This window comes from Adiantum capillus-veneris, chromosome 20, assembly GCF_014529385.1.
Source record: "Adiantum capillus-veneris isolate H3 chromosome 20, ASM1452938v2, whole genome shotgun sequence".
Classification (NCBI taxonomy): Eukaryota; Viridiplantae; Streptophyta; class Polypodiopsida; order Polypodiales; family Pteridaceae; genus Adiantum; species Adiantum capillus-veneris.
In genome coordinates, this window is record NC_140950.1 from 96,825,977 (window position 1) to 96,898,065 (window position 72,089).

At 42.9% G+C, this 72,089-nt stretch overlaps 1 protein-coding gene across 1 annotated transcript; it reads left to right on the forward strand.

Annotated features, from left to right (window-relative positions):
• Positions 1-10,535: 10,535 nt before the first annotated feature.
• Positions 10,536-50,064, forward strand: LOC147432950 (P-loop containing nucleoside triphosphate hydrolases superfamily protein). Its single transcript, XM_086492698.1, has 3 exons — positions 10,536-10,661; positions 10,813-11,441; positions 49,044-50,064. Exons 1-3 carry the CDS (start codon positions 10,568-10,570, stop codon positions 49,968-49,970), a joined length of 1,650 nt encoding a protein of 549 aa, XP_086348824.1. The 5' UTR covers positions 10,536-10,567; the 3' UTR covers positions 49,971-50,064.
• Positions 50,065-72,089: the final 22,025 nt, after the last annotated feature.

The following is a 72,089-nucleotide window of genomic DNA, read 5'->3' on the forward strand; positions in this document are numbered from 1 at the left end:
ACAATGCCTCTTATCCGGTTCAAGAAGTTGGGAAGATTGTGCTTACTGCTACAAATGGCAGTTCCTTCACACTTGTTGATGCACTTTTTGTACCTAGGATCAATAGGAATCTCTTGTCTATATCCGCACTTGCTAGACTTGGACTTGTAGTCAAATTTGTGGATGACTGATGTACAGTTCATGATCTCAATTTTGATGATTAAATTGTCGCATCTGGCCTTTTGTGCCGTGGGCTGTATAAGCTCACTTTGTATGACAAGTGTGGACAAAATTTTGCAAATGCTATTGCAGATTCAAGGGCTATTTCAGATGCAAAACTTTGGTATGCACGTTTTGGTCATTTGAATTTTTGGCAGTTTGTTGCGTTTGCAGAAATCTGATATGGTTGCTTCTTTGCCGCCTCTTGAAGCACCTGTCAAACATGAAGGTTGTATTTTGGGTAAGATGCAGCGTTCTAAGTTTCCAAAGGATAGTTCAGTTCGGGCCACATGCAAGTTGCAGCTTGTGCATAGTGATGTTTGTGGGCCCATGCAAACTCCGTCCTTGGGCAATTACCTTTACTTCATGACTTTCTTTGATGATTACTCCAGGCATGCATGGGTATTTCCGCTTAAAACGAAGTCCGAAGTTTTTATGTGCTTCAAACAATTTCTGGCTATGTTTGAAAATGTCTCGAAATGTACTATGGGCACCTTCCGTTCCGATCGAGGGGGGGAGTATATGTCTCATGAATTTAATGCATTTCTGGCTAGTTTGGGATAAAACACCAATGTACAGTGCCTTATACACCTCAGCAAAATGGTGTTGTTGAGAGGATTAACAGGTCACTTACAGAAATGGCACGATGTATGGTCAAAAGTCAAGCTTTGCCGCATTCTTTTTGGCTTGAGGCCATCATGTGTGCCACTTATGTACTTAACAGGTGTCTTACAAAAGCGTTGTAGTCTATTACTCCATATGAAGCATGGCATGATAGAAAGCCTTCTATTGAGCACATGCGTGTTTTTGGTTGTTTGGCATATGCTTTGGTGCCACAAACACAACGCAAAAAATTGGATGATAAGGCTGTCAAATGTATTTTTGTTGGTTATAGTGCTGAAAGCAAAGCTTACAGGTTGTATCATCCGCAAACAAAGCGTATTCTAGTAACACGGGATGTAGTGTTTGTGGAAGATTCTGTTCAGTCCTTGCTGTCATCTACTAGAGACAGTAATGTAAGCTAACAGGACATTTATGACACATTGTTGCCTCTTTTCAGTGGTGGAAGTTCGAATGTAAATTCCAATGAGGCAAATGCACAGCCTATGGGGGTTTCCAAAAATGTTACAGATTAGCCTATTACTGATGCAGATGTACAAGATGTACTTGATGAGGAAACGACTGAAAATGAGCAGGCTGGAGGTATGCCAAAATGGCTTGTGCACACTTTGCGTGACAGTAAATTGGATGCACCTTTATCCAGTCGTACTCGTTCAGTCTCTCGCCATGCATCTTATGCATCAGATTGTTATGCTTTGGCTGTGTGATGTTGAGGAACCTCTGTTTTTTGATGATGCATAAAATTCAAAAAATTGGATGGTTGCCATGCAATCAGAATATGATGCACTTATAGAAAACGACACATGGACTTTATGTGATTTTCCTCCTGGAAAAAATGCCATTGGTACAAAGTGGGTTTACTAGTTAGAACGCAAGCCGAATGATGAGGTTGATCGCCATAAGCCTTGACTTCTTGCAAAAGGCTATGCGCAGTAGAAAGGCATAGATTATGAAGAGACTTTTGCTCCCACTTGTGGTATGACTACTGTTCGTTTTCTATGTGCATTGGCAACTCATTTTGGTTGGGATGTACATCAATCAGACATTGTCGCTGCTTTCTTGAATGGTGACATATTTGAGGAAGTTTATGTAACGCAACCTCGCGGTTTTGTCATAACAGGACAAGAGGACAAAGTGTGCATATGTAAGAAGGCTTTGTATGGGTTGAAGCAATCTCCTCGTGCTTGGTATGAGAAAGCTGAGACTCATTTGGTAAAACGAGGCTTTCGTAGCAGTCCAACAGAAAGCACACTGTATGTAAAGCATGAGGGCGATGTACTTCTCATTGTTGTTCTTTATATGGATGATTTGCTGACCACTGGTCCCAATGAGGCACATATTGCTGAATTTAAGGCTGATTTGAATGCTACTTTAATGATGAAAGATTTGGGGCTGTTGCATCATTACTTGGGTATACAGTTTAAGCAATGTGATGGTGGTATTGCCTTGTGTCAGAAAAGTTACATAAAGACATGGCTATGTAAGTTTGGACTTGAGGATTGCAAACCTATTGCCACTCCCATGGAAACAACTTTAAAATTGAGTCTTCATAATGCTGGTGATCCTGCAGATGTCACTCTTTACCAAATTGATGTTGGATGCCTCATTTATGTATGCAACACGAGGCCGGATATTCAGTTTGCAATCTCACAGGTCAGGAGATTTATGCATAGCCCAGGGTCTAAGCATTGGCAGGCTGTCAAGAGGATTTATTGCTACCTTGGTGGCACTTTACATCTTGGCTTGTTTTATCCCAAGAGGGGATCATTGCCGCCAGACTCACATGCTTTTTTGGACTCAGATTGGGCTGGGTTTTTTGACACTCGAATGTCCACAAGTGGTTCTTCTTTCATGCTTGGCAGTTCATGTATATCATGGTTGAGCAAGAAGCAACCTTCTGTGGCCACTTCAAGTTGTGAGGCTGAGTATAGGACTGTAGTCTTCACAGCTACGGTTGAGTATGTATGGCTCAGACACCTTATGACTGATTTGGGTGTTGGATAGGACAGTACCAACACTGTCTACACTAACAGTCAAAGCTCATTGGCAATTGCGAGGAACCTAGTTTTGCATGCTCGCACAAAGCACATTGAGGTGGATTACCACTATGTCAGGGAAAGGCTCTCAGCAGGAGAGATTAGCTTGGCTTATGTGCCAACACATGACAACCTTGCAAATCTTTTCACAAAGACATTGTCTCGTGAGAAGTTTGAAGCTTTCTGCAAAGCTTTGGGCTTGTTACCATATACATGTGGTAGTGATGTGTGTGAACACACTAGGATCGCCGGGGCATTTTTTCCCTCTTTAGGAGGTTTTTCCCCTCGAGCATTGTATATACGCCCATCACTCTAGGGCTATCTTTCCATTGCACACTAAGTAACACACTCTCTATTGTGTGCCCTGAGCTTCCTTCGTCTTCTCCAAGCTGTGCGCGTTTCTCTTCAATCCTAATTCCAACAATTGGTATCAGAGCAGGTTGCGTCCTCCCGGGCTTAGTCGCCAGCTGCTCCAGCACACGCATGCTCACTTTCTTCGATTTCAGTGAGCTTTCGCAAGCATTCGCAAGTCGACAAAATTTTTGGGATAGCTCGTTGAGCTGAGTCTGCTGAAATTTTTAATTCGGGCTCATTTCTGCCTCCGTTTCCACTACAGGCAGTATTGCAGAGGCTATTTCGTCGTTTTGTGCATAATTTCTGTCAGTGCCGTTTTCTGCATAACAGGTGCCTCATAGTCTTCTACGGTTTGTGCTATATAGCACGTGTTGTTCCCGCTCTGTTTCTCCTATTTTTGGGCAATTTTCACATCAGGTGCAGCATTTACCATGGCTGACAACAACACAGATGTGTTCAAGATATTTGCTGCTGAGGATAGGTTGGATGGGGACAACTACCCTATGTGGGCTTATATGATGCAACATGTTCTTGTGTCAAAGGGAGTTTGGAACATTGTGCAGGGCATTGATGTACGTCTTGGTTCTGAGGATGTAGGCAATGTTGAGGATGTTGCAGGTCTTGCTGCGAGGATTGCTTCTATTAGAGTTGTTTTGCCTACGACAGAACAAGCTCGTTGGGATGTAAAGGATGCGCAGGCTCATGCATTAATTGCGTTGTCTGTGAAGTGCACCATTGTTCCTCACATTCATTCAGCAAAATCTGCAAAACAGGCTTGGGATATTCTAGCAGGTATTTATGCAAGCCGCAATGAGGCTAAAATTGCTTTGTTGCGTAAAGAGCTGGAGTCGAAGATTATGCATGAGGAAGATGATATGGACACTTTCCTTGCTGGTGTTAAGGATATCAATGAGCAACTTATTTCTGCTGGTGAAGTCATTTCAAACAGTTCCCTTGTGCAGACTATTCTTGATGCCTTACCAGATTCCTACCAGACTTTTGATAGTATTTGGAGACTGATGACCCAAGGAAATCTTCAAGTTGTCAAGTTTGATGCATTATGCACATTGTTGTTGCAAGAGTCACTTTCCAAAAAAAACTAGGCAACGTGCAGTTGAACATGCTTTTATTGCTTCTCAAAGAAAGGGTGGTAACAGCAATGCGGCCACCTCTTATGGTTCTGCTGCGAGTGGCAAAACTTCTGTTCCTAATGCTTCTGCTGGCAGCAAATTCGTCTGGAAATTCTGGTGATAAGGGCAAACAGAAGATGCGTTGCCATTATTGTAAAGCTAATGATCACTTGATCAAGTCGTGTCCTAAGTTGAAGGGCAAAGAGGCTAAGAAGAAAGAGGGTGGTTCTACTGCAAATGCTGTTCCACTACAAATGTAGCCATTGTTGAGTCTTCTGTGAAAGAAGACTGTGTTGTTCATGTTGATGCAGAATGGGATTTTGGTGCAGAGTGCACTTACAATCCTGTTGTCCATGATGCATGCATGTCAGTTGCTGTAGATTCACATGTGTGGTATTTCGATAGTGGTGCTACAAAGCACATTACCTCACATCGTTAATTGTTTACCTCTCTCGAGTCTGTCCCTCATGGGAATTCAGTCACTTGTGCCAACAATGCCTCTTATCCGGTTCAAGAAGTTGGGAAGATTGTGCTTACTGCTACAAATGGCAGTTCCTTCACACTTGTTGATGCACTTTTTGTACCTAGGATCAATAGGAATCTCTTGTCTATATCCGCACTTGCTAGACTTGGACTTGTAGTCAAATTTGTGGATGACTGATGTACAGTTCATGATCTCAATTTTGATGATTAAATTGTCGCATCCGGCCTTTTGTGCCGTGGGCTGTATAAGCTCACTTTGTATGAGAAGTGCGGACAAAATTTTGCAAATGCTGTTGCAGATTCAAGGGCTATTTCAGATGCAAAACTTTGGCATGCACGTTTTGGTCATCTGAATTTTTGGCTGTTTGCTGCGTTTGCAGAAATCTGATATGGTTGCTTCTTTGCCGCCTCTTGAAGCACCTGTCAAACATGAAGGTTGTATTTTGGGTAAGATGCAGCGTTCTAAGTTTCCAAAGGATGGTTCAGTTCGGGCCACATGCAGGTTGCAGCTTGTGCATAGTGATGTTTGTGGGCCCATGCAAACTCCGTCCTTGGGCAATTACCTTTACTTCGTGACTTTCTTTGATGATTACTCCAGGCATGCATGGGTATTTCCGCTTAAAGCGAAGTTCGAGGTTTTTATGTGCTTCAAACAATTTTTTGCTATGTTTGAAAATGTCTCAAAATGTACTATGGGCACCTTCCGTTCCGATCGAGGGGGGGAGTATATGTCACATGAATTTAATGCATCTTTGGCTAGTCGTGGGATAAAACAGCAATGTACAATGCCTTACACACCTCAGCAAAATGGTGTTGTTGAGAGGAAAAACAGGTCACTTACGGAAATGGCACAATGTATGGTCAAAAGTCAAGCTTTGCCGCATTCTTTTTGGCTTGAGGCCATCATGTGTGCCACTTATGTACTTAACAGGTGTCTTACAAAAGCTTTGCAGTCTATTACTCCATATGAAGCATGGCATGATAGAAAGCCTTCTATTGAGCACATGCGTGTTTTTGGCTGTTTGGCATATGCTTTGGTGCCACAAAACACAGCGCAAAAAATTGGATGATAAGGCTGTCAAATGTATTTTTGTTGGTTATAGTGCTGAAAGCAAAGGTTGCAGGTTGTATCATCCGCAAACAAAGCGTATTCTAGTAACACAGGATGTAGTGTTTGTGGAAGATTCTGTTCAGCCCTTGCTGTCATGTACTAGAAACAGTAATGTAAGCTAACAGGACATTTATGACACTTTGTTGCCTCTTTTCAGCGGTGGAAGTTCGAATGTAAATTCCAATGAGGCAAATGTACAACCTTTGGGGGTTTCCAAAAATGTTACAGATTGGCTTGTTTTATCCCAAGGGGGGATCATTGCCGCAAGACTTACATGCTTTTTCGGACTCAGATTGGGCTGGTTGTTTTGACATGAGAGTGTCTACAAGTGGTTTTTGTTTCATGCTTGGAAGTTCATGTATATCATGGTTGAGCAAGAAGCAACCTACTGTGGCCACTTCGAGTTGTGAGGCTGAGTACACGGCAGTCTTCACAGCTACGGTTGAGTGTGTATGGCTCAGACGCCTTATGGCTGATTTGGGTGTTGGACAGGACACTGCCAACACTATCTACACTCACAGCCAGAGCGCATTGGCAGTTTCGAGGAACCCAGTTTTTCATGCTCGCACAAAGCACATTGAGGTGCATTACCACTATGTCAGGGAGAGGCTCTCAACAAGAGAGATCAGCTTGGCTTATGTGCCAACACAGGACAACCTTGCAGATCTTTTCACAAAAGGCATTGTCTCGTGAGAAGCTTGAAGCTTTCTGAAAAGCTTTGGGCTTACTCCCCTTTGTGGATTGATCATGTCCTCAGGGCATGGCACTTCCCTTTACTCATGTGCCAGCTCTCGTTCACCACATCACTCCGGGGGGGATTTGTTACCATATACATGTGGTAGTGATGTGTGTGTAACACACTAGGACCGCCGGGGCATTTTTCCCCTCTTTAGGAGGTTTTTTCCCCCGAGCATTGTATATACGCCCATCACTCTAGGGCTATCAATCTGTCGATTGCATACTAAGTAACACACTCTCTATTGTGTGCCTTGAACTTCCTTCGTCTTCTCCAAGCTGTGTGCGTTTCTCTGCAACCCTAATTCCAACATGGCTTACTCCCCTTTGTGGATTGATCATGTCCTTACGGCATGGCACTTCCCTTTACTCATGTGCCAGCTTGCGTTCACCGCATCACTCTAGAGGGGGATTTGTTACCATATACATGTGGTAGTGATGTGTGTGAACACACTAGGACCACCAGGGCATTTTTCCCCTCTTTAGGAGGTTTTTTTCCCCCGTGCATTGTATATACGCCCATTCATGCTAGGGCTATCTATATTTCCATTGCACACTAAGTAATACACTCAGTTGTGTGCCTTGAGCTTCCTTCGTCTTCTCCAAGCTGTGTGCATTTATTTGCAACCCTAATTCCAACACTAGGACCTTGAAAAAGACCCACTTGCCCTCCGTGAAGGAAACTTGGTGGCAATTCTCATCTACAAAGTTCTTATAATAGTCCTGAGCTTGTTTAACATTGCTCTTAGCGATTAAAATGTACCTTTAACAAATCCTAACCAAATTGATGCGCTCATTGGCTAATCCATTAGCCACTTTAGACCAAGGTTGATAACCATACATGGGCATAAATGGGCTACACCCGGTGGAAACATACTTTACACTATTGTAAGCAAATTCCAAAATCGACAAATGGTCTTCCCAATTTATCCGCTTTTTACTAACATAAGCTCGTAGCATATCTTCTAGTACTTGATTAAAGCATTCAGTTTGTCCATCCATATAGTTCATGATCATACACATAGTAATTTTGCTAAGTACCATCTAATTTCTTACTCTCAAAGGCAATTGGTCTACCGTATTGAAGTAGTATTGCATCAATAGTATTATTACTGGCATCAATCTCCAAAACAGAAGGTTTTTTTGGATCAATGATGTGCAATGTGGGAGCAATAGCTAAAGTTGTTTTAACCTTATCAAAACTAGTATGTTGTTCTGCTTTCCAAGTAAATGGATGACCCTGACCCTTTAACTGGTCAGTCATAGGCACAACTATCTTTAGATGATTTAGTATGAATTTTTAGTAATTTTCCAACCATGCCCAAGAAAATTCGAAGCTCTTCTAAAGTTTTGGGAGAGGGCCATTTCAAAGTAGCCTTAGCTTTGCTAGGATCCACTGTAAGACCCTCAACATAGATATTATGACCAAGATATTGCACCTTTGTTTGCATAAAGGCATATTTGTTCAGTATGCTTCCTGAGCAGATCAAGTACCTCACGGAGATGATCTAGTTCTGCCTTAGAACGGCCGTAAACAAGTCTGTTGTCCAAAAAGATCACTACAAAATTTACCCAAGCACACTAATCACATACATTTGTGCTCCATCATCACTCTAAACGTTGGAAACATGCTGATAGGACATTACTTAAATAAATCATCAATCAAATTATACGATTGGGAAAACTCACCCAGGGTAAAACCATTGATACAAGGCTTGGTCTACTTCTTGCTACTCTTAATGCTTTCCTTAGCTTTATTTCTAGTGGCTAACTCACTGTTTGATATCTCTTCTTGCCTTGCCCTCTTGATGTACATACTATCCACTTCATCAACCTTAGCTTTGCCCTTGCCCTTGTGCAATCACTCTCACTCATCTTTTACCTTTGATATTCCCTTTGTTTCTAGATTAATCATACTACCGATCCTATTTTTAGGTGCTAGCAATGGTGGAATGAGTGCAAGAGACAGTGGTGACAAAGACTGCTGTTGGAATAGAAACCTCTAGCTACTTCATCTTCCCACATGTAGGGAATGTTCTAACCGAGAGCTTGCGGGGATTTTGATGCCACTACAATGCCAACAATTAGCATAATTGTAATCTCGAAACATGTGCCACATGTCCAAGTTTACAATCATGGATCTTATTTACTTGCATGACATTTGGTGGCCCACTATCAACCATAATAAACACGAGTGTATGATCAATGGCCCATATCAATCTTGGATGTTGTAGGTGTTGAGAAAAGTAATCTCAAGTACCAAAGTTTACTTTTTGAGAGAATGTGAGGTTAATTTAAGGTGCATAACATGCCTACACATCAATAGCCGACATGGACACCTATCGATCATGAAAATGGGCACCAACAATTGACTAAGGCATGTGCCTTTGGATGCCTAGGCTAAGGTTTCAAGGTGCAAGGGACGGGGAATGAGGGGGTGAGGTAGTTATGGTACCCTGCATGACCTTTTACCCAAGATTACTTTGCATGAGATCTATGACTCTCGTTTATTCCACTGGTGATCTTCCACTTGCACATGCGTGTGCAAGATATACGGTATACGTGAGAACATCCCACGATGAGTTGAAACATGTGCAAGGAGTTGCACTTTATGGATTCCATTCATTGAAGACCCAAGTTGGGATGTAAACACTAAGAGGCTCTCAACCATCCCTTAGAAAGATGGGTGTGATGGCTCTACACAAAGGTTGCATGCTAAAGTAATAATTTGAAATTGGTGCCCACTCATCAATTGTAACAATGGTATATTGGTCGATAAAAAGCCTTTCGACAAATGGGTCTTTAGTTAGATTCCATGGGTTTTGCTTTTGGATTTTGGATGGGGGTTCGGGGCCATCCATACTCTAGGTGCTCCCCCTTTTTTGGAGCACATGAACAACTCTAGCTAGTTGCGACGCTTGTACAACAAACTTGAGGGCCGTATTTAGCCACTCAGTGTGTAAACAACCTTAGTGTTGTAGGGGCGTACTTTAATAAATATTACAAGAAATGACCAAAATGCCCTTTAAATGTGTGGAAATTCCCAAATACCCCTTGAATTCTAAAAATCTCCCCAAAACCCCCTTGTATTTGGAAAATTTGCCAAACCCCCCCAAAATGTATGGAACTTTTACCAAAAGTTTCGAGAAAAATGCCCAAAATGCCCTAGGACTTTTACTAAAATTACCCCTTGCAAAATTCATTTAAGGCATCATCTTTTACAAATTCTATAAGAAGATTGGTTCTCCCTATTACAAAAACATAAAAGAATTATTGATTCTCTCTATAAAGGAGAGGATAGAAGTGGGCTCTCAAGAAGAAAGATCTCATTCCTTGTAGACACAAATGCTAATATTTGGTAGCTTATCGCTGAGAATTTTTGCTAGGAACTAGGTTTTAATGTATTTTTAAATGTCTAAAATTACAAAATATTGACCAGATTCTAAGCTTGCCTTGAAGACAACCGGTGAAACTTTACAAACTTTAGCGTAAAAACCAGCAAATGCTTCAAAATTTATCCTAAAATTGGGAAAGTTTTAAGTATACCTTTTTTGTTTGCTTTGGGTAGAAAAAATGGTGCAAGTCGTTAGTGGAGCAATCCGTCCAAAATTGGTCAAAGCGAGAACTAAACTTTTTTCTAACTTTGAATAACCTACACATGAGAAAATTTTAGAGGTAAACTAACTATGTTTGAAGGTGTTTACACCAAAATTTGTAGGTTTTCTGTCCTTCAAATTCGAATGTTAGAGGTAATGTAGATGGGTTTATATTAAATCTATAGAATTTCAAGGGTATTTTGCGAATTTCCGCAAATTTTTTGACATAAACAGAAATTAATTTTCACTAAGTATTATTATTGCGTATAGACTCATCTCTGCACTACGAAAATTGCAGGTGATATGTTTGTTCCGCGCTCCATTATACGTGGTTGTTCCACTTCGTCCTCTATCCCTCCCCCACCGCAATCGCCATCATCACAAGCTCCACTTCAAGGTCGGTATTCTGAGCGCTCACGCGCACACACACACACACACACACACACACACAGAGAGAGAGAGAGAGAGAGAGAGAGAGAGAGAGAGAGAGAGAGAGAGAGAGAGAGAGAGAGAGAGAGAGAGAGAGAGACATCTTTTCTGTGTACCAGAAGAGCCTGTCAAATCACACAGCAATCAGCAAAGGGATCCAGAGCCAGATGAGCCTGTATGTGTCATATGTGGCCGCTATGGTGAATACATCTGTGATGAAACAGATGAAGATGTTTGCAGCTTGGAATGCAAGTCTTTAGCACTAGAGAGAGCTAAGGTCAATTATACCGAGGGAAATTTAAAGTCGCCACCTCAAAAGGTCGCATGTCTTCAAGATGAATGTCTTTATGTTAAGGATGAGACGGAGCCTCTCCCCGTATGGGAGGCTGCAAACCCACTTTCAGAAAAACAGGCAGATGATTTACGACACGAACTTGACGTACATGTTAAAGGGGAGCCAGTTCCTGCCCCAGTCATGGAGTTTGCAAATTGCAACTTTCCTGAAAAACTTCAAAGCAATCTTGAGCTTGCTGGCTATGCTATTCCCACACCTGTACAAATGCAGGTCATCCCGGCTGCCTTGAAGGGCTGCAATATCTTGGTTAGAGCAGACACCGGCTCTGGAAAGACTGCAGCTTTCTTACTTCCTATTATCGCTAAATGCTCTGTAGTAAGAAGCTGTTTTATCAAGGAGCGCACGAAACCTCTTGCCATTGTCATGACTCCTACCAGAGAGCTATGTGCACAGGTAGGCTTATGCTAATTCCTTGGAAGCTTGTTGCATGCATCTATTCAGCTTCAGGGACTGCATATTCAGTTGTGGGGGCTGCGGTTTTATTTCAAGTGACCCAAATGCATATTTAACTGTGGGGGACTGCATTTTTATGTTAAGTTACTCAAGTTGTATTTAGTTTGCCATTTGGTCTTGTGTGATTGCTATCTGAAGATTGGTGCTCTACCTTTAGAGGGGCCTTGTGTAAATGCTAGCAATTACATTCTTTGCAATGCGTTTGTTCAATTTTTTAAACAAATTACATTTGCTGTTGTTCAGTTGTGGTTATTTGCTACGCAGGCTACTTTGTTTACTAGACACGCTTGGATGAAGGATTCCTATTTTCATCAAGTAGCACCTAGTGATCTAGTGACCTTGCCTTTAAGTTGATTTGCTTGTATGCAAAGTCTGCTCACAATAATGTTCTTGCATTGCCATGCGACTCTATTTTAAGACCATAAGCAGTAATAGAGCCTCCCTCCTTGTGTAGAGTAACTAACTATCAATAAAAAGCGTTATCCTTCCTGTGCCCAAGCTCCAACTTATCCTTTACCCTGATAGTTACATTTTAAAAAGTCGGACTAGGGCTTGATCATAGTCACGAGGCATTTGGTTACCTCGAGAGAGTCATAGATACTCTTTCATTTGCTCATGCTTGATTGGAGTTCCTTTTTTATTTTTTTTGAGTTGTGTGCAGAAATCAATTTTTTCTGAGCTAACATCCATTGGAACCATAGGGATGCTTCATGTCAAGTGGTGACCATTGACGTGGCATCTGACCTGACCAGAAGAGGGGAGGACCTCCAAGGTGGATTCAAAGCAGAGCCTAGCAACGCAAGAATCAGTGTGAAAAATATGATGTGATCTGCGGTTATTTTTTGGGTGCCATCACGGCATCTGTACGGATGGGTGATGATGTGGCAACAAGCTTTTGGGCGCTAGTTTCAAAGCAGTTGAATTTTGGGAGTGCTTGCTTTTGAATAATAGCTGATTTTGGAGCTTTTAGTTCTTGTAAGAGCAGTGGCTAAGGGCCTTTAAACGTGTGCCTTGGGGGAGGTTCAGTCTCAGATTTAAATAGACGAGCGCTCTTCCTACCTGTGGAGCAATAACATGAGGGCCTAGTGAGGGGTCATTGCATTTGGGACTATTTGCGCAGGTGCCCTAGACTGAGATTCAATTGTGCAGAGGGCTGCCCATCGTATTGGGCTGATTTGGAGAAGGTTTTTGTTGTGGCATCATGGAGTTTCAGTGGCTGTCCATTGATCTAGAGTCTTCTTCATTGGTTTCAAACGTAGCCGATTCACTTTTTGTTGCCCCTTTGTTCGGCGCAGTGGATCATAAAGGTGACGATTAGAAATCACACTAATCTGAAACACCCCTTCCTTGCCTGATGTGCTCCTCCTTAGCTCTTTGGTTCTTCGCTTAATAAAGTTCCTTGACCTTTAGAGAGGGAGGGAGGAAGAAAGAAAGATTCATAACCTTTGCTAGATACCTACAAATCAAAAGTACATGTGGTGGGAGTCCTTTGTGTTTCCATGAAAAGACAATTGGTGCTAAATCCTGTGGGTTCGCTCAGGGGAGTGGGGGGGGTAATACATGGGAGGGGGAGATGGTGCTTTACCACTAGGGGAAGAGATGCAGTTCTATATGCAGGGGTAGTACAATCTTGAGAGATGCTTCAATATTCTAGCTTCAACCGATATGAGAATTAGGGTGTACTACATGATGCATGGGTGGATACAATGTGAGCAACCTGCAGAGGATGGCACGGGGATCTGCAAAAGCTTGAGCTTGCCTCTCCTTTGGAGCTCTATAATGGTGCTTCTGGATTTCTTGGATCTCCCTCAGGTGTAGTCGTGGTTTTTTGTCTAGGGCCACGTGGACATTTGCAAGTCTGAATCTCCTCAGCTTGTTGTGAGGTGTCCCCTCTGTGTGGTCTTGGTTGGGGTGGGGTAGGGGGGGGGGGGGGGGGGGGGGGGGGGGTGGGCGGTGTTGCAACGGTCCTCTGGAAAAAGTTTGCGAGTCGTGTCTGTCGGTTGTCGCTTGTAGTAGCTAGGCTGTTTGTAGGAGTGACTTCATGTGCTGCTGCTGTATCTCAAGAAGGAAGTGGTTGACGTTGGTTCCTAGACTAGTATGTAGCGTAGACTTGTCTGAACTAAAAATAGAGTATGGTACCTGCATTTGATCTCCTCATAAGCTCTGCATCTGAAGGCATATTGCTCCTCACTTTTTGTCATTTCATTGCTACATAATCAATAGATCCCCTCAGGTTGAGGGATCTGTGCGACTCTCCTCATCTCAATCTCTAGGTGCTGTGAGGAGACTCTGAGCTGGCTGATGTCTATAATGCTTTGTGTCACGATTGTGACGTATTCTTTGTCTTGGTATTACCTTCTTGCTCGATTCTTTTGCAGATACGAAGACGCACCTGATTAGAGACCCTTGTTCTTGAAAGGATGTGTCTCTTCGCCCAAGAGTCGCACCTGCTCGGCGAATAGCCATGCCTCTTTAGCAAATGGCCGCACCTTTACTGTCACGTGCACATCTAACCCTATGTGCATGTGGACAAGCTATCTCAGGTCTAGGGTTCAGGTCAGCTTAGGAAGTGTTCTGGCATCTTTGTGAGCCTGTGAGCAGGCCGTGCATTTCCAGACACGTAGATTAGTAGCATATCCTCTGATTGCACATAGCAGGATTATTAGCATGACATTCAGTATCCATTAGCATGACATTCAGTATCCATCATAAGCATTTTCCAGAGCATAGAGCCCTTTTTCCCAAAATACACATTTTTCACTTATTTATTAATAAGTAAGTAGGGCAAATTGCTAAGGAAATACAAAAGAAACCAAGTGGTCACTCAGTAGAAGCAGAAGAGACAAAAGTAGCTTTGGCTTGCAGTGTTCTCTCCTCAGCAAGACGGCAGAAGACCTTGCGTTTTCAGTTAGCAAGACAACCAACGTTTTTGGATTCTTCTAGATCCTCTGGCGTTTTCAGTTGCAGATCAGCCCATCGTTTTTTTCCACAGCAACAGAACCTCCCTAGGGTTTCCATCAACAGCAGATCAGCCTAGCATTTTTCAGTAGCAGATCAAGCCTAGCATTTTGCAGTTTCACGACGCCAAATCAGCCAAGAACATAAGTGTTTTCAGTTTTCAGCACTTAGCCATTGCAGATTTAGCCCCTAGCCTCGCAGATCTCACCTACCCGCAGTAGATCCTTGCCGTATTGTCAAGTCAGCCAACGTTTTCAGTTTCAGCCGCTGTTTTCAGATTTCAGCATCTGTGTTTTCAGCGCATTGTCGTCGAGCCGTCGTCATCGCCATCCTCGTAGAGTTTAGCAGAAAGTCAGCAGTTTACAGATTTCAACATTTCAGCCCTAGCGTTTTCAGTTTTCATCCTGTCCTCGACGTTGTCATCATTGTCGTCGACATCGTCGGCAAGTAAATTGCATCTAGACCATTGTACCCGATTTGTGCAATCTATAGCATAGACCTCTCTCGTTATAGAGAGGGGGGCCCTTGGAGGAGGGTTTGAGAACCGCCTGATATTGTATTCCTCTCTCTCTCTCTCTCTCTCTCTCTCTCTCTCTCTCTCTCTCTCTCTCTCTCTCTCAGTCTCAGCACTTCCACTCACAGTAGCATTCACTTTATTTGTGATCATTGCACTCTCTGAAACCGGCCTGTTCAATCCAAAAAGGGCGGTAGACTTTACTTTAAACCTTGATTTAGCTTTCACCCATTATTAGTCGTCTATTTTACCTGTACTTTCAAGACACATCAAAGGGGAGAGGGATACAGGCTGCTAGATTGCACCTGTATGAGTAGACAGACACCAGATTGGCCCCTAACTTAGGCGCCCCTTTCGGTATTTCTTTATTGTTCAAAAGAGGGAATAAACGCTGTGGTTCCTACAAGCTGCCCCGCACAAACTCGGCTGAATTTCCACTGTTCCAGCCCGATTTCGGCAGCATAACTGTACTAGAACCCTTCACGGTCAGTATTCCCACGCATTGACTGACTTTCCCGACGCCTACGGGCACTTTGCAAAACCTGGCGAGAATCTGCAGCACGCTGAATTCTCTGTTTTCAGCCCTGAAAATGCGCCAGATCACCTGTACAGCGGTCCCCTTGCGTCCCGAACCTCCTGGGGGTATTAGGGTCCGTTTAGGGCCAAAACCCTAAACCTGCAAAAATACACAGCAGGCTGTAATTCACTGTTTCGGGCTCCGTTTCGCGTGCCGGTCGCATCCCGAGCAAGTCCTCGAGCTCCCGCACCTGTAGGGCTACTTGCCCTTTGAATCGGACGAGATTTCTGGCGTGAAACCTCTCCGAATTCACCTGTACCTGCGGGGGGATTAGCCGCTAGCTAATCCAGTACCTGTGCAAGAGGCTCTTGCCTCGGCAATCGCGCATGAACCCACACAACTGTACATTGGTCAAATGAAGAGCCCACTAGAGGGGCATAACATACTGCCAAAGGGGAGAGAGAGGGCAGTGCGTAGCGTGCAGGGCATCACTCCTGGCACCGCACTGTGCATAAGAGGGAAAGCAAGCACTCCATAGCTCTTAACCTGTGACAGAGACTTGCAAAATGAGCCTCCCAGCTATAAATCACGTTTTTGCCTTCTCTATAAGTAGTAAACTAGCCTCAGAGTGCCAAGTGTCACTCATTTGTGCATTTTCCCGCTTTAGACCCTCGGGTCTAAAAATATCTCACCTGCAGCCTCTGTTGACCTGGCCACAGAGTAACAAAATGATCCCCATGTCAAACTGCACGTAATGACGCGAAGACATTTTCAGGTCCCAAAATAGCAGTTCCCTAAATTTTAGGAGATGCTGCCATTGTATCTTTCTAGGTCATCCGACCCTCTTTGTACACTGCGGCCACATCCAAAACTGAAATGTAGCCTCTGTAGCAAAGGATTCCACTTTGGCTAGTCAATGACCCCACTTGGCTAACCATAGTCCTTGTCCAACCTTAGTGCTCTCTTGCCCTCAGGCCCGGACTCCCTCTGGACAGTTCCACACTAGCTATGCAATGCAGGGCAGTTAGATTTCCCGAGGGGTGTTTCCAAAAAGTGAAAGTAAATAGATAATAAGAAAGAAATCAACAAAAAGGATAGATAGTAGTCACACGCTGGTGACATACCCCCCTCTTGAAATCTCAAACGTCCTCGTTTGCATCTATGTCGTCCATGCTTACTGTCAACACTGATGTATTCAACACCTGTCGACACATATACGACACATACATGCTCATTGTCAACCCTGGTGTATTCAACACCTCGTCGACTCATGTATTGCCTGCGTGTGAACCCTGTCCCAATGACATAGTGGTAGCTTCGCACTCTGCCATTGTTTTGAGTCACTAACTTTCCAATGACAAAATGGTAGCTGCACATTTTGCCACTGTCTTATAGTACACGTTGGATCCCGTAACACTTTCGAGCATACCCAAACCGACAGTTTAAGAATGCAGTTACACATGTACTCCTGAATAGAAGCAATCATTGTATCCTTGACAAACTGACAAGAAATACTCACTTCTATAGCACTAACCAAACTTTTGGACATTCCATAAGAGCAATTGCCAAACTGACAATCTGTACAGCTCTAACATTCATGTAACAGGTATTTGATTTGAGCTCACTTTAAATACCATGTACATCATTTGTTTCAGAAGCCATTGTCACACTGACAATCCATGTAGCTTTGAAACTCAAGGGGTCAAGGTAGGTTGCAAATCGAAGGCTTCCAGGTAGAGTGATAACACAGTTGGTGACTCTGCAAGTTCACCTTCTTCCATCCACTTAGCATCCATTGGTGGATAGTTTTTAAACTTTACCAAGTAACGCCTAGCAACCTTGCCTTTCACTTTCCTTTCTTTGTGTGCCAAAATCTGTTCAGGGAGCAAGATCTCGTCAAGTTCCTCGACTTCCGGCTGATCTTCAGCTGGCATATCTTCTGGCACATCACCCACATAGGGTCTGAGAAGACTCACATGAAACGCATTGTGAATCTTCCAACTGTCAGGCAATTTCAGCCTATATGCAACATCACTGATTATGTCGCATACTTGAAAAGGCCCATAGTAACGCATGCTGAGCTTTGGAAAGAGTCTTTCCTTGCCCTTCATCTTCTTTAACCTTGCCTTTTCAAACCGTAGAAGCACCCAATCACCAAGTGAATATACCACTTCACGACGGTGACGATCAGCTGCTTTCTTTTGCTTTGCCTGAGTCCTTTCTAAGGCCACTTTGACCTTCTTGTACATTTCATCCATGTCTTGAACATACTTATCTGCTTCAAATATCTTGTCCTTTGTATGCAGTATGGGAGGAACTTTCTTGCCACCTTCAACTATCTCAAAAGGTGCCTTGCCAGTTGATGAATGCACTGTATTATTGTATGCATACTCCACCAATGGCAAATACTGCTCCCACTTTCCTTTATGCTCTGACACATAGCACTTCAGCAGATCTAGGACAGTAGAATTTGCCTCTTCTGACTGTCCATCTGTTTGAGGATGAAATGACGAAGAGAATTTGAGCGTGGTACCCATATTCTCAAACAAGCCTTTCCAGAACAAACTAGTCATGCGTGGATCACGGTCGCTAATAATCGACTGTGGCATGCCATGATACTTGAAAATATTGCTCATAAACAAGCGTGCCATCTGATCTGGCTTTATCTTCTTCCTGACAGGAATAAAATGAGCCTGTTTGCTGAATCTGCAAATAATGGTCCAAATACCATCATTTCCTGTCTGCGTTCTTGGAAGATCAAAGATAAAATCCATAGCAATACTTTCCCATGGTTTATCTGGAATAGGTAGTGGTTGCAATAACCCTGGTGCCTTTTGCCTGTCAAACTTGACCTTTTGGCATATTAGGCATTCTCGCACAAAGGCATCCACATCCCTTCTCAATGTAGGCCAATAGAAGAATGTCTCTACCGCTTTAACTGTAGCATCGATACCACGATGCCCTGCATACGGTGGGACATGACTCTCTTCCATAACTTTGCGTCGCAATGGCTTTGTGACACACAATCTGCCATGCATCATCAGGAACCCGTCTTTAAGAAGATAGTGTTCATGACGTTGTCCATCCATTAGTTGCTCGAAGACCCTTGCAAAATCTTCATCATTTGCATACTGTTCTCTCATATCATCAAGTTCATGATGATAAGGAATCGACACAGCTGAAATTTGTGGCTTTCTTGACAAGGCATCAGCCACAACGTTCTTCTTGCCTTCCACATGCACAATCTGAAAATGGAACATGGACAAGATATTTGCCCATCGCATATGCTTCTCAGATAACTTTGTCTGTGTCAAGAAGTATCGCAAGGTTTGATGGTCCGTTTGGACAACAAAGTCTGCACCTAGCAGGTAGTGTTTCCAACTTAAGAGCGCATGAATCACAGCCAGTAACTCTTTCTCATAGACCTGCATGGTCATCTCTGGCCCTTGCAAAATTCTGCTCTCATAGGCTACTACCCTGCCATCTTGCATTAGCACAGCACCAATGCTACTACCGCAGGCATCACACTGGACCACAAATGACTTCCTAAGATCCGGCAACACAATGACTGGATCTGAAGTCATCTTTTCCTTTAAGAGATTAAAAGCTGAAATCTCTTTCTGTGTCCATCTGAAGGTGACTGCCTTCTTTTGAAGAGCATGTAAAGGTGAAGCAATCTCAGCGAAATTTCGGATAAACCTTCTGTAATAGGAGCATAGTCCCAAAAAGCTTCGGACATCATGCACCGTCTTCAAATTTGGCCATGACTTGATCGCTTCGACTTTTGCAGGATCCATTCTGACACCATCCTTTGAGACAATGTGTCCCAGAAAGTGAATCTCTTCCAGAAAAAACTCACTTTTCTTTGCATTGATGAGCAACCTATGACTGCGTAGCTCTTTGAACACAATGGCCAAGTGATGCCTATGCTCCTCTTCATTCTTTGAGTAGACTATCATGTCATCAAAGAATGTACCAACAAACTGCTGGTGTGGACGGAAAATTCTGTCCATCATCCTATTAAACGTAGCAGGAGCATTTGTGAGACCAAAGGGCATCACTAAAAATTCGTAAAGGCCAAACGTTGTTCTAAAAGCAGTCTTGTGCACATCCTCTGATCTAATGCGGATCTGATGATACCCACTCTTTAGATCTATCCTGCTAAACATAGCTGCTCCTTCTAATTTGTCCATAATATCATCAATTCTAGGTATAGGGAACCTATTCTTGATGGTATTCTTGTTCAGTGCACGGTAGTCGATGCACATACGCCATGAGCCATCCTTTTTCTGCACCAACAACACTGGAGAACAGAATGGAGATGAACTGGGCTGAATCAGCCCCTTTTCTAACAGCTCCTGTACTTGGCCCATTATCTCTTTCTGCTGAGCCGCACTAACCCTGTACGGACGCTTATTTGGTGGGCTACAGCCTGGCACCAAATCTATCGCATGGTCCTCGGGTCTCTCTGGCGGTAATTGAGACGGTAATGAATCGGAAAAACAGTCACTATACTGTTGTAAAAACATTGACCTTTCTTTATCTAGCACAGATAAATTTGATTCATCACAATCTGACACTTCACGTGCAAAAACCAAGTACGCAGAAAGATGCTTTTTCATTACAGAAGTAATAGCAGAAGCTGATACAGTAGGAATAGACTCCCCTTTAAGCTTTACATCCAGAATATGAGTCTTTCCCCTGCTCTGTACAGTGATCTTTTTGTTGTAGGCATCCATGATTCCCTGTACACGAAACAACCAAGGAATACCTAACAACACATCACATCCGTCCAGTGGCATGATGTAAAATTCTTCAGCATCTACATAGGACTGGATATGTAGACGCAACTTTCCAATGATGGGTGTCACAGCCTCTGTATGGCCAGGACATGCCAAACCTGCCTCTGCTGTATACCCCATCTCTTCAGGTCTGATTCCCAACTTTGAAGCCAATTCTGGGGAAATGAAGTTGGCTTTGGCACCTGGATCAAAGAAGATAAGCACTGTTTGATCCCTAACCTTTCCCCATGCTCTGCAAAGCTCACTTGCATCTGAATTTGGCTTGTCGCCCACCATATCTGGCACTAGACCAGCCATGGGCTTCTTTCCTTTCTTGTCTTCCTTGTCTTCAGAATCAGCTGGCCTTTTCTTTGTAGGACAGTTGTAAGCGATGTGGCCAGGTTGCTCACATATAAAGCATTTGTTCTCTGTCCTCAGGACCTTCTTTTGCTCTTCTGACTTGCGAGGAAAACGTCTTTTCCATTTCTTTGCTGGTCCTTTTTCTGATTCAGCCGTAGCTTTGTCTTTCCCTGCGTTGGCTGACTCCTGAGTCCCTTTAGGAGCCTCATTGGGAACGTGCTTCTTGGCTGAATTTTTCTTGCCTGATCCTGCCTTGACGCCAGTGTTAAATTCACAATCTTCTCCCTTGAGCAAACCATTGCCAGTGTTTGCTACCTCGATGAGCTGCGTCAAAGTAGTGACTTTGGTCTTTGTGCAGTATTTTCTCAATCCTTTGGGTAGGCCACAACAGTATTTTTCTATCTGTTCTGTCAATGGCACAAACCTATAGGAAGTTACTGGAAGTAGAGCTTTCCAAAACTTCCGATTATAATCATCCAGATTTCTGCAAGTGGCAGCATTTAGCTGGTGCCATTCTGTCATGACATCTGCTTCGAAATCATCAGATAACCATGCTGCTGCAAAAATCTGCTTGAAGTAAATCCATGTGGACGGAGCTTGCCCTTGAAGCAATAAAGTTGTCCACCATTGTCCCGCATTCCCTGTCAAGAAAGTGGCTGCCTTGCGGACCTTTGAAGCCTCTGTAAAGTTTCCCCCTGCATAGGCCTTATCAAACTGCTGGAGGAATGAAAGAGCCTTCTTCCTGTCATCAAACCCTGTAAAGGTCGTGAATGACACACCTTTGCCACCTTCTTTGTACGGAGTTGGCCTCTCCAGCGGCGTTAAATTGTCATATGGAAGTGACTGAAACATGGGAACACTATTAGGGTTCATCTGTGTTCCTTGGCCGCTATTAACTTGACCTGGAAATGCCATATTTGGCTGCTGATTTGTAATTCCAGCCATGCCAAAATTTGCTTGTGGCATCCCAAATTGTCCCTGAGTGCTTTGAAACCCTGGTTGCATACCCATGACACTGTACATGGGGTTAGGCATCATCGTTTGAGCACCCGCAAACACTGTTCCTGGCGTATAAAACTGATTTCCAGGTGCATGATCAGCCATGCTTTGGAATACGGATCCACCTCCAAAATAGCCAGGGTGTACTGAAGGTGGTGGGAAGACCTGTTGCATAGCCTGTAAGTTGCTTCCCTGCCCATTAGAACCAGCTATAGGCTGTTGAAAGGTGGCGGGCTGAACTGGTACAGCTTGAAAAACTGGCATCTCAGCCACCTGTTCTTGCACCTTAGGCACAGGTTGTGGAGACTGCATGTTCTCCGTCAAGTGTACAGGTGTTTCCATTGACTGTGCGGTATGAATCACCTGTGCTCGAGCCTTAACAGGCTTTTGAATATGATCCAGTGACCCAACTTGCTGAGACGGAACAGGAGGTTGCAGAAAGGCTAAAAACCTCGGATTCTGCATTACTTGTGTGAACATAGCCACAGCAGTAGCCAACTGGGTCCTGAATATATCATCATCAGTCTGTGGTGGTCTTGACGACTCACCCACTTCATGTGTCTGTTGACCCTGTGAAGAGGAAACCTCTTCAGTCACATCATCTGGTCTGTCAGCCATAATTACAATTCCCTGTGTCTCGTCTATGATCCCCTGTGTCTTCAAGCCGAAAACTGCCCAAGGCTCACTTCTATGGGAAAAAGTGATTTAATCCCGTCGATGGAACCATGAAACCGGCCTGTATGATCCAAAAAGGGCGGTAGACTTTACTTTAAACCTTGATTTAGCTTTCACCCATTATTAGTCGTCTATTTTACCTGTACTTTCAAGACACATCAAAGGGGAGAGGGATACAGGCTGCTAGATTGCACCTGTATGAGTAGACAGACACCAGATTGGCCCCTAACTTAGGCGCCCCTTTCGGTATTTCTTTATTGTTCAAAAGAGGGAATAAACGCTGTGGTTCCTACAAGCTGCCCCGCACAAACTCGGCTGAATTTCCACTGTTCCAGCCCGATTTCGGCAGCATAACTGTACTAGAACCCTTCACGGTCAGTATTCCCACGCATTGACTGACTTTCCCGACGCCTACGGGCACTTTGCAAAACCTGGCGAGAATCTGCAGCACGCTGAATTCTCTGTTTTCAGCCCTGAAAATGCGCCAGATCACCTGTACAGCGGTCCCCTTGCGTCCCCGAACCTCCTGGGGGTATTAGGGTCCGTTTAGGGCCAAAACCCTAAACCTGCAAAAATACACAGCAGGCTGTAATTCACTGTTTCGGGCTCCGTTTCGCGTGCCGGTCGCATCCCGAGCAAGTCCTCGAGCTCCCGCACCTGTAGGGCTACTTGCCCTTTGAATCGGACGAGATTTCTGGCGTGAAACCTCTCCGAATTCACCTGTACCTGCGGGGGGATTAGCCGCTAGCTAATCCAGTACCTGTGCAAGAGGCTCTTGCCTCGGCAATCGCGCATGAACCCACACAACTGTACATTGGTCAAATGAAGAGCCCACTAGAGGGGCATAACATACTGCCAAAGGGGAGAGAGAGGGCAGTGCGTAGCGTGCAGGGCATCACTCCTGGCACCGCACTGTGCATAAGAGGGAAAGCAAGCACTCCATAGCTCTTAACCTGTGACAGAGACTTGCAAAATGAGCCTCCCAGCTATAAATCACGTTTTTGCCTTCTCTATAAGTAGTAAACTGGCCTCAGAGTGCCAAGTGTCACTCATTTGTGCATTTTCCCGCTTTAGACCCTCGGGTCTAAAAATATCTCACCTGCAGCCTCTGTTGACCTGGCCACAGAGTAACAAAATGATCCCCATGTCAAACTGCACGTAATGACGCGAAGACATTTTCAGGTCCCAAAATAGCAGTTCCCTAAATTTTAGGAGATGCTGCCATTGTATCTTTCTAGGTCATCCGACCCTCTTTGTACACTGCGGCCACATCCAAAACTGAAATGTAGCCTCTGTAGCAAAGGATTCCACTTTGGCTAGTCAATGACCCCACTTGGCTAACCATAGTCCTTGTCCAACCTTAGTGCTCTCTTGCCCTCAGGCCCGGACTCCCTCTGGACAGTTCCACACTAGCTATGCAATGCAGGGCAGTTAGATTTCCCGAGGGGTGTTTCCAAAAAGTGAAAGTAAATAGATAATAAGAAAGAAATCAACAAAAAGGATAGATAGTAGTCACACGCTGGTGACACTCTCTCTCTAAAGGACGGAAGGCTCTTCCTTCCGTAAGTAAAAGGAACCCTTAAACACAGTTCGGAGCACTCTCTTGAGCACTATCAACATTCACTTCGGCTGCACCTTACATTTACGCCGAAGGGTCACGACTCTACAGCAGAGGGACACGACTATTGGCCTGGAGTCATGTCTCTTCATCGTGTCTCTTCAGTTTCTATATAAAAACGCCCTTGTAACACATTTCAAGCATTCAATCGATCAAACACAGAGTCTTCTGAATCTTGTCTCCGAGTCAAGTTCAAGTTTCTTAAGCCTTAATCATGAGTGTAAGTACTTAATTAAGTATTAGTAACTAGAATCCTTACAGCGGTATCGGAGCAAATTTTTTTCCCGGGACCCGAAGGTTGTGAGCCTCTCACCCTCGCGGCTACCCTCTCCCCCCATTCCCGGAGTTGCATGAAAGCAAAAGAAAGGTGGTATACACACCTATACACGAGCATGAGGTAACCCTTACTCTAAACTATCTGTAATACATACATAATATAGATATACGGAGGAATGGCATACCCGATGTGCGTGCTGAAATTTCTTGATGGAAGCCTCGCGATGCACCTCTTCATTGGCACCTCTTCATCGGGATGTGCCTCTTGGTAGCCATCCATGCCTCTTCAAGGTGCCTCTTCACCAGCTACCATTCATGCTGTGCTTCTCCCGTGCCCCTTCTGCTTGAAGTGGTGCACCCTTCCCCAAGGGCCCCTTTTAACTAGCACTGGCTACGGGTGCCTTTTCTTCAGTGCTCGCACCCCTTCCCAAACAATGGCACCCCCATGCACTGGCTGTGGCACTCGTCATGTGGCTGCCTTGCTGACATTTCACGCAACTCTTCGTTGTCTGTCGCTTTGTTATAATCTTTCGTTGGATGTTTTACGCATCACCCTAGTAGCGCAAAAGTTATAAAACAACCCCCAAATTTATTAAACCTCAAAGTGGCCGGCCTAACTTGACTGACCTACCCCAATTTTTTAAACCAATGCGTACTGTTTAAATACAAAACAAAACATCCACTAGCTCAAAATGAATTCAAGCCTTCGTTTACAGTCAACGCCACACTCTCACCCACTCTTCCACGCTGGCCTTGTGTGCACTTTGCACGCACGGGACATTACGCTGTCATGGCCGACGCGAACCGGTGGGCAACTTTCCCCTATGTCTCGTACATAGACGAGGTTCCTGACATAGAATTGCCGGCGTACCCTCTCTTGGCACCCGAAGTCATTATTATTCCCGATATCCCGGAGCCGGAACCCGTTCAAGATACCGTTCTTGTTCCCGAAGTACTCGTTCCGGAACCTGTTCTTGCAGCAACTCCTACTCCCGCACAGGTTCCAGTTCTCAACCCTCTGCGTGAGCTTATTCCAAGTTATCAATTTCTTTCTATAAGGAGTTAGCATGACTGGATCACAAGATGGCGACGACAATATTTTACCTTAGTACCCGATAGCAGTTCTCAAAGAGCAGATGGCCGCACTTTCCACAAGCCTCGCATCAATTTACACTCGATTGGATCAGATGCAGACACAAAATACTTCTCGAAGTCGTCCTATTGCTTCTGGGACTATACATGCTACTTCTCTGCCATCTTCTTTTGAAGCTCCAGTGGTCGACCAGGAAGAACGTAATTGAAGTTCGCGATTGTCTACCTCTTTAGTTGGGTCTGGTTCGTTTGGTTCGTCCATTGAAGCTTCGGAAGAAGGTGTGGAAGATGCTGCATATGTAGTCCGAGAAGCAGCAGGACAACTTCGAGAAGTGTTTTGGGTCTGCATCTTATCCAAGCGAGTGTGTAGTGATGCGAGGCTTGTGGAAAGTGTGGCCATGTGCTCTTTGATGAGAGTAAGGGCATTGTCAGATCGACCACCTCCGTCCTGAGAATTTGGCATGGTTACGCCTCAAAGGAAACTCTCGAACATGTGTAAGTTCTGGGAACAAGTTCAGGGACAGGTACTCCGAGAGCGGAGACTATGTTCGAAAACAGGCTAACTCGTAATGTGGTAACTGTGCTTGCTTGCACCGAATGGTAATCCACCAAACTGACCACCTTTGGAACCTGAAACGGCGTTGCGAGATGTGCACCAGGTACTCTCTTTTTGAAGGATTAGGGAGTTCGGGAGAGCACGTGCGAGACGGGATCTCTGTGGGGGCGAAATTGGGATAGGTATTTCGACCGGTTCCAGCGTAGGAGAATCCAGAATTTCAATAATTTCGGGCTTTGGGGTATCGGGTATTGTGGTAATCTCGCGGGGAGGAGGATTTTTGGGAAGGATTTCTTCCGGGATTTCGTCTACGTAAGAGAGGAAAGGCAGAATCACTTCAAAGTCTTTTTCTGCCATGAGCCACTGCAAAAGAATGCAAGGGAAACTGAGCGCCGGAGAATGATTGCGTTGCTGGTTGATGTGCGTAAATGAAACGATGCAGTAACCCAGAGTTAAAGCAAAATTTTTTAATAAGGCTTAAGTGGCCATAGGCAACCCGGAATTTGGTCCACTCCCCCATTTAAATAATGGGGTGCTGACTGGGTTTAATAAGCGTTAGCGCTATCTGGTGGCAGCGTTTTATTATTTTTTTACGAGTAAGTGAGCCAGTGAAAGGTTGCAGATTAAGCAGCGGAGAAAAAAAAAACGATGCCAAGCGCTGCCGATTTAGTGACATTGAGGTGGAAACGATGTTACTCCTGTCTCTTGGGAAAGGGTGTGACGAAGAGTTGTAGACCCGCCAAGTACTTACCGCCACATACACGCCGGGTATGCCACACACATGCTAGGTACGTCACACACATGCTAGGTATGCCACACTCACATACACTGTTGTTTGCCCTTGTGTTAATTTTCTATGATGTTCATAGAAATAATTAGAACACGTAAGAGTTACCTCATACACGTAGGCAATTGGGCACCATCTTTCTTCTGCTTCCATGCAACTCCATGAAGGGGATAGAGTGTAGCGACGAGGGTGAGAGGCTCATAACCTTCGGTTCCCGGGAAAAAAAATTGCTCTGATACCACTGTGAGGATTAGTGGTGCTAAACCTATAATTAAGACTTAAAACTTCATACTTAAGATCAAACTGAGACTCAAGACATTGAAAATGTGTTTGATTGATTGAAAAATGAGTACAATAGCTTATATAGGAGACGAAGAAACACAAATGAAAAGACACGTCTCATGGTGAAGAGACGCGACTTTAGACGTAAAGACACATCCTTTCGGAGAAGAGCTGCAACATTGGATAAGAGTTGCAACCATAGAGCAAAGAGGTGTGACGAGTTGTCAAACGAGTGTGGCTTTTGGCGAAGAGAGACGTCTTTTGAGCGAAGTGTGACCATCCAAGCGTAGGGGTCCTCCTTGGCATGGCACTTCGCGTATCTGCAACTAGGAGTAGATGTAATACTGTTAACATAGTCACAATCGTGACGTGCATTCCCATTGATAGAAAGCCATCGATTCCCCAATAAAGTCAGCCCTCAAGAAACCTCCTGTTCCACGGATGTTTACTGAAGATGAACTTTGTTGGGGTATAGGCGTCTGTGCCTTGCCCAACCGCCCAGAGTCTGGGCGCCCACTGACTTGTATACCTTATACATAGCATAAGTGTATAGGGGGCTGCTCACTCTTTGAGTCTCCTCACCCATATCTGTGTGTCGTGTGTCTCCTTCTCTCGCTCACTCTCCGTCTGTGGTGCTCCCCGATCCCCTTCAATTGGTATTAGAGCGTAGGTGCGGAGGGAGCGCGTGTGTGCACTGTCACGACGACAGCGGAGAGCCAGTTTCATTCCCGAAATCGCGTTCGCGCGTGCGCACTTTCAAGAGTGCAAACAGGGTTTCGACTTCGGCATCGGCAAATTCAGCTTTCCGAGAGCGTTCCCAGGAGGCATCCTGGCGTTTTACCCCCCTTTCGAAGCCATTCGAGCCATCAGAAACCTCATTCGAGCTACGGTTGAGGAGCTGTATTTTTCAGCCCTCTTTTGGCAGTTTATGTTGCGTTTTTGGGTCGAAACGGAGGTTTTTTGGCATAGCTTTCACACCCGGACTCGGATACATGTGATCCAGGAGTCTACCTTGGGGTTTTGGCACGCTCCGGACGCGCTCGTCATATCAGAATTTTAAAATTCTGAACGCTGAATTTTCTGCAGCAGCAGTTGTTTATTGTGTGTCGAGGATTCCACACATGGTTTGCTCTCTGATGTGAGAGTGATATTTGCTGTAAGTTTCCTCACAGGTGGGAGGATACGATGTATGCCTTATGTGGTTTGATGCTCAGGGAGACTAATGTGATTGCATTTTGAGCTCGGCAATGTATGTCTCGAGCATGTTTTTTGGCAGTCACAGGTAGAGCAGATATTTGTGTACTAGATTTGCAGGTGTTTGCAATGATGTATGCACAGTGTGGAGATTGGTGCATGCATTTGGAGTGCGGTTTGATGCGCTTTGGTTGCTTATGGTTTTGAGCGTGTGGTCAGTCTGGTTACTGGTTTTGTGGCCGTTTTACATACGAAACTCTGGCGAAATTTTCCCAAGAGTTTTATGCGTATCATTTATGCGATCTAGGTAGAGATTGCGGGTTGCACTCAGCATTTGCGTGCGGTGTTCTCTGCAGGTGGGAGATTTGTGCGTGTGTATGCATCGATACCGCACAGCACAGGCTTGGTGATTAGCTCACGGGTTTGACAGGCGTACAGTTATCTTGGCACACTCACAGGAGTGAGTATTGTGATGTATGCTTGTGTGGCTGGTGCTGAATTTTCAACCATTGTTTCCTCTTTGCAGGTGTCCATGTATGGCTCAGTTGTAGGCTGATCTGGGACACGTTTGTGACTTGTTTATGCAGCTGTTTAAGAGCTGAATTTTGGGGCTGTTTTGGGGCTGATTTGCAGCCATATCTTACAGCCATATTTGCAGACTTTTGTTGACGCAATTCGAGCCAGTTTAGGGCTGATTTGGTTGACATTTGCTACTCATTGTTGGTTGCTCTTTTGCGAGCATTATGGCTGATTTTTCATTTGACTTCCAACGTTATGGTCTGACACAGTTTGATGGTATAGATTTTGTTGCTTGGAAGGAACATATGCTTGTTGCATTGACGGATTTGGGGCAGGATAAACCCTTGCGTGGTTTATCGGCGAAGCCCAATTCTATGCGTGATGATGATTGGCAGGATCTTGATGAGTTAGCCATGTCTACGATTCGTTTGCATCTGGTTGAGTCTGTTTACTGACAGGTCTCGAGGGAGACTACAACTCATGCTTTATGGCAGAGTTTACATGCTATGTACGCGACATCCATGTCTACAGGAGAGTCTAGTCCCACTTCTATGTCCATGGGAGAGATTGGTCCCACACGCAAGTCTCGATGGCATAGAGACTTGACATGTTGGCGTTGTGGACATAGAGGGCACATTAGGCGTCGATGTTTCAGGCGTTTGAGACAACGGAGGGGACAGATGCGTGATGCAGATTTGGGCATGACAGATGCTAGTGAGATCAGTACGGTGGTTACTGAGTATGATCGTGACGGTGATGTCACATTTACATCTAGCTTGTCTTCAGACGATCTTATGTCTACGGATTGCATATTGGATTGCACATTGTCTTCACATTGGTTACTAGATTCAGATGCTACATTCCATGTCACGTCGCATCGTGAGTGGTTTAGCACGTTTTCTAGTGGGAGACTTGGTTGTGTGCACATGGCTGATGGTGTTGTGTATGACATTGAGGGTGCAGGAGACGTATGTTTGTCCTTGCCCAGTGGTATGAGATTTACCCTGCGTCATGTGCGTTATGTGCCAGATCTGAGACGGGATTTGATCTCAGTCAGACAGTTACGAGATAGTGGATGTCAGATTTCGCTATGAGAGCGAGATTTTGTGATGCATTTGGGTTCGCTAGTGATTGCGAGAGGTGCCAGGAGTGGTACAGGTTACCCATTGCATGTGGATCACGGGAGAGACGGTGTTGTCTCTGTGATCATGCAGCCAGGTAGAGAGCGAGAGAGCAGGCGAGTCTCTTTTGCTCATGGGTTGCAGGGTACTTTGCATGGAGTGCAGAGTAGTGAGCTCGTTGTGCACACAGTTGGGGCACGACTTGAGGAGTCACACAGAGAGGTGATAGAGTCAGACATGCATGCTTTGCTAGTGCTTGAGCAAAGCAGAGAGTAAGTTGTGCGAGATACTTCTATGCAGGATAGACAGGTAGAGCGGTCTTGCTCTAGTGAGTCACGACAGGAGGACATTGTGCAAGAGTCTATGCATACGGAGTTAGAGCATGAGAGCTCTAGTGAGTCACAGCAGATTGAGTGGTCATGTTTGTAGTGGATGATTGTAGAGGAGACTGAGATGTCAGCGATTATGTAGTCATTCCTTTCTATGCTCGACAGTGAGCATGGGGATATAGTTGTGTAGGATATGTCTTCCAGCAGACACCTAGAGCAGCTGGTTTGCTTTGAGGTTGCACGACAGGTTGATGCGTCTTTTGAGGACAGTCAGGAGATGCATGTGGCTGACACGCCTTGTCAGTCAGAGATGCCTATTGCCAGGGATATATATGTTGATGCATGCTCCGTAGAGCTAGCAGGGCCCGCTAGCATTGCATCGGCATTCGGTGGTCTTATGTATGAGATGCTGATCTTGAGACCAGATATCGCAGCTGCAGTGGGAGCATTTGCAGTTGGGGTTGTCAGTCGTTTGTTGACTGATGATGGCATAGTGCACGAGGGAGATATGCAGGTATTGCATACATACTTGCAGTACGTGTGCGGTACGTCTGGTGGTGTATGGACTTACACGGGAGTAGGACAGCCGGATGCACACGATCACAGCCAGCCAGTGGGCATCGGTTGAGAGGGGTTTTCTCTCGCCTTTTGTAGTCTTTTGACTAGGTTCCCTTGCTTAAAGGCACATTCGCCTTTAAGTGGAAGGTTGTTGGGGTATAGGCGTTTGTGCCTTGCCCGACCGCACAAAGTCTGGGCGCCCACTGACTTGTATACCTTATACATAGCATAAGTGTATAGGGGGCTGCTCACTCTTTGAGTCTCCCCACCCATATCTGTGTGTCGTGTGTCTCCTTCTCTCGCTCACTCTCCGTCTGTGGTGCTCCCCGATCCCCTTCAAACTTGAGGACGTTGTCGAAAGACGGGTCAACAAACTTTTGGGGGCGAAGAAGCTACTGAAGAAACGCAACAAGGGAACGGACTACCCTGGTTATTTGGGCTGTCAATCTTCTTTTGCGAATGCAAGAAAACAGAAGAAGCATGTACGCTTCGAAGGATTGTCCAGTTCATCCTCATCTTCTTTTGATAGCTCGGACAACTCATCCTCTTCTGACTCGAGTGATGAGGATAGAAAGGGCAAGAAATGACGAACCAGAGATTGGGAAAGAACAAGAAGAAGGCGAAGAAAAGCCGATCCCGAAACTTTTCTGACAGTTTCGATGAGGATTCATCCTCTTCTGAGAGTTGGACTCCAAACCATATGTTTTATTCAAAGAGGAAGCACTTTTACAAAGCCAACCAACATGATTTTCTCGAGGACAAGGGCAAAAAGACCAAGGAATTCAAGGAGGGTGGACAGGCAGTAAAGTTTGAAACCTTTTCAAGGTTTCGAGATGCTCTAAGGCTGTAGCCTTTATTCGAGAGTTTGACATATGGTTTCTTGGAGGCCGCTATATAGAGCACTCCAAAATTGGATGGGCAACATCATTTTTGAAAGTAAATTCACGGACATGGTGGTCCACTCTTTTGTTAAGAAAAGAACCACCGTCTTCGTGGCTCACTCAAGAATACAAACAAGACGTGATTACTGACTGGAATCATCTTCGGATGGTCAAGGCAGAAACTTTGGATACTTATTGTGAGAGATCTTGGGATGTTTTTCTACCAGCTTTATCCTTTAAGAAGATCAGTTTCAAGCAGCAAATCGAGCGATTCTGTGCCCAAAGAGATACGAGACTACTGCTTGTTACAGAAATCTGAGTCCATACAGCAGTTGATGGGACATGCTAGGCAAGGCTTTGCTATGCATTGGTAACTCGACTTATCCATCAGATGAACCTTCAACAAGTCATAACAGAAGCACACGAGAAAAAGATACCCGACCTTGACTGACAGAGAAAGAGAAAGACGAATATCTCAAAACGGGAAAGTGTTGTGAATTTGGGAAACAAGGACATTTATCTGCAGGGTGCCCCAAAAAGGCACAAGAATGAGAATGACTAACAAATTGAAAATATAACAAATACTAGATAGAAAATAAGAATGAATTGGCAATATTTTGCTTGGTGAATTTATGAATGAATAATTTTGAAGTAGGATTGTGTTTGAGTGCAGGATTGAAAGATGGAATGATTGACGAAATGACTGCAGCATTTCGGTCTTGAGAAATCTATGGACGCGATCGCAATAAGGATTAGTTAATTCGACATTAGTGAGGTCTGGTGTGGATCTAGATGCGATTGCTAAATATGTTGCCAGGAATCATGGTCCTAGATCATAATGGATTCTATGTGATATGACTTGAATGTGATGTGATGTGACTGTCATCTTTGTACAAGTGCTCGATTTGTGTCGTCTAGTGTGTCGGTACTTAAGAGTCAGTGTCTACTGAATTGCTTTATGGCTCATGTTTGATTTTGCAGGCGTGATCGAGGACGATTTTAATTCTTTCAAGAGGGGGGTATGTCACAAAATGATGATGTGGCAGTACTGTCTGAGTGCTGACTTGGATAGACATACGGATTTTTGCGATCTGCGCTGACAGGTGTTGACGAGGCAGGCTGTACTGATTTCCGCAATTAGGGTTGATTGCTTTTGGGAGCAGATTTTAGACCAGATGCTTTTGGGACTGATTGCTTTTGAGTTTAACTGCCTTTGGGGCATCCCTTGTAAGAATAAATAGACCCTTGGGGCCTCACTCTGCAGAACGTCTGGACGTAGAGTCTGAGAGCAGAGGTCCCTTGGAAGTTGTACTCTGCTCAAGCATTAAAATAAAAATAAATACCGAAAGGGGCGCCAAATTTTGGGACCAATACCTCTGGACACGGAACTAAGCCGGGTCGGGTCGACTCTAATTTTTTAAAGTTGTGAAGTATTTTAAGTGTGTCGTGCCCGATTTTCGACCTGGGGTGTCCAAGTCTGTAACACTAAATATGGCTGGAAAATCCTGACATGAGAGAACTACCTCACGTTGGCCAGACACAACCACAAAATAGCCTTTCCTCCCTAACACCCGTCCTTGGGAGAAACTGGGACTGACTGGACGAATGCAAAAGATGCCATAACTCTTAATAATTGTTAAATGCAGCGGAATTGAAATCGTGAAGATCTAGGTTTTACACTTCCACAAATCCCTTTTCTTTCCTTCCTTGCGATTCCTTTTAGCTTGAATGATGATTCCTTTTACTTTTCCTTGAAGAGAGAGAGAGAGAGAGAGAGAGAGAGAGAGAGAGAGAGAGAGAGAGAGAGAGAGAGAGAGAGAGAGAGAGAGATTTTTAATATCTGAGGCCGAAGTCGGCCTATGAGACAAATCAAATATACATGTGTGTATGTCCTTTGTCTATTGGAAAAGACAAAATAGTTTAGTTTGGTACAAAATAAAAGAGAGAAGGATGTTTGGTGGGTGATGAGATCTATGGGTATGGGTGGATCTCTAGCACTAGGGATATGTGCATGTCTATATGCTGAGGGTAGTACAACCATGCAAATGCATCAATCTAGCTAGCTACATCCTGTGCTAATACGGGGGTGTAAAATGAAGTACATGGGAGGGTCTGAGTAAAGATTGCCTTGATGAATGCCTCTTGGTGAGCCATCATCTGGGCTCGTCTCTCCTCAGCAGCTCTTATGTGCTCGAGTCCGGATCTCCTCGATTTGTTCGCGGTGGAGTCGTGGGGCCTGGCCTCTAGTAGCCCGCCAGCGTCGTCGGGCCCGACTCGCCTCAGCCTGCTGAAGGGTCACTCCCCTCCCTGGGTTTGGGAGTGGAAGGGGTGTAGTTCTCGAAAAGAAATTTGTAAGCTATGACTGTCTCCCCCTTCGGGGTCTTTGTAGGTGGCTGCAAAAGTGTCCCTGTGCCTTTGTATCTCTAGCAAGTAGCGCCCCATGTCACAAAGTGGCGACGTGGCATGCCCGAACACGCTCGCACTGGCTAATAGTAGGGTACAATCCCGCAAAAAGCACCGACAGGCTGCCGTACAGATTTCCGAAAAACACGGAGCTGCTGACGTGGCACTGCCGTATGGATTTTTCCTACTTTTGCGCTGGTTGAACTCTACGCCTTCTGATCTTGAAGCTTTTGGGATAAGTTGCTTTATTTATGAAAAGCCTTTAAGCTTTTGATTTTGGGGCTCTGCTTTTGGGCATCCCTTGTAACCAACAAATAGGTGGGCAGGGCCTCACTTCTCATAGCATCTGGGCGCAGAGTCTGAGAGTGAGCACCCTCCCACTCTCTTGTACTTTGAACACAGATCAATACAAAAAGAAATACCGAAAGGGGCGTCAGTCTTTGGGGTCAATATCTCTAGGCACGGAACTACGCCGGGCCGTGTTGAATCAAGTGTGAACTGTGAACTGTTTTGAAGTGAATCTCTACTGTCGTGATAGAATCTTGACTTGGAGTGTCCAAATTTGTTACAGTGGTATCATAGCGCTACCGATTTCTCTTCTACCGAGAAATCCAAGCCTTTTCTCGCGCACTTATGGATTCCAACAAAGAACAATCGATTTCTTTTGCATCTGGGGATGTGGAAAGAGATCACGAAGAAGATTTTCACGAAGAGTACGGCCCACCTTGGCCTACTCAGGCAGAGATTGAAGAGATGGAACATCGACAATTGGTTGACGACGCGACAAAGATGATGATTAACATTGCGAAGGATCCGAAATTTGCAAATTTTTTGACTCAGACATCCTTCGAAGAGGTGCACACACAATGGCAGAAGGCCACATAGCCACCCATCAAACCGGCACTCAAGAAACCTCCTACTCTGAGAATGTTTACAGAACAAGAATTGGAAGAGGTGGTTGATGCACAGATTAGTCAGCTTTTTGACGCGAACAACAAAGCCAAAAAGCACGACAAAAAGCAGAAGAAAGGAACGGACTTCCCTGGTTATTTGGGTCGTCAATCTACTTTTGCATCGGCAAGAAAGCAGAAGAAGCGTGTGCGATTTGAAGGAGTATCCAGTTCTTCTTCTTCTTCTTCTGACAGTTCTTCTAGCTCTTCTGACTCGAGCAAAGAAGACAGAAAAGGGAAAACGCGAAGCAAAAAGCAAAGCTTCGGAAAGGGCAAGAAAAAGGCAAAGAAGCCTAAGTTTCGCCCAGTTTCTGACAGTGCTACAGAGGACTCGTCCTCAAATAGTTCGGACTCCGACGACCACAGATTTTACGTAAAGAAGAAGCATTTCTATAAAGCCAACCAGTATGACTTCCTCGAAGATAAAAGCAAGAAAGTCGGAGAATTTAAAGGTGGACAATCAATTAAGTTTGACACTTTTTTTGGATTTCGAGATGCTTCAAGGGCTTTGGCCTTCATACAACAATTTGATATAGCTTTCTCTGGAGGGCATTACTCAGAGCATTCCAAGATTCGGAGGGCTACCTCTTACTTAAAGGGAAATGCTCGAACATGGTGGTTCACTCTTCTATTGAACAAGAAAACGCCAGTTAAATGGTTGAAATAGCTTCTTGGATGTATCAGTTTCTTCATTGGAGGGCTTCTTTGTGGGAGGCTCAGAAGGCTTTGCTGCAACCTTACCCTTGGCTGAAAACTGTTTGCCCTGGGACCCTTTCTTGTGGCTATTAAATCTATCGGAATCTCCCTTTGACAGATTGCTAGCCACTCTTGCATTCTCAATCAACTCGAACATATTCATGACAGTAGTTTTTGTGCAGTAGTCCCTGATTTTCTTGGGCAATCCACGACAGTACTTCTCAATCTGTTTTGACAATGGCACAAACCTGTAAGAGGTGACTGGCAACAGTGCGGCTCAAAACTGTTTATTGTACTCTTTCCAGATTCGCACACTGTTTAGCATTCAACTCGTGCCATTTTGTCATCACATCCACTTCAAAAGTGTTTGTCAGCCATGCAGGCGCAAAAAGTTGTTTGAATTGGACCCACGTTGTTGGGGCTTGACCCTGGTTCAACAATGTGGTCCACCATTGAAGCGCATTCCCTTTCAAGAAAGTGGCAGCCTTGCGTATCTTTGAAGATTCCGTGAAGTTGCCTCCAGCATAAGCTGCATCGAACTGTTGTATGAAGGTCAAAGCCTTCAATTGGTCCTCAGTTTCTCTGAAAGTTTCAAACTTCACTCCCTGCCCACCTTCCTTGTAATCCTTGAGCTGATTCAAAGGAGCCACATTATCATAAACATGTGTCTGTAACAGTGGTGCTCCATGATTGTTCATTCCAGCACTCACATCAACCGTTTTACCGGTCGTATCTGCATTTTGTACGTATGGCTGCAAAAAACCAGCCATACCAAATTGTGTTCCAGGCACTCGAAACTGGCCATAGGCACCCTGAAAACCTGGTTGGACACCCATGTTCGCGTACATAGGGTTACCCATGCCTGTTTGCATTGTCCTAAACACATTCCCTGGCATATAACCTGTGGAAGGTCCAGCCATAGCTTGAAACACTGAACCACCTCCAAAATAACCAGGATAAGGATTATGTAATGGAGGGGTCTGACGCATAACCTGTTCATTACTCTCTTGACCATTCACAAACGGTTCCTGTCCAGCTAAGCAAGTTTCTTTGGATCATTGGACACCGCTAGTTGCTCAACCACATGGGCTTTCCCTCAAGCATCATGAGTCCTCTGCGCATTCGAAATCTCCTTTTCTTGCAACGGCTCAGTCATGCCCTGTGTTGGAGGCTGAAAACCCTGTGACGGAGCCTGTAAGAACTCGTGCATCCTTGGGTTATTAGCCAACTGCTGAAACATGTCCATGCAGCAACGCAGTTGAGCTCTAAATAACCTGTCCTCTTCTTGAAGAGTTGAAGGAACTTTCTCTGTGCCATGTGAGGAAGATCCCTCTTCAGGTACTTGGTCTCTCTTCTCTGCCATAACGACAAGCTTTGTGTTGCTTTCACCCACAACAATCCACGCTGCACTTTTTGAAGAAAAAGTGACTATCCCGTCGATGGACATTGGAACCATATAACCGGCCTGTACAACATAGAGGGCGGTACTATTTCAATTACCTGTTAACTTTACACAGAGCACTGAGAAGGAAACAGAACACAGATGCGTCCAGCGACTAGAATGTCACTGCGCACACGAAACCGACACCCTGTAGGCCCCATAGACTGGCGCCCCTTTTGGTATTTCTTTATTCAATTTAAGGTAGACGATCCGACCACTTAGTACAAGCTTTCACAAAGCTGTCCAAACCTGGCGAGGGCTGAAAATGCAGGTTTTCAACCTGATTTCAGCAGCATAACGACGCAAAAATCCCTGTAGGTCAAAAGTACCTGTCTAGGGTGGATTCCCTCGCTATCTGCAAGCTTTCTAGTGAGCTGTCACAGAAATTCAGCGGGCTGTAATTCTCTGTTTTTCACTGCCGGCTGCCCAAAAGCCTGTACATGCATCCCAAGGCTCTCACGAGGTTCCCCTGGTGTTCCCTTGCAGTTTAGGTGCGAAACCCTAAACCTGCAGAAAAACACAGCAGGCTGTAATTCCCTGTTTCGGATCGTTTTTAGCAGAGCGAACACGCCTACGCGTGTCCCAAGGGCTCCCGCATGCAATGGGACAGTTCCCTTGTGAATTGGACGAGTTTTCATGCGAGAAAACTCTCCGAACTCGCAATCTTTCGCGATGGAACTACGCGTACCTGTGGGGGATTGGCAATTAGCTAATCCGGTTCTTGTTTAGCAGGCAAGATGAATTGGACGAGTTTTCACGCGGGAAAATTCTCCAAACTCGCAATCTTTCGCGATGGAACTGTGCGTACCTGTGGCGGATTAGCAATTAGCTAATCCGGTTCCTGTTCAGAAGGCTCTTGCCTTGGCAAACACGCATAAACCCCCAGAACTGTACATATTCATCTGAGTAGCCCAACTAGTGGGGCATTACCATACGTGCCAAAGGGGAGAGAGAGATGCACGAGAGCAAGTCATCGCGCTACACGAGACAGAGGAGAAGGCAAGCTTTCCATTAAAGCTGTAGACTTGCACCCACTACTCACACACACACTGTAGATCACTTCTGTGTGAAAATCCAGCCCCGAGCCTCAAATGGGCGCCTCCTCTTGCTGAGGTGTTGTAACAAACTGCTGACGTGTCAAAGCCTAAATAATGGAGCCAACTTACAGATGAGAGCAGAAACCCTAACCCTAATTTCTGCCAGAAACCCTAACTGTTGAAACCCTAACCCTAAAACCTGCAAACCCTAATTCTAGAAACCCTAAGAAGAACAAGCAACAGAAGAAGAAGTCCTACCAACTTATGGGGATCCCGTCCAATGGGGTCCCAAGTGGCATAAAGGCATTAAAAATAAAGCAGAACACACTCAAAAGACTTTGCACATCAAAATATGATGATGTGGCACCTGTACGGACGTCCCGGAATTCGCGGCGGATTTTTAGGGAAATCTCGAAATTTTAGGAAAGTGAATTTTTGGGGTCAGCTTTTCATATTTGATGCTTTTAGGCTTTGGGCCTTTAAATATGAGCCTTGGGGGCCCTCTCTGGCACTCTTCAGCGCGCAAATTGCAGAGGAGGTGCTCCCCGGTTGTTGTACTTTGCGAATCAGCAGTAATATAAAGAAATACCGAAAGGGGCGCCAAGGTTTGGGGCCAATACTCTCTGGGGTGGAATTTCGCCACTCCATGTCGTGTGTCGTCTCTCTCTCTCTCTCTCTCTCTCAGTTCAGTTGTTATTGAACAGTTGTTATTGAAGTGCTAAAAGTCTGTTCAGTCTGTTCTTTTCTATTGGCACATGGTGCCTGCCTTGTGACAGTGGTATCAGAGCGTAACAAACTGCTGACGTGTCAAAGCCTAAAGAATGGAGCCAACTTACAGATGAGAGCAGAAACCCTAACCCTAATTTCTGCCAGAAACCCTAACTGTTGAAACCCTAATCCTAAAACCTGCAAACCCTAATTCTAGAAACCCTAAGAAGAACAAGCAACAGAAGAAGAAGTCCTACCAACTTATGGGGATCTCGTCCGATGGGGTCCCAAGTGGCATAATGGCATTAAAAATAAAGCAGAACACACTCAAAAGACTTTGCACATCAAAATATGATGATGTGGCACCTGTACGGACGTCCCGGAATTCGCGGCGGATTTTTAGGGAAATCCCGAAAATTTAGGAAAGTGAATTTTTGGTGTCAGTTTTTCATATTTGATGCTTTTAGGCTTTGGGCCTTTAAATATGAGCCTTGGGGGCCCTCTCTGGCACTCTTCCGCGCGCAGATTGCAGAGGAGGTGCTCCCCGGCTGTTGTACTTTGTGAATCAGCAGTAATATAAAGAAATACCGAAAGGGGCGCCAAGGTTTGGGGCCAATACTCTCTGGGGTGGAATTTCGCCACTCCATGTCGCGTGTCGTCTCTCTCTCTCTCTCTCTCTCTCTCTCTCAGTTCAGATGTTATTGAACAGTTGTTATTGAAGTGCTAAAAGTCTGTTCAGTCTGTTCTTTTCTATTGGCACGTGGTGCCTGCCTTGTGACAGTGGTATCAGAGCATCAGGCGTGTGCTTTTCTGAAAGCATACCGGTCCTACAAAAGAGCAGACAGAGCTATTGGAATTGAATTATATTTGAGGTATCAGCCACTCCCACCCTTACTTCATCGCGCATCGGGCGCGCTCCCGTCTTCATCGCTCATGTCTTACATGGCATAAGCCATGCAAGAGAAGGATCCAGATTTGTTTCAAGTCACTGTTTTTCTCAGAAGCAGTGCCATGCAGATGTTGATGTCTATAGCTACCAAGCAGCATACTCCAAGTACTTGGCAGGCTTTCAAGAAAATTTTTGCCCGAAGTTATATGGTTTCTGACATCTTCCTTCGGGGTGCAACTTCTGGTAGAGTGGGGTATCCTGAAATGCTTGCCATGGAAACCCTAGCAGATCATAACTTGAAATTTCTCGACATCTCTCAGTAGATGTCTCTTCACAAGCAGATGACCTTGGAGATTCGGTGCGATTGCTATCTTGGGACTACCATCGCCGCCAAAGAAACACTGTCTGTCCAAGAGCTGATGGACCATGCTGTGCTCGGCTACGGCCTTACGGAATGAACCTAACCCTAATTTTTGGTGCAGGTTCCAGGATGGAAAGTCCGTCGACTTTTCAAGCTCGACTGATGTCGAGATTGCGTTTTTAAGTTTGAAATCTGTTTGAGAACTTGTTTGGTGATCCTGTTTGAAATTTGTTTGAAATGGATGGTATTTGTTTTGAACCTGTCTTGGTGCCGATTTGAATTGTTTGACTCTGGTTTTAATACTGGTTTCAATGATTGGTGATTCTACTCCCGAGTGGAGTAGTGAGAAATTATGTTTGAGAATGCTTGTTCATACTCATGGCCCGGACCCTTGTGGTTATTTGCGGGGGGAGTATTGAATGATTGAAAAGTGTTGTTGTTACTCATGGCCCGGACCCTTGTGGTTATTTATGGGGGGAGTATTGTTGTTGTTACTCATGGCCCGGACTTGGATGGTTATGCGGGAGGAGTATTAAGAAGTCTGAGCAGTGGTTACTCTCAACACCTCCAAACGACGCAGGCTGCGGTCTTGGGGGCGTTTGGTTGTAAAAGGCCTCTATATCTCATGGCCCGGACCTTTTTAGGTTATTTGCAGGAGGAGTGATGAGGGAGTCGTTGAACAGCTCATGGCCCGGACCTGGATGGTTATTTGGGGGGGGAGTGTTCATCGGCGGCTTTATGTTTCTATGTCTTGTAACATGCATATGTGAGCATTTGTGTTGCATTGTGATGTGCCAACCACTGAATATTCCTAATTGGATGAGATTGCCTGGGTATGTAATTTTAGTGCATCAAGACACCCGAGGAAGATCAATACGGTCTGGGTGTGATGGCTAATTTTACTACGCCGGAATATCAAGAGTTCCGATTTGGACGAAAGGAGAAGCTAACTCCTTGATCAAAAGAGCCGATAGGAGCAGCTAACTCCTTGATCAAAAGAGCAGAAAGGAGAAGCTAACTCCTTATTAAAAGAGCAAACTGATTGTCCCTCGGAATGTCCCTCGGAATGACCCTCGGAAATTTTTTGAGCTAACTTGAGTTGTTTTGCAGATATGGTGTAATCGCGGACGATTACTCTTTCAAGAAGGGGAGATGTAACAAACTGCTGACGTGTCAAAGCCTAAAGAATGGAGCCAACTTACAGATGAGAGCAGAAACCCTAACCCTAATTTTTGCCAGAAACCCTAACTTTTGAAACCCTAACCCTAATTTCTGCCAAAAACCCTAACTGTTGAAACCCTAACCCTAAAACCTGCAAACCCTAATTCTTGAAACCCTAAGAAGAACAAGCAACAGAAGAAGAAGTCTTACCAACTTATGGGGATCCCGTCCGATGGGATCCCAAGTGGCATAAAGGCATTAAAAATAAAGCAGAACACACTCAAAAGACTTTGCACATCAAAATATGATGATGTGGCACCTGTACGGACGTCCCGGAATTCGCGGCGGATTTTTAGGGAAATCCCGAAATTTTAGGAAAGTGAATTTTTGGGGTCATCTTTTCATATTTGATGCTTTTAGGCTTTGGGCCTTTAAATATGAGCCTTGGGGGCCCTCTTTGGCACTCTTCAGCTCGCAGATTGCAGAGGAGGTGCTCCCCGGCTATTGTACTTTGTGAATCAGCAGTAATATAAAGAAATACCGAAAGGGGCGCCAAGGTTTGGGGCCAATACTCTCTGGGGTGGAATTTCGCCACTCCATGTCGCGTGTCGTCTCTCTCTCTCTCTCTCTCTCTCTCTCTCTCTCTCTCTCTCAGTTCAGTTGTTATTGAACAGTTGTTATTGAAGTGCTAAAAGTCTGTTCAGTCTGTTCTTTTCTATTGGCACGTGGTGCCTGCCTTGTGACAGGTGTCTTGCAGGCTGCTCTCCTCCTCCCAAGTGTCCAGTTTGCCCCTTTGAGTTAATTCCCTAGTTCCCACTGACTCATAAAGTTATAAGTGACTTTCCGAGTGGCCCAGACTTCAATTTGTGCACATAGGCTTCCATACTCATCAGAATTCAGTGCTAACTGGCCCGACCAGTCCCAGATTGACCGACCCAGACTCCCGATGTGAGAAACCTATTTAGCTGCAGCCGTTTCATACTGGCCATGCAATGTCCACTTGCACCTTTTCAAGGGTTCCGCGGAAGACAAGTCAAAATAAAAATAAATAAAAATATACAGTACTTATTTACGGAAGGCAACAGGAAAAATACACCTTCTGGTGACAGAGGTGATCCTTTGCTAGGAGAGATGGGGAGCAGTTCTTCTCCTTCGAGTCATCCCCTCAAGGCAGCCCATCCCGTGGGCATCTTAGTCAGAGGCATAGCACCATCCTTGTGTGCCGACCTAGGAGAGCAAAGATCTAGTTAGTCTCTCTCTCTCTCTCTCTCTCTCTCTCTCTCTCCAGTTCTTTCTTTGCCAAGAGGTGAATTTGTGTTGGGGAACCCAGCCCATGTTGTGGCCGTGTCAGTGGTCTCGTGTGCAGGAGCAATCGGCGGTGTCAATAGTAGTCACAGTTGTGTGTACCTTGGGTCTATCCATTGGGCATGTCAGATCTATGTCCGATTATCAGCATGGAGAGCCTTTCCTAGCTCTCTCTCTCTCTCTCTCTCTCTCTCTCTCTCTCTCTCTCTCTCACATTCTCCAATGTCTTGTCTCTCTCTACCTCAGTGATCTCTCTTCGCCACAGGTGCCTTGTTCATGTGTTTGGCATTGTAGGTGTTCTAGATCGGAGTCGAGGTGTCCACCCGATCACGAGCGAGTTGTCTTCATTGCATCTTCTACTGCCATGTTTGACATGGTATCAGAGCCCTAGCTGTCACGACTACCTTGGAGGTTCGGATTTGGCTGATCCAGTGCTGTTTTGGACTTGTTTGAGTGAGAAGAAGTTTGCTGTTTTTTCCTGGTTTTTCTCCAGTTTGGGGCAGATTTGGGTATGTGGAGGCCTTGGATCCTTGTCTATGACTTCCCCATCTTTACCCTTGCTTATTTTACCGAGGGGAACCGGATGGAGGTCTTAGGATGTGTAGCAGTGCTGGATTGCTTTGGTTTTCCCAGATGGAGTCATGTTGCTGTGCATTCTCGCAAGGGGAGCAAGCATGCATTCTTGGATCCAGAGGGGGAGCTATTCATTTCCAGCTCTTCTTCAGAGAGAAGTGTTTGGTTTGGACAGTATTAGGATCTTCTTCCTCACTTTTGGCGGAGGTTTCTATGGTTGTGTTTTCTTTGAGGAGATGGATTGACAGATTTGCTGTGCCTTTTGAAAATGCATGTCTTTCTTGGAATTGTCGACAGAGCTATCTATCGATGGGTAGCAGGTTGATGATTTAGTTGCACTTTTGTACTAGATTGTGGATAATGGAAGACTGAGGGGGATCTCCTTCCTTCTTGAAGCTGAGGATGCTCTTTGATCTTCTCTTGCCCATCTAAGGATGGAAGTTCGAATTTTGCCTTCATTAGTCTCTTGCTCATCTTTATGCAGCAGTTCAAGTGCATGTGTTGGAGTTGGCCTTGATAGGTAGAGGGGGATGCTTCTATCTCTAGAACCACTTCTTGTTTGATCATCCGTCTTCTTTCAATGAGGTTTAGGGGTGGAGCATGTGGTTCCAGACCCTTAGCCGACAATGACAACAGTTGAAGGAGGTTTTGTTGGAGTGTGGACTTCTCTTATCTCCATGTTCTCTCCTTCCCGGGTGGTAGTGTGGCCCTACAGATACGGTCATTCCTTTTGCCCTTTTGTGAGCTTGTCAGTACCAGTTGTGGGACAGGCCAGACCCTTAGCCGACAATGACAGTAGTTGAAGGAGGTTTTGTTGGAGTGTGGACTTCTCGTATCTCCATGTTCTCTCCTTCCCGGGTGGTAGTGTGGCTCTACAAATACGGTTGTTCCTTTTGCCCTTTTGTGAGCTTGTTAGTACCAGTTGTGGGACAGGTTTACGATCTCTTGTGAGCTTGTCAGCACCAGTTATGGGATAGGTTTGCAACCTTCTACTGGCGGTTTTCTTGATGTTCGACATCAGAATTGTCGAGCTCCTTTGGATGACAGGTTTGCAAGTAGTGTCGAGAGTTGATGGGGACATCTAGTTCCTACTCCCGCAGTCAGCAACATTTGGATGCCTTTTCCATACATCCCTTTGGAGAGCTCCAACCTTGGGGGCAGTCCTTCTGTCACGTGCGCACTTCACTTGCGCCACGTGGACATGCTTCTGCCATGGTCTAGCGTCAGTCTTAGCGTAGGACCTAGACTGGCACCTTGTGAGCCTCTAGCAAGACGTGCATGTCCAAGCCGGTCATAGTGGCATACCCTCTCTTGCATAGTACAATCATTTCAACATGAGCATTTTCCAGAGCATAGAACCCTTTTTTCCAAAGTACACATTTTTCACTTATTTAATAATAAGTGACTTTTGTTGGAAAAGTAGGTAGGGCAAATTGCTAAGAAACTATAAAAGAAACCCATTGGGTACTCAGTAGAGGCAGAGGAGGCAGCAGAAGGTGGTGCACCAAGTGTTGCACCCGGCAGGTGGTCTCTCTCTCTCAGCAGTACCCCAACATACTAGCGTTTTTGGAGCAAATTTCAGCCATCAACGTTTTTGTAACAATACCATCCCTTTAGCCTCGTCGCATCCCCGATTCCATTCCCGACAGCAGATCCTCGTCGAAAAGCCATCCATCGCAATAGATTTCAGTTTTCAGCCTTAGCGTTTTTCAGCCTTGACGCCGTCGTCGTCGACACCATCGTCGTTGTCGACATCGTCATTGTTCCCAGACTTGACGACTATCCATCGTCGTTATCGTCATCGTCATAGTCCCATCGTCGTCATCGTCATCGCCATGACATAGTATTGCATTTTCAACCCTTACATCAGTGCCAGTTCTCAGCCTTACAGATCAGCCAGTGTTTTCAGTTTTCAGCCCTTAGAACAGCAATCGTCGTCGTTGGCACAATACCCGATCGTAGCAGATTCCCAATCCGTGACGGTCGCCATCGTCGTCAGCATCGTCATCGTTGTCAACATCATCATCTTGGACATAGACCAGCAGTACTCGTCGTCAACATCATCGTCTTCGACATAGACCAGCAGTACCTGTCGGAGACCTCCCCGTCTTTGACATAGACCAGCAGTATGTGCCCACGATTCAGGAAAAAGGAAGTCGTGGCGAATCTTGGCAGATGCGGGTGAAAAAAAGCCAGACTGGAGGTGTCGATTGCAGCGCGCAAAGGAGAGAGAGAGAGAGAGAGAGAGAGAGAGAGAGAGAGAGAGAGAGAGAGGGGGGAGGGGGGGGGGGGGGGGGGGTGGGGGGAGGGGTGAGGGCGCAGAGCAGGTAAACGCGTTTTTTTAAAATTTTATGGATCGTTTGAGAAATCAACAACTACTGGATGTCGGGTTGGCTAGGTGAAATGCATGTAAGGCGTTCACCCGAACGATGTGAGCTCAAATCCCTTATCCACCTTTTACAAGAGATGATACAGATTAGTCCTAGCATAGCATAGCATTGGAACGGAATCGGAGGGGGTATCCCATGAACTATTGAATATAATAAAGGTTGAACCAACAGTACCTGTCGTCGACATCATCGTCATCGACATAGAACCTCAGTACCTCAGTACTCCTTCAGTATCTTAGTGCCCAACATCAGTAGGATCAGTATCCATTAGCATCAACATCTCAGCATTTAGTCATTGTATTAGCATTGTGCAAGAATACAGAAAGTACTTGCTCTGGAAACAGAGCAAGGGGACCCTTGAGGGTTGGGACCTGACATTCTTGTGTCGTCTCTTTTCTCTCTCTTCTGTCTCTCTTTTTTTCAGTTCGATTCAGTTCTTTCAAGTGAAGTAATATGTCTCTTGTGTTTGTGTGCGGAGTACTAGATCCGAGCTAAATCCTTATTCTCTTCCGTTGCACCTGACACCTTCGGGTCCAGATCTTGGCAAGTATATTGACTGCACAATTCAATTGTGGGTATGGTCTCTTCAACACAAGAACAAAGGACAATTTTTATGAAGATTTGAAGGAAGCAAGTTACAACAGTGGGAGTATATGAGCTCTTCCGAGTCTGTATGCAATTTGGGTATTGGATTGTACCTACAGGTTTGATCTTGGAGAGGTGGCGGACATTTGGTTTGATCTTAGGGAGTTTGCTTGAGTAAGTAGGTTTTTTTTTTTGGATCTGACGGCTTCTTTGGCAACTATGATCCTCAGGTGACTATCTTTCATGTCTTCCTACTCTTAGCAGTCCAAGTTTACCGATGATGTGATTTTCTCTGAGTCTCGTGTCCTTTGAGATTTCGGTTTTGCTATTCAGTTACAAAGGAAGCAGTTTTACTCCATGTTGTCTCAGATTTCTTTCTGGTGGTACTCATTTTCTTTTCCGTGGATTGAGTGGGAAGGGGGACTTCCTATCTTGGGGGGTTTCTCGCCTTTAGCTCTAGAGCTTTAGTGACAGTGTTTGCTCTATTCAAACATGGAGTTGAATCAGTTGTTCCCTCATAGTGTATTTTTGAAGATACTTCTCTTTCAGAGGGGGCTTCTAGGTCTCTATCTTGAGTCGACTTCCGGTGCTCCGTTCAACGGAGTACCATGCACGGTGTCTTCTAGTCCTTGGTTTCCTTCCCCATTTCTTGCCGCTTTGTATGGTGTGCTTCAGCCCATAGTGCAGTTAGTATCTTGGCGGATGTTTTCTTAAGCCGCTTTGGTGGTTGCTTCGTCTTTCGGATTTGTGGTGTGACAGTTGCACTTCCCAGCATCCGAGCAGTAGTTCCTATATTTTGTCTTCTAGATTGGCCCCTGGAGACTGTACCATCCAAGACACGCTACTTTCCTTATCCTTAGATTGGCATTTTGTGTCGCACAGGTGGATTTCTTGGATTAGGAAGTAGTTAAGAGTCCGCTCAAGCATTCTTTCTAGTGGGGAGACGGTCTTCTTTATTCCCCTAGATTTGGTTCTAGGTTCCACGTGTATATTTTTTCTTTTGGATTCACCTACCTTGGGTGATCTTGTTACACAGGCAGAGATTATTGGAAAGTTATGACAGTTATCCACGGTTCAGGTATCCTCGCTTCAAAGGGGGACGTGGAGCCAGCTAAGGAGTCAGTTTGTGTAGACTACTTTCTTTCAGTGCTCGTGGTTCCATGTGCAACGGACAGGATTGACAGTCTATATGGTGGCTTTCTATAGCAACTTGTGTTTCTCTTACAGAGCTTGGGTGTAGGGTCTCTTGATCTTGCTGTGTTAGTTGCTATCTCGGTATTGATGTGTGTTCCTTTTTACTGGATGCTTGTTCCCGATTCACTTAGAATGTGTTCTAGACAGATGAAGTTTAGCAAGCAGTTTTCACTCTTAGTTCTGATGAAGTTCCTTCAAATACAGTTTGTAGTTCATCATTCTATATGGTGGTTGGTGCACTTCTTTGGTTCTTCATCATCTGATAGCTGATTTCTCAGCACGTAGTAGCTTGGAGATTCTGGCATGCGGTATATGACTGGAGGTGCATGTGTCTGACTCTTTTCTCGAGAGAGGAGCACTCTAGAGTTGGGAAATGATTCGGACACCAGTAGTTTATGCCTTTTCCCTCAATTTTGATGCATTCTCTTGGAGCGGTAAGGAGCAGCATCTTCTGTAAATGTTGGTTGTGCGAATTGTGAGTCGGTTGAGTTAAGGAGATTCTTGTTAGAGCTAGATTTATTTCAATGGACACCATTTCACTTCCCGGACGTCTTTTAGGGGTAGCAATTGGATTGTATACTACATTACATGATACCTTTCTACTGCAGAGTTTGGAGTAGAGATCCTCGTCCGTGAAACCCTTTCTTTACAATTGCTCATTGTTCACTCCAGCTTCCTAGTCCGTCTTCCTTTCTTGGAGTTGAGAGGGGGTGTTAGAGTTGAGACATCTCTCCGGATTTGTCCATTCTGTCCCAGTTTCTCCCAAGGACAGGTGTTAGAGAGTGAGGGCTTTTTTGTGGCTGTGCCCAGCCAGTGTGAGGTAGTTTTCTCATGTCGGGATGTGTTTAACCATGTTTAGCCTTGGGTTTTGGCTTGGTTCCATGGCCATTCTGTCTTTTGCAACTCTAGGGTATTTATACCCAGGTGGTCCATTTTTCTCCCAGAGCCCTAGGGGCTATTTAGTCCCTTTTCCCATTTATATCCAGTCGTTTTGGGGGGGGGGAGGGGGGGGGCGCGCTGAGGGCTTGGTCATGCAGCCAAGGCCCAAGGGTGGTAGGCCCTATATAGCGAGCGGCGGGGTCACCTCTTTAACATTGCATTCAGCCCTAGTGGGTGGGGGGGCACCCATGAGAGGGGCAGCAGGTGGAGATCACTGACAGGCATCTCTAGCGTTTTTCTTAGTAGGCGGCCCTAGCGTTTTTCACCAGCAGCCCTAGCGTTTTTCCCTGGCAGCCCTCGGTGTTTTTGGTGGGCAGCCACTGCGGGGTTGCAAGTGATGGCGGGCTTCTTGTGGAGGTGATCCTTTGCTAGGAGAGATGGGCAGATCTTCCCCTTGGAGTCATCCACTCAGGGCAGTCCATCCCGTGGACATGTCAATCAGAGGCATAGCACCATCCTTGTGTGCCAGCCTAGGAGAGCAAAGATCGAGCTCTCTCTCTCTCTCTCTCTCTCTCTCTCTCTCTCTCTCTCTCTCTTCCTTTGCTAAGAGGTGGATCTGTGTTGGGGAGCCTAGCACATGTTGTGGCCGTGTCAGTGATCTCGTGCGCAGGAGCAGTTGGCAGTGTCAGTAGCAGCCGCAGTTGTGTGTACCTTGGGTCTATCCATAGGGCATGTCAGATCTATGCCGGACCACCCTTGGTCACTTGTATGAGCAGCTTGTTATCAGCATGGAGAACCTTTCCCAGATCTCTCTCGTAGAAAGAGACAGGACATGAGAGAGAGAGAGAGAGAGAGAGAGAGAGAGAGAGAGAGAGAGAGAGAGAGAGAGAGAGAGAGAGAGAAGTTGCCTTGCATGTAGGGGATGTGCTGAATATCTTAGTTGTTGATTGCAGATTGAGGAACAAGCTAAAGTTTTTGGGAAGGGGCTTCCTTTCAAAACAGGCCTTGTAGTTGGTGGTGATGCAATGCCGCAGCAAGTTTATAGAATCAAGCAAGGTGTAGAGCTTGTCGTTGGGACTCCTGGACGCCTGGTAGATCTGCTTGCCAGGAACCCAGTCGATCTGGATGACGTCTTTGTGCTGGTTTTAGACGAGGTTGATTGCATTCTGGAACGCGGATTCCGTGATCATGTCATGCAAGTCATCCAAGCCTTATCACAGCCACAGATCATGATGTTTTCTGCGACTGTTCCTTCAAACATCGAGAAATTTGCAAGCTCTTTGCTGAAAGTGCCGCTAATTATTTCATTTGGGAAGCAAACTTTGCCAAGCGCAGCAGTGAAGCAGACTATTATCTGGGTGGAGTCAAATTGCAAGAAGCAAAAGCTGTTTGACATTTTGTGGAGCTCTGCACATTTTCACCCTCCTGTAGTAGTGTTCGTGAACTCTAGAGTAGGGGCAGATTTACTGGCAGAGGCAATTCAGCATGTTACAAAGCTAAAGGCAGCTGCTTTACATGGTGAGAAGCCGATGAGTGAGAGACGGCAAGTGCTCAGGTCTTTTCTGCTTGGAGAGTTGCCTATTGTTGTAGCCACAGGGGTTCTTGGGAGAGGGTTGGACCTCATCAAAGTGAAGCAAGTGATTGTGTTTGATATGCCCAGCTCAATCGAAGAATACATCCACCAAATTGGGAGAGCGTCTAGATTGGGATTGCCTGGCACTGCCATGGTGTTTGTCAATAACGACAGTAAAGCGATTTTCAAGCCATTGGTTGATCTTTTGCAGTTGTCGGGGACAAATGTACCAAGGGAGTTGGCAAATTCACCCTATTTACATTCATCTTATGCTGCTGCATACAACCACAAGAGAAGGAAATATTAGTCGTATTCAAGGACTGTAAACTACAAAGAGAGTTCAATGCTAGATCCCTGTATGTACATTTAATGAGATAAAAAAGGTTAGCCCATTTCAATGACTTCTTCTCGATGGGTCCTCTCTGCATTGCGCACAACTACTTTCATCGAAGAGTAATGTGCCATTAGGGTGGTATTTACTGTGATAGGTTTTCAATTACCTGATGAAAGTGACATCACAAAAAGTCTTTTCACGACATAAACTAAATACACAAAAACAAAACCTACTATTTTGTTTCTAGCTTCACAAATCAATCTGAAGATTTGGTAACGAAAACAGGACACTAGTTTTTGAGGAACTTTAGTGTTCAATTATAGAACTAGTGTTAAAATACATATCTTTTTCAATGATAAGTCTAATGCTAGTGAAAAATCCTTGTCGAGTTCCTCAAAACTGTGGAGTCTTTTTTCTCTTTGGAATTGGTACATCCATTCTGCTGTGTTTGTGTCAAGATTACAACACACATTATTTTAGAGCATGTATTATTAAAATAAACCGATATTCGCTCATATGTTTAAGATATACCAATATACACTCATGTCAAGTGTAATTGAGGCTTAAACCAAGGGACATGTTAACGTTTTGCAAGCTGATATACCGATATACACTCATGTCAAGTGTAATTGAGGCTTAAACCAAGCGAGATATTAACTTTTTGCAAGCCATAATTATAGATGCATGTTTTAAAATATTTTTTGGTGCATGGCTTTGCCAACCTTCAATTAACCTGACCAAGGAAGCCATGCCTGGCATATCCATTTCTGTACAAGTTGTTTATTACAAAAGAACTGAAAAAAACACCAACAAGTTCTATAAGTGGACACTAAAGTTCATTGTGTTATTGAATGCAATGTTTTTGTGAGTTCAAGGTCATGAGTTAATTCAATGCTCATGTGCTATTGAGTTTTATAAAATGTGCTATCAAGCTCCAATTATCAAGCTCCATGTGAGAACCCATCATAGTCACCTCACCTCTCCTTTAGACTCTGAAAAATGTGCCACTTGTGTAGGTCATATGTAGTATGTATAATGTGTGAAAGGGAGCCAATACCAAAAACCCTTGTATATCTATTGCATGGTTGCATCAAAGGAGTTAAAGCCTACTAATTGGAATAAGGCCTCTGATAGAGACTCAAAAGATCCAAAAACTTCAAATGTCCTTTGAAAGTATGTGCATCTTTACATAGTTTTGCATGGAAAGAAACCTTGATCAGCTAGGAAGGCCGCAATAAAAAGTATTGATCTTGATTTATATACAAAAAGGGATGCTAATTTCCTTCAATTATATTGCATAGAATGGTAAATTAATTCAATTTTTAGTGCAACGTATCCTCTACAATCATACTCCTTGGTTTATTAAAAAAATATGGAAGCTTGTCAATCTGGTCAGCCAAAGGTATGGAGAAGTCCCACGACCAAAGGTATAGAAGCTTGTCAATCTGGTCAGCCAAAGGTATGGAGAAGTCCCATGACCAAAGGTATAGAATCTTGTCAATCTCGTCAGCCAAACGTATGAAGAAGTCCCACTATCAAGCAAGAACCAAGTTTTCCAAGCACACTAAACATAGAGGAGGAGCACAAAAAGCTAATAGCTTGCTTGAAGTATGCCAATCGTTTTGCACACAAGTATGGCATATGACAAGATCACAAAAAGCCAAGAAATTACTATAGAAATCAAATATTTCTACACCTATACAAAAGAATAAGCAAAAAGGAAAGATTCATACAATAAGTCCTCTACAAGTGAAAGATTTTACAATGGTTTGTTGGAGATCCTTGGCCTTTATGTGGTACCACACGTATGTCCCTTGATATTTGAGCCAATGGTCAAATCCCATGCCCAACGATCATATTATTGCATAGGGAATTGTGCAAGCCTTTATAAAGGGAGAGACCTCCCAAAATTCACATTTTGAACCGCATTTGACGTAGGCTTTCTACCATCTTTCATCAACTGGTCTCAACTACATGTTGGCCATTGTTGCCTACCTATTCAATAAAAACCTAGTGGAATCCTATTTTGACTCCCTTTTTCAAGGGAAAGCCTTGCAGAGACCTATTTCGATTCAATTTATGTTGTAAAATGGATTTCAATTTTGTTTTCCATCCTGAAATTAATGGACAAATTGGAGCCACTTATAGCACATTTTCAGACTCCCTTGCAATTACACAATTGACCACCAACAAAATTTCATTCAGAACTTATCTTTATTGCAATTTTCTTGTAACATCGTTGTACACTCCATCACTAGAAAAGCACATCTTGAAATTGGTTATGGTCAAAAGTAGCCCACACCTATTAATCTTTGATGCAGAGTTTGAACTGCCGATAGAATGGCTCGAAACCATACCCAAACCCTTTTTAAAATGGCTCAATCTATCCAAAGGCATCCAACCAATAGTCAAATTGGGAACTTTCAAAGGAAGAGCAATGTTTCCATTGGGATAGGTGCTAAAAAGGCTTTGTTAGGTAGGGTCCAAAGCTAATGGTCAACGATCAGAACTTCTACCTCCACTTGCTTAATAGGAAGGAACAAGGAGATATTGGACACCTTAGATACAAGATCCAACAATGTAGTTTTTTTCATAGAGGAAATGCTTAGTTGAAATCCTTTCACGGCCTCCAAAAATAGAGATGTTATGCAAAAAAAAATTTCCTATTTCTAGAACAATAAGTGTGCCAAGCATGGGAACAAAAATAGGGTTAAGAACCACAAAGTTACTTTAGGTAGCTGCAGTGCATTGCTTGTGAGATATGACCAACGCACCGCTAAAAAAGAAATGAGGTAAATCCTTGTTGTGACTTTTAGTAGTCATTGGAATTTTCTTGATTAGTTTTCCAATAGCTTTGTTCCCTTTAGTGGAGCCTTTGTCAATAGTAGAATGCAACCGAGCCTAATCTCTAAGAATCTAAGAGAGCATTGTCTTTGTTGATGGAAGCCACAATTTATTTGGGAGCTTAAGTGTCAGTTATACATCCTAAGACTGATAGATTTTCTTTTTAATAGGTTCCACTAGGATATCCAAGCCTCATGAAAAAGATAGAGTCTAAACAATGTAAACATCAAATGATTATAGAAGGTTTAGCTTTTACATTCTCTGCAAGTATAGTCTACTTTTGAGGGGATAAAAATTGTGAGTACTTTCTAATCTAGCTTTGTCCATGTAAATAAATAACCTTTTCTCGTTTGTTTTTGTCATGAACGATGTTCAACCTACTTGTACTTTTGTAATGAGTGGTGTTCTAAGAGAACAAATAAGGCTTAGAAGACTATTTCACAAAGAAAAGAGTGTAAGTAGCCACTACATCTTAGACACCCATCAATCTTATAGGTACATTAGGACCTTGTGCAAGGGGCCTTTTCCAAAAATTAGTCACTTGTTGTTGACCTAAGAGGTACCCTAAAACACAGAAATCTCTAGAAAATTTGGTTTAAAGGTCAAGTCCTCTGGTTAAACAAGCTAATCCCTATCTAGCCTTGTATTTATTATGCTGTTGTTGTTTGAAACATGTTCTAGACTTGAATGCCTATTGCAAATGTTGGTAGACCCAACTAGTTGTTAGCCATGTCTCCATGCATCACTAGGTTATTAACCGTACAAGAAATTTCGAACAAGTTTTTAAAGCATTTTCATTAGTCATATCCCAAAGAAGCACTGCATAATATATTATTATTTTAGATAATTCTATTCTTAAAATCCAACATGTTACAAATTACATTGACTCTCTGTTGATTGGTTCTCCTACATTAGCTATCATCTATTAAGCTATATGATACTCTATCTTTTGAGCTACCCTATCCTCTAAAGTGAATATTACTGATTTAGCAAAGCAATAGTTAGTCAAAAAGGGTGACCGACCCATGATGAGAATATCAAGGTATCCTCAAAGCACCTTACAATAATCAAATTCAAATACTCTTAATCAAGATTATCAAACTTATAAGTAGATATAACTAATTTCAACATTTACAAGAAAAGAGGTGTCCATCACCTTCTCAATCAATATATGTAGACTAATAGTCTATTTTCAACATGAGATTTCATCCTCCAAACACCTTAGGTTCTTAGCTACTTGTAGAAGCAACACGCATCAAATTAAAACTCCATCAGTAGAGCTTTATTACGTTACTAATCTAGATGTAGGTCCCAAAGATGTAAATACTTGGCAATTTTTGAAGGACCATATCTAGTATGCATCTCATAATGGTGAAACTTGCACCATCAAAGTCATCAATTTTTCATAGTGTCCCAAATATATCCATGAAATAAGCAAGATTGTAAACCTACATACTTTATTACAAACCAATTGTGCCTCTAAAGTAGAAACAAGAATGAGCTCCCCTTGTTTTTCCATTAGAACCACCGTGTTATGATCAATGAGTGAAATAAGAGAGATTTGTGCAACTTAAGATCATGTGAGCACTCGATGTTAACTTTATAGTTGCAGAGTAGTATGCACATCATGAATTGACATAATGTCTCAAGGGCTCTGTAATCGATGGTTGGATCTTGCAACTATTGACATTTTTTTAGTATTTCTATGATAGGCAATTCACAAGCATGGCTTCCCATAAGCACAAAAAAATATTCTATGCCCAGTAAAGGTAAAATATTCCTCAAGAAATTTTTACGAGTGTCTAAGGTAAAGCTAGTGTCAGATCTCATATGCAATCAAATGTTGTGGATGTGTTGTTGTCTAATAATTTAATAGTTCAAAGAGACTGTTGACCAAAGATGTGACATATTCATACAAAATCTCATTCTATCATAAATATTTCTACATAAAGCGTCAAAGTTGAAATTTCACGACAATTAGTATAGGGTAGAAGACTACACATCTCCTTCACAAAACATTGTACAACTAAAAGAATCATCCTAGCATAAAGGAAGGAGACTCCTCACCTAAATCCATACAATCAAGCCAAACATTTCATTAGCCTTGGATGTGTTTTATAGGTGCTAGCAAACCCTAAACCAATTTTTTTCCATGTCCCCAAGGGGATAAGAGATTCTTCTAATATACATAAGTTGCACTTGATCACCAAATAAAGTATTAATATGGATAATAAATTATCAAATCTAACAATTACCCGTATAAATCTTGCTAGAATATTCAGAAACATGAAGCACAAAAGATTAGTTTGTGATTTTTATATGCCAGTATTCAAGATCTTCAATCATGCAATGCATGTTGAGAAGATAAGACTCTAATCAAGATTGGTTTATAATTTTTACACGCTAGTATTCAAGATCTCCAAATATGAGAGGTTTGTTGAGAAATGGTTCATTGAGAAGATAAGACCAAATTCTAATAAATGGTTACTTAGAGCCTTATTAGTATCAAGACCTAGCCAGTCCATAAATAATTAAAAGTGCTTGCTAGAATTTCTCATTTCCATAATAAAATAGGTCCCTACAAGGATATAGATCTCAAGTGTCAAACCAAGTTTTGTCAAACATCAGCAAAGATAAAATATATTAGCTCATTTCAAGTCTTCCATAGTCCTAAGATACTACTTATCACATCTTCATTTCAATAAGAACTAGATACTAGGATGCCAAGCATCATTGGTAATGTATAGAGTGAGCTACCTCAAAGCCCAAGAAACCATCAAAGGCTCACTTTATTCCCCAACCTCAATTATATTTCATTTAAGTATACAAAACCATCAAAATTGTTAGCCTCTTTAAATGTTTGTTCAGCTTGCACAAAGGTTAAATCTACTAGAAAATCCACTTGCTAATACCCAATAAAGTTTTTAGGTCAAGAAGTTGGCACCTCCACAAAAGGTAAAAAGAACTATAATTGTGTAATTATGACCATCTTATAATTTCCTCTTTTTTGACATCTCAGTAACCAAATAAAAAACCAAGAAATGTTCTACCTTATGCAAGAAAACTAGCTAAGCAAGGAAATTAGAATCTTTGTTAGTGATATAATCCATTCAATACAAATAGTCGTAGATCTATAAACACAAACTCCAACCCCCAAATGAGGATCATTGCTTAAAGAGCGCATAAAGTTCTACAACCATCAAAAGCCTAAATAGGTATGCATACTACAATATTTATCGTGTAAGACTATGTTGGCTAAAAATAGACCAATATTTCCATCCAGCAAGGTACGAAATAAAGGTAATAGTATACCCAGTGTAGAATATGCCAAAAGACACCTATATATCCGAGATCTATTTAATACCTAAGAAAGAGGGAAGTCCCAAACTATACCTTATTAGAAACATAATATTTCCAAAACAAAGTAGTCAAAATATCACTAAAAGAAAGAAAGTTATCCACAAACCATATTATAATCCAATAGCAAGACGACCATTCCTCCTAATATCTTGCCAACAAATAAATCAAGAATCAATTGGCTTAAAATTTTTCCCAAACAGTAGAACAACATAAAATACAACCTTTTTTAAAGTCTTAGAACCTCATCTTGGTCTATTGAATGGTCCAAGTTATTAGAGCCTTATTGTGTCTCTTTTAATTGTGGTTTTTGTTAAAACAACAAGTGATAATTATAGTAGGTGTCTACATATTTAGTACGATAAAAAATAGTTCCCAAAATCAAGAAGAGTATCATCAACCCAATTGCAAGATCAAATTTGCACTACAGTAGTATAAATGATGGTATGATACATTCTAGTCATAAAATAAATCCTGATAGGAACCCAATAAAACAATATTTTAAAACCATTTATAAAAAAGTAACCAAACTAGAGGGGCTAAACATGTGGCAATAATGTCTCTAACCTATCATTTGGTACATCCAATCAATAAATTGACTCTTGATTTCCAACCAAGGAATTTGCACAGAAGTTTGAAGTTTATAAAAGAATCATTCTAACCAAAAGCGAGGTATTACAATTAAGAGTTGTAAGGTTTTGTGTCTACACTCTACTTCAATCTCTAGTGTGCACTTAAGTGTTCATTATTATGCTAACCATGAATGGTCTTCTACTTTATCCTCCCGAATCTCTAAAAATGGTATCGATCCATGATTAATCTCTCCTAATTAATTACTAGGTTGATATATCTCTATCATAGATTCCTTTTAGTCATTAACGATTTTGATTGGGTTTGGGAACTCTTGTGGAAATTCCCATGAGCCACTACCCTTGCCAATTAAGGGATTTGTGATTAGAGGAAGCGCTAGTCTCTTATTTGCATGATTGGTCTTTTTGTTGCATAATTAGGAGTGCATTTTAAACTAATTCTTGCATAATTTCTCCGTACCCTAAAGCTCTTACTTGTAGAGGGATTTCATGCTTCAAAAGGTCTACAACAAGTGCCTTTATTAGCATTTTTAATCTTTCAAATTGAATTTAATTAGCCCCATTAACTATTGATATAATCTCGTGTGTGTGTGTGTGTGTGTGTGTGTTGCTGTAACAAACTTAATACATATACTCAAAAGAACATAACTTTCAAAAGACAACTAGCTTTAGATAATTGGATAGAGATTTGTACAAAAATGACTTAGTCTTACATTCATTTTTGTACAATATAATAAGAATGGGGCATCATTCCAATGATCTTATACAAAAAACTACAAGGTCCACCAGGTAGAGAAAGCCCGATTCTTCAATGAGACGGACAACAGCCAAGCCAAAAAATTCCTAAGTAAAGATAGAATTATCACGCGTCCATATAAACGAGACGAAAAATTTGTTAATCTTGAATATGTATTACAGGTGTCAACAAACCCATCAGTTGTTATCCATGCCCTACTTAAATTTTTTTTTAAACTTAAACTTACCATCCTTTAAGTAAATTAGAGTGTCACATAGTGCCAAGTATCAATAACCCTCAAAAGGTAAGTGGTTTAAAACCAAAAGGCTATATTTTTTAAAGTGGTTTAAATTATGATTACAAGGCCATCACTCCTTTTGATCCAAGTGTTAGCAAAACTTTATTTAGAATCTGTTTTTCTTTTTTTGTTTCAATCAATTTTTTAAATTCTTGGACCCTTCCAAAAGAAAGTAGATAAACCTAGAGAAGTGTATTTCCCCAAGTTTTCATTGTAGGCCCCACCCCTTCTGATCCAAGTATCAGAAGATCCCTTTAATATTTCATTTTTTAAAAAATATGATGTATTTAAAACTTGATGTAACTTTTTAAATTATAAACGCACTTTATAGGCATCAAAAAGCCATTCCCCCCCTTTTGATACCTTGTCTTGACAAGTATTAATTCCAAATAGTAGATTTTGTACAATCATCCCTTTTAATTCCTTTTAATTGAGCCCTAGCAAGTCCCGAGAGTAAAATTTTATGTAAGGTTTTTTAGCAATGCTAAAAGAAATCCTATGAGTTTCACAATCAATCCATCAAATCAATCAATCTTTCAAGATTTACAACATTAAGAGTCAACCACAAAGGATGTATCCCCCCCCCCCCCCCCCTTTTTTAATAGCAATGAAAGCCTCTTATCAAACTCAATCATATTCCCACCTTATATATTATGTATAGTAGTGAACTATCAAGGAAAATTTGTAAAATAACCATGCCAGATTTAAGAAAAATTTGTAAGTGCGAGAACTTCAACGAATATAAAAAACGAGTCTTGTTTCAAAGGGCAAGCAAAAGCCATTGTAATCTTTTGCCTATGTTTTTATTTTAGAAAAATAGTATTGAACTACAATAGATCATAATCTATAGTTAGCTCTAGTTCTGTATGAATAAAAAATTCAATCAACAATTTTGGGTTACGACTAGCCACACCAAGCAATCACATCTATATTCCTCAACATGTCCATACCTAGAAGTAACCTACATTCAAAACAGAATAAAAGAAGGCCATCCCACCCTTTTTTTATTCATCGAGTTTATTAAACCAGAGATTAATAAACATCAAGCTATAATATTAACCACCTAACAATAATGATGCATAGAGTAACAAGGAATGTTGATCACTACCCCAAACCCAGATAGAATTTAATAGTACAACAAAAGGACAACCTAGAAGGAGCATATTGTTCAATCAATCTCATTGCATACAGAACCTCAATCAAGCAGTGGTGTATGGTCCTCAATGACAACAAATAGACACATTATCAAGGCCAAATGAGGGAGTTAAGTAGATCAGTCCAAACTCCCAATGCAACATCTTATACATAAGTATAAATGTTTGCAATATTAGACACGAGCCACACATCAAGTACATGAATTGGGAATTATATAACCACAGAGAAGCTAAATTTAAGCTACTAAAAAAGTCATCAGGCGGTTTTGAGCTATAAAAAATATACCAATATGCAAATCATTACAGATGATGGATCATGCAACACAATAATCCACTTTGAGGGTTTTGTTAAAACCCTTAAAAAATCATCACATGCGGTTTTTGACACCAACCTGAGAGGCATAACTTTTCTCTGTCAGTTCAATCTCAAAGTGTTCAGGTCAACAACCAACGCAGCAACCCTCTCTCACAAATGGTAATACAATATTTCAAGGCTAAGTGAGGGGAAAAAACCCTCACCTATTTATATAGGTGCAAGCTAAGCCAGTCGACCACCACTCAGAACACCGGGTAGTTAGTCCAATTCGTCAAGCAAAGGAGAAAAGCAAGCAGAGCTATGGTCGCTAGAATGCAGCATAAGGAAGCAAGTTGGAGTTAATTCCACGCAAACATATGTGCCACCACCTAGTAGGTGTGAAAAAAAAACTATAAGGGAAGTGTCACACACAAGGGAGAAGAGCTTAGTTAGAGGATACGTCCCATAGAGTTTTAAAGTAATTAGGCTACGAGGTAAAACTCCCAAGTAATCCCACAAAATGTAACAGTGCAGATAAATGGAATTTAATGCACAAGTACAAGAAAATGATAAGAGATTAACCCAGCCATTAGTTCTCAAGGTATAAGAGACTTGAGTGTGTGTGTGTATCAAAATCTAGTGAGTACCAAATTTTAGCTGAGAAAAATTGTCAAATCAAAACCACCCCTATCCTAGTAAAGGTAAGCAAATGAGAGGAGTATTAAGTGTAGCACAGTTGATGATTACTAGTTTCTTTGTACATCAAAGAGGATTATCAATAAAAAAACTTTACATTTAGTTCTAGAAAATAATTTTGATAGCCATCAAGAATTGCCCTTTTCCAAAAGAACTTAGTTTATGCTAAGAGTGAATAATGCAAGGTAGTTAGGTAAAAAAACTAAGACACAGCGTACCATGGTCTACTAATTTATCAACAATAGATCAATAAATCCAAAGTGGAAGTTAGGGGAGTTTTCAAGGAAAATATCCCATCATTAGTATAAAAAAAAGAGACCTACGCGCGCGCGCGTGTGTGTGCCCACCCTTACCCAGGCACCATACTCAATGTGAAGGCAATAGGGCTATTGAGTATGGGCCTACCACCTCATCAACTTGATGAGAGTGAAATAGTTAAGTTTGAAACTGACAAGAGATGTACCACATGAAGAAGTTCATAGTGAAGCAGAGCCCAATAGAATCATACCCGATAATGTCTTCAAAGAAGACCGTACTCTGATAGGAGTTTAAGGCTTTGTTAGCGAGTAAAAATTAGTGTAGATGTCATGGATGTTTTTCAACTTTTGCCTATTTCACAGGGTCATGTATACTCCATCCAAGAGTAGTCCATTTACACGTAAAATGTTCCTAAAATCAAAAGAATCATAATAATGACACATGGGTAAGTAATTTTGAATTAACCTCCAACCTAAAACCAGCAAGCATCAAAGACTACAATAGCTGTGATCAGGAACTTAATCTATAGACAAGGAAAGACCATCTAACATCTGTCAACTTAACAAGGAATTATAGACAGTGGGTCAAGCAAAGCCTATAGACAAAAAATAATCTAAAGACAACGTCAAGGTCCTCCATGTAACCTAGGAGGGTGTTGTGTTTCGGATGTGTGTGTTGCTATATTAAACTTAATACATATACACAAAAGAACATAACGTTCAAAAGACAACTAGCTTTAGATAACTAGATGAAATTTGTATAAAAATGACTCAGTCTTAGATTCATTTGAGTGTCACATAGTGCCAAGTATCAATAACCTTGCAGAAGTAAGTGGTTCAAAAATGAGAAGGTGGGAGTACGCTCTACTCCCTTTCCCAAGCCAGATTAAAGCTATCAATTCATTCATGCTCCCCTATATTGCCATGGTCTAGAGGATTTCGTGTTGTTTTTCCATCAAAACCTTTTTACTGGTTATAAGAACTCTTTCCAGTGACACTCAGTCATCTTGAGAAGTGGGCTAGTTGGGAGTCAAGTCGCTTGACTAGTGGACCAAGGAGGTCTCGAGATTCTTAACCCAATTGTCCATGTTGACGCCCGCTGCACCAAATTTGTGGTTTCATTGGCTAAAGAGGACCAAGTGTTGGGGGAAACCATAGCATAGCCTAATCAACCCAAGACCAACAAAATTATCAATCCTAGGATTGGCAACCCGGCTAGGGCATGGAAGCATGAGCATCGGATGTATCGAATGAGAGGATTTAAGAGAATGCTCATCCAATGCAATAGAGATTAGCCATGAATCACTAACTCTAATCACATCATCAATCAAGCATCGCCTACACACATTAAGCCCACCAAAGTTTGACTTGCCATAGACTAGAATCTTAGAGCACACTAATGACAAGCACACACTAATTGCATTGGTGTTGGCCTCTCCAATCACCACATGCCAATCAAGTCACTTCATCAAAAGCTATGCACACAAGGTGAATGGTGTTAGAGTTTCATTAAACCCATCCACACACAAGCAAACAATAGGGCACATACACTAATTGCAAGATTAAGAACCAACTTAATCAACCTAATTAGAGATGTTAAATATCGCAAATTGAGTGCTCATAGAAGGATAGGAGTGGTCAATAAGCAAGAAATCACCACACACACTCAAATCTAGAATAATGAGAATGTGAAACTACTTCATGACATAATGGAATATAGAGGAATAAAGACTAATGAAGAAAGTAGAGATTAGATTAAGAAATGCTTCTTTAGTTACAATGGATTAGCACTAGCTTCTTAAGCATGGGCATTAAGCTCAAGGCTAGGCCATCCATAGAGTGAACAGTCAAGAGAGAGAGAGTCTCTAAAAAATGGATCCTCAAGAGTGGATACTCAAGAATGAAGCCTCCTTGCATAAAGGTTTCCTTATAAAGGCTTGCACCACAATCCTTTCTACTATGGGTTTAAGTTTAAGCCCTTTAGCTAGCATATACAACTTGGGACTCCCAATGAGCCCAAAACCTTATATAATGTGAGTAGGAAATCTTGTGCACATCCATATCACATCTCTCGCTTGATGCATAATCGGTGTAGCCCGTGTTAGCCGCAACTAACATTCCCCCCTTCCTAATTTGGCGCACGTCCGCGTGTGTCATTGAAGCAGAGCACGAAGACATGGTAGAAAGCAAGTCCATGGAAGAAATATTGAGCTGCAAAACATTAGATAAGTAATGAGCATCAAAGGCCAACAAGGGTGAATAAAACATGAAGTACAATGAACAATCATGCAAAGTGAATTTTTTGTTTCTATAAGATGAGTCAATCATAGTAAAAAACTAAAGAACATAAAGCAAAAAAACACTTAAGCTATCATGAAGATTAAACCACATGAAATTTCAATTTTATGCATGAAACACAAGCAATCAATTATGACCCTAGGCTAATGCAAGGTCATAAACCTACTAGCCTAAAAACTATACGATCAATCCTTAATAAATCATCCAAGTCATCATGATGTCTACGGGCTATAAAAAAGCTCCTAATCTATTAGGACATTGTCACAGCTTTTTGAAGCTCATGGAAGTTTTACTTTCGTCATTCATAGAAAAAAGTAAAACACAATACAAGGCTACCACCCCAAGGAAAGTCTAGCTACAACTCTTGGTTCCTTGAATCCTAAAGAAGGTGTTCCCAAAATCTACTAGCCTACCAAGGCGATGGCTAACCCCTATGAGCCCAAGGCATTGGTTTAGGGACTTGACCAAGCGAGCCAAGGTGATTCCCCTTGCCTGCCAAGTGCCAATAAGGCGCTAGGCCTCACGAGACACAACATAACATATAAATTTTCTTTTTATGTGTCTAGTAGCATTTTTGCTACTTTTTCTTGACACTTTTTTTCTTCATTGTTTCATTTTTTAGGACTTGGTTATTGCTTACATCATGAGAGTATTTATGGCAAATGGACTAAAGGACTAAAGGACTAAAGCCTAATAATAGCCCTAGGTCATGTTAAAAATGATGGAGTATTAAGACTATCACTAAGAGTGTAGGACTAATGAGTGATCCTACATTAACCTAAGGTCAAGGCCAATTACCTATGATTAGCACTCATAAAACCAAGTTTCTAATGATTTAATATTCAAGAAAAGTGTTGAAACTTTAGTATGCCTAGTTTTTGAAATTGAAAGAACCATAGCTTAGAAGCAAAAAGTACTTAATCCAAGCATAGAGAATGGAGAGATGAACAAAAAAGCAAAATCATGGAAGGATTTCACCTATTCATGCTCTTTTGAGCATCCTTGAGCAGAGCGTCCACTTGGTAGAGAAGTCTCTTGATCCCTTTTATTACAATCCAAGCTGAATGAAGCTAAGTGTAGAAACAAGCTCCAAAAGGCCTTATATTGAAAGCCACACAAAAAACACAAAAAAATATTGTTAAAAACCTAAAGCTAGGTCTTGCATACCCGATTTTGCCAAAGGGAAAAAACCCAAGGAAAAGAATGCCTTTTGTTATGCACATGATGCTCTTTGCTAGCAAATTTAGCATACACACCAACAATGAGAGATAAAATGCTTCTAAATAAGAGAATTTCCAATATTTATAACCTCTCATGCATGATTCAAAAGTTGATTAAGTGTTATCTCAACAAAATATGAAATTTAAAATAAGCCAAAGTGCTAGAAATAATGCAATTTTGATGAAATGAAGTGGCTCTTGAAAGCCAAATTTTACAATTTAAATCTCTCCAAAAGTTGTCTAACAACTAGCTCACATGAAAACATTTCCACTTTAGACCAAGCTATGAGCTAGCATGTATATAACTTTCAATCCAAAGAATTGGAATGACTCTAAATAGCCAAGTTTTGCAATATTTTGCAATAATGACCCCTTCTTGGATCAATGAAAGTTCTTGTTGCTTACAACCCTTCCAAAAAAAGTCAATCATTGATGCTCTTAAGCATATGGAAATTCAATACAAGCACTAAAATGCATATCCAATGCCATTTTCAAACATAAAGTTCCAACCAAATAAGCACAACTCATCATCCAGTGTAACTCTCACATGAAGCTCACATGCATTTCAAAAAGAGCTTGCGATTTAGTGTAATAAGAATTTCAATCAAGCGGACCACTAAACCACTCACAAGACAAATGTTTAGTGCAAGTAAGGCAATCACACAATCATAGCTTTACTTGATGCCCACACGTTGCTCTTATATAGCAAATATGACATACACAGAGAGTGCGTGCATATGATAAAGTGAACTTGTAGATTTTTTCAAGTCAATCAAAACTCAACGTTGTACCTTTGGGCAAAGGCACGTTCGAAATAATGAAAATTTTTAGTGCTAAAAGATATTTTTTCCAAAAAAATTCAACCTAAGCACTAAAACAATCATGAATTATCAAAAACTCTTGCAATGTTTATGCATTCCATGAGAAATATTACAATAAAAATGCACAAATTTGATTTCTCATGCTCTCATTAGCCAAATTTATCATGCAAAGAAAGTCGAATGAAGAGAATATCCATCGTAAAGAAAATTGTCATTTTTAGCTCGCTTTCAACGATTCAACAAGCACATAATGAGCATTTTCTAATGGCTTTCAAAATAACCAAAACTTACATGAAGCACAACTCTCGAGGTCGGTCCTCCACTTCAATACAAAATTTTGCAAGCTCTTTTGACCATCTTGAATGTTATGAGCCCTGCAAGGCTCACTTGAGATACCTTTTTGATGGTATTCTCGGCATTTTTTCAATGATAAGGGGGTGGGAATCCCTTGTTATATTTTTAAGTTTTGAGGATCAAAATTTTCTTATCTTTCTTTTCACCTGATCAGCGTGCAAGGAGAGAGTGACGATTGCGGCAGTATGTGAGGACAAGTTGCGTGTGTGGTGTTTCGTGTTTGTGGGACCAATGGGTCATGCTCATTTGGTAGGCCTAGCCAAGCTACAAGTGAACATGCCTAGCGATTGGGCATGAGCTGAGAGCCTCCAGCACGCGCGCATGTGTGGTCATCAACACTGAGAATTCAACATGGGCGGGCCCATGGTCAGCATCGAGTGCTCCAAGTCTAATGCAAACAAAAATGATGTGTGTGTTTTGGAGTCTTCTTAGCTAGCAACGCATGCCTGCATGCTGACGATAGTGAGTGAACGAGAAGACAAAGTATGAGGGAGTGTGTGCTTGGGGTGAGCTGAGGCAATTCAATGTAGTCTGAATAGGACAAGGCCATAAGATGGATTAGAACTGTGAGGTTATGAATTGTGTCTGTGTGTGATGGGTGGGGTGAGTGCCTCAAATCAGGAGGGTAAAGCGTGTTCATCATGAGGGTAGTGGGCATGAGACCCGGACATAAGTAGTGAGGGTAGGGCCATAGGAGCCAATGAATGCCGAGGCATGTGCAAGCAGTATGCCACAGTCAAGCCACAATTTTTGCAATCTCCATCTACATTCATGCAAAATGGTGATTTGTGAGTGGTGGCCAAATTGAATGGTGTGTGTGTGGGTGTTTTAGAGGTGTGGCCAGCAATTTAGCGAGCATATCGGGTGGTTGCAGGCCTGAAAAATTTGTAGGTGTGTGTGTGTGTGTGTGTGTGTCAATGAGGTGTGCCAAGCCAAGCAAAAATAGATGAGGGCCAAGGGGTAGCTAGGGGCTAGGTGTGTAGTGATTGGGCATGATAAGTGGCACAATATTGGTTGCCCCGCATGGTGCGACAGATGACAAATAGAGAGAGAGAGAGAGTGTGTGTGTGTGTGTGTGTGTGTTTTCATATTGTGCTGCGTGCATCATTTTTGGGCAAAGCAGTTGGCAGATAGCGCAGTCAATAATTGAGAACCCCAAACTAGCACGCGCGTGTGCATGTGTGTGTGTTGCTAGCGCCAAAACTGGCGAGCATGGGGTGGTTGCAATTTGAACATGAAAGAAGTTTTTTATTATTATTTTTAATTGATTTAAAAAAGAAACAATATTTATACTCTTTTTTTTGAACTAAGGAGTGATTCCCACTGTCACAAGAACAAGAAAGGGAGAAAGAGGTATTGTGATTGGCCGTGAGTTGATGGGCTATCAACAAGTGGATTTCTGTTATTGTGAGTTTGAAAACACTTGTCAAACATCTTGTGTGCAAAAATTATTAACATCAATTTTGTGCATTGTTCGAATCAATTCATAATCAATTGGTGTTACTAGCTGAATTAATGCACACACCATGTCCTAATTTCTCCATTCGACAGAAATTTCCTTAGCAACATGTAGTTGATCCCTTTTTTACTTCAAATGAGTGATTGAAATCCATATTCACATAAATTTCAAATACACACTAGACTGAAAAATAGTCCAAATCCATTTCAATCTCCCATTGCTCTTGATCCAATTTCAATTTTGTAAGTGCAAGTTTTATATGTACACACCTCATGCAATGAACGACCCAATGAGAATTTAAGCCACATTTTCATCAAAATATTGAAAAATCTCATCAATTTATTCCTAATACTACTCTAAAATATCATTTGACACATACTTTGAGTTGAAAGCATTCATGCACCAATTCATCAGTTGAATATTGCAAGCTCACAAGATGAGTGTGTGCGCTCCTTGCCGCACTGTCGAAGCAAGGGACTTGCCAATACACCGTATGCGAGCCACAAACGGCTCCAAGCACACAACAAGCCTAAACTAGCAAGCTCAAGAAAACAAAGGGTGTGTCACTCACCGCTCTACGCTCGCCTTCGTGGTGGATTCCTCGCCGCGATGAAGAAGAAGCTGCAGTCGTGCCACGCTCAACCGCTTCGCCGCCGTCGTGCCTTCGTAATGCTCGATCGCACACACACTCTCCCTCTCTCTCTCTCTCTCACACACACACACACAAGAAGGTGAAGAAGAAGAAGAAGATGGAGATGGAGCAAGAGCACTCTTCAATTGCACAAATGAGAGAATGAGTAAAAATTAGGTTTAGTTGGCTTTTATAGGAGCTCACCCCATTCACACTTGGGCGCCCATGCTTAGCCAACTAACCCCTTGAATGTCCAAGTTAAAGTGCGCCTCTCATCGGCGATCACTCTACCTTTCCCTATTGGTCCGACAAGCCCGGTACCTGACTCTACCAAATACATAATACGCGTCCGTCGTAGGTGATGGGGTGTCCGTGTGCCGTGAGGGTTAACATGCCCCCCTTCCTGATGTAGATTCCGTCCTCGGAAGCTATTGAGTTGAAGCTGGGTCGTCGAGGTGGAAGAGCATTTGAGATGAATGTCCTTAGCCTTCTTCAGTCACTGCAAAATCAAACAACATTGGCACAGTAATTGCATTCTCTTAAAAAGCATATGCAGTTTTAGGTAGACACATTGATTGGTCAAAGAATTTCAAACAATTTGGTAGCAATGAACATTAAATTGCAATGTAATCAAATGCATAAACAGATGTAAAGGTAGAAAATTAAACAAGTATGGGGTCACTAATATGACGGTCGAAAAGCACTAGAGATCGAATATTAATACCATGGGTAAGCTTCTTAATTTTCCGTGGTCAATTAAGTTGTTTAATCGCGAGAGCCAAGTATTCATGTTCGAGGGCTGACTAGAGGCTATACCTAGAAGACTTTGTAGTTAAGCTACCATAAAAGGAATTTCTCATGAAATCATCGCCTGTCTGATTACTTTTTCTTTGACCCCCCAAGGTCTTTTCACACTGATTCAATTTTGAAGTGGGTGCTTATTTTGTATGCCTTGGGTTTTTTGCTTTTCAAGGAAAAGCGCCCACACTGGGAACCTCTAGGGCTCTAGTACCATAGGCGATACATGTGAGTGAAGTACCAAATCAAGCTGAGATTTCTCTTCCAGCTTAAAATTTTACATTGTGGCACTTTGATTTTTTGCTTGTTCATTTTCAGCATTTTAATTTTGTAACTTTGGGGGGTCATATAACATTGTTACCCTCCCCAGGCTCATCACATTAGTAAACTCCCTTTATAATACTTAAGCTAAAGGTCAATAGGGTTAAGCCCACTAGAAAGCCCTAGTACATTTCATACAATGCTGCCTAAACCGGATTAAGAACCTAAGTAACCATTGTTTATTAGGAAGGCATTCCCCATGGTATTAAGAGAAGATTTCTAATACCTAGCTTGGTCAAACTAGCTTAGTCGGACTGCTTGATTTTTAAACCTAGACAAGTGATTATGACAAAACATTACATTGAATTAAATGTTTGATACTAAGCAAATGCGCTGAATATTATGCTACCAATCACAATCAAAGCAGACAAACATAGATGCAAAAAGATAAGGGCAATGCTAATTTACAAGAAACACCTGTTTGTGTCGATGGTCGTGCTTGATTTGAAGGTTCCATGAAGGTCCAAATCCTATCAATAGCAACACGCTCCTGTACACACTAGGAAACAAAAGGACTACCTCCAGGAGGCACATTAGTGGGAAAAGAGATCTTTGCTAATCACTCAACTCTAAAACAGAAACACTCTATCGTACTAATCTTACCTACCCTCCATCACTCAAGTGATGAGGATCAAAGGTGTTTTATGGCATAGGTTTCTGTTTCACTGTACCAGATGTGACATGTGTAGGTTTGAGTCAATGTTTTGACTTTTATTGTGCATACTCGTTTGCTAATTGCTCTTGCTCTTTTTTTCTTTTTTTTTTGTGAGTATAAAGCTTTATATGTACATTCCCTAAGATCGGAGATTGAGAGGTCAGGGAAAAAGGTTGAGAGGGAAACAAGTGAATAATGGATGTCAGCAAACACTCCCCCCTTCCTTGGGTAGATCATACCGTTTGAAATGAGCTTGTCACCCTTTGAAACCAATTGTTCCAGTTGGTAACAGGTGAGGATTTTTGCCAGTAGTTTTCTATTACCCTAGGTGCCTTGTCAAGCTGCAAGGGTGGTAAGGTACTCTCCCAGGATTGAACTTGAAGTGGTTCATTAGGTGATTCTTGAACACTGGGAGGTGTGGATTCTTTTGTAGCTTCATGGAGGTCCACTACTATAGATGGAGGCTGTGTAGAAGCTTTTACCTCTATGGATGTATTACATGAGGAGCTAGAATCTTCATGGGACTCCCCCCTTCCTGAGCTAGGTGGAACAAATCGTTCTTTCTTTGGTACCCAAACTAGCTCGGGAGCGGGTGTGTAGCATTCTGTGATTTTTTCCTTTCCACGATCATTGATTCGTTTTGGAGCTACGGGATTGGGCTCACTTGGGTCAGGTGATAGGTAAGAGCACAATCTACGTTTTGGTACCCAGATTTGATCATTTCCTTGATAGTAGCCTTGGGCTTCCAATAGTCGTTTAGGGATCCATCGCAACATTTTCTTACTTTTCTTGGAGCGAGTGGTACGTTTCTTACAAGGCTTCTGTTTTTTTGCACTAGCTATGGTCACTAAAGAAGCTTTAGGGACCCACTTGTATGTTTTCTTCGTTACATTAGGATGAGTCTTGTCGGAAGCGATACGCATTGCTTGTAGCATATTTAAGGGTATAGGCATTTCATCCCCCTTAGGTGTTACCCAGGTCGTCCCCCTATTTCCCCAAGTGTCTATGGTTGATGCTAGGTGGACCCAATCCACATTGTCTGATTCCGTCATACCCGGTAACACATCCATGTAAGGAGAATCTTGGCCAATGTCTGTATCCTTCTTACAAGTGTAACAATATTGTAGTGGGGCCGAGTGAACTGTGGTGTCAGAGCGATGATCAATAATGGTTTTACTCCCTAAGGGGTGTACCTTACCAGTCACCAAATCCACTCTAAGGACAAAGTCTTGGAATTGCAAATAGACATGATTTTTAGACCAATCGTGAACCATTTGTGCTTCCCTCATGAATGGTCGTCCTAAAATCATTTCATATAACATAAGGTGTTTAGAGAAATCCATTACAATGAACGTATGTTGAACCTTGTGTCCTAGAACTTTGATCTTAAGATCCTTGAGCATCCCCATAGGTTTGGCTATGGTACCATTTGCCATCTTTACCACAATGTTAGTAACACTGAGGCGGGGTTTTCCCATGGATTCCCAACAATCTTTTGTAACGATGCTAACTCCCGCACCACCATCAAGAATTCCCTTTATAGTTAATCCCTTGGTAGTGATGGGTAGGGTCGCATTAGACTCGTCGCCTTCAAAATACTGCCCTAATTCGTTAATGGGTACCTCGATCACAGACTCGTGTCCATCTAAGTCAAGTGATTGCACATGATTTTCCTCATCAATCATAATCGAGTCAGGCCTATTTGGTTGCGCAAACTGCGGTAATACCGTTCGTAGCTCTCCGTTAAGGAATGCTCGAAGTGCAAGGAATAACTCAGGATCTCCATACAGCTTTGCTATGATCGTGGTTCAGACCTCAGAAGACATGAAGTCCACTAGTTTGGCAACATTCATTGGCGTTTTGCAGGGTGTAGGTCCTTGACTAGGAACTGGTGAGGATGGAATCTCATATTCCTCAATGGGATCAGGTATACCTTCGTTAAACATCCTTTCCAACAAGAAGGGTGTATGCTCACTTTCTGATGTCCTGTCCTCACTCCCTTCTGGGATGATACTAGATATGGCTAACGGTCTATGGTTCACGTGGGGTGGATGAACTTGCGTGGGAAACACTGTGTCATGAATTTTGACATGCATGGGTTCTGGTTCTAGTTTCCTTTGAGTCTCCTCCACTAAACCTTTTAGATGTTTCACCTGCTCAATCTCGTCTACTGGGTTTGGGTACGTCCCAATCTTCTTTTTACGATTCTTCCCTTTTTGCCCCTGCGGTTTATCTTGGGGGTCTTGGATTGGATTTGGAAACACTTGTGGTGTTTTCAGAGGCTCTTTATGGTTTTCTCTCATTCGGTTTTCATTTGGTTCCATGTTACGGTTTTCTTTGTCGGTCTTTCTCTTTGTGGTATTGGTTCTAGTCTCCATTGTCTCGATTGAATCTGAATCATCCTCGAGGTCATTCATATACACGGGGTCATCTCCTGTTCCTATGTTTGTTTTGGAACTTGGCTTTGAATTTTCCGTATTCTGCGACTTCTTCCTTCGTGTCTTCTTTTTCTTTGCTTGGATAATTGACGCGGTATCTCTCTCTTCGAGGATATGGCCTGGCCCTTGAAGCATGGACCGTGTAATCGCATAAGCGGGTGCGACGGGTGGTATTGGTGATGTCACACTAGCAATTTCGACCAAATTTAGGGGTGTGATTTTAGGCGCATTTGGGTTATAGGGGCATTGGGCAATCAAGTGATCTATGCCACAACGATTACATGTGAGTATTGGCATTGCAGACGTGCTCCCTTGATTCATTTGCATCTGTGCAGCATTCTTTTGCAGCCTAATAGGGCACTCCGCTACTCGATGTGGTCCCCCACACTCGTAGCATTGAAGAGGTGGCCTCCTAGCCTGGGTGTTGATATTTTGACCTCTGGATGCGAGAGCAGCAGCTTGATAAACCGGCTTGACTTGTCCCCAACAATCTTTCATGTAGTATATAGGACATTCTTCCAATGTATCAAGTCCGTAGGCAATACTAGTGTCTATTTCCTCCTCACAACCATTTGCATAAGCATTAGATGGCTCGCAACCTACTTGGTTCATAGGGGCGACTCTTGGATGCGGGGGCTGCGGTCCTAGCACAGGAGGTGGTAGCGGTGTAGCTTGTACAACATTTTGAGATCTAGGGACCATGTGTTGCGGTAGTTGCTCAACAGGTGGAGTAGGCATCAATCCAGGAGCTCGAGGCGCATCCGTCCAGGCTACAGGTGGTCTATTTGCCATCATACGTTTGATCATTAAACAATCCTTAGCTTGGTGACCATACCTACCACATGCGTTGCAAGTTCCATTAAATTTTAC

Excerpts from the sequence above, each read along its gene's own strand:
- LOC147432950 (XM_086492698.1), top strand. The coding sequence starts at position 10,568 with ATGTTTGTTCCGCGCTCCATTATACGTGGTTGTTCCACTTCGTCCTCT. Across the intron at positions 10,662-10,812 it reads ATCACAAGCTCCACTTCAAG|AAGAGCCTGTCAAATCACAC; the intron begins GTCGGTATTCTG and ends TCTGTGTACCAG. Across the intron at positions 11,442-49,043 it reads CCAGAGAGCTATGTGCACAG|ATTGAGGAACAAGCTAAAGT; the intron begins GTAGGCTTATGC and ends TGTTGATTGCAG.